This window comes from Papaver somniferum, chromosome 3, assembly GCF_003573695.1.
Source record: "Papaver somniferum cultivar HN1 chromosome 3, ASM357369v1, whole genome shotgun sequence".
NCBI classification, from domain to species: Eukaryota; Viridiplantae; Streptophyta; class Magnoliopsida; order Ranunculales; family Papaveraceae; genus Papaver; species Papaver somniferum.
The window spans coordinates 217,280,246-217,351,134 of record NC_039360.1 but is presented as its reverse complement, the minus strand read 5'-3'; the positions used below and the strand labels follow the sequence as shown (position 1 = coordinate 217,351,134).

At 38.7% G+C, this 70,889-nt stretch overlaps 6 protein-coding genes and 1 non-coding gene across 7 annotated transcripts in view; 3 read left to right on the top strand and 4 right to left on the bottom strand.

The window, feature by feature from the left end:
* The window catches only part of LOC113358665 (macrophage migration inhibitory factor homolog), a 2,205-nt gene extending 201 nt beyond the window's left edge, over window positions 1–2,004 (top strand). Inside the window, exons 1-3 of the mRNA XM_026602281.1 lie at window positions 1–90; window positions 640–840; window positions 1,770–2,004. The exon at window positions 1–90 is cut by the window's left edge and continues 201 nt beyond it. Coding sequence (XP_026458066.1) covers window positions 1–90; window positions 640–840; window positions 1,770–1,805 — 327 coding nt within the window. The 3' untranslated portion in view covers window positions 1,806–2,004. The remainder of the gene's footprint in view (window positions 91–639; window positions 841–1,769) is intronic.
* Window positions 2,005–2,834: 830 nt separating this feature from the next.
* Window positions 2,835–5,454, bottom strand: LOC113358664 (F-box/kelch-repeat protein At1g51550-like). Its single transcript, XM_026602280.1, has 2 exons — window positions 4,859–5,454; window positions 2,835–3,943 (listed from the first exon to the last, which is right to left on the bottom strand). Exons 1-2 carry the CDS (start codon window positions 5,277–5,279, stop codon window positions 2,976–2,978), a joined length of 1,389 nt encoding a protein of 462 aa, XP_026458065.1. The 5' UTR covers window positions 5,280–5,454; the 3' UTR covers window positions 2,835–2,975.
* A 1,897-nt stretch (window positions 5,455–7,351) lies between these two features.
* LOC113360659 (solanesyl-diphosphate synthase 1, mitochondrial-like) lies at window positions 7,352–9,979 on the bottom strand. Its single transcript, XM_026604145.1, has 7 exons — window positions 9,950–9,979; window positions 9,746–9,838; window positions 8,960–9,040; window positions 8,797–8,868; window positions 8,209–8,337; window positions 7,673–7,759; window positions 7,352–7,381 (listed from the first exon to the last, which is right to left on the bottom strand). Exons 1-7 carry the CDS (start codon window positions 9,977–9,979, stop codon window positions 7,364–7,366), a joined length of 510 nt encoding a protein of 169 aa, XP_026459930.1. The 3' UTR covers window positions 7,352–7,363.
* A 14,802-nt stretch (window positions 9,980–24,781) lies between these two features.
* On the bottom strand, window positions 24,782–29,732 carry LOC113358663. Its single transcript, XM_026602279.1, has 9 exons — window positions 29,200–29,732; window positions 28,216–28,422; window positions 27,941–28,043; window positions 27,773–27,852; window positions 27,587–27,664; window positions 26,550–26,641; window positions 26,085–26,196; window positions 25,810–25,935; window positions 24,782–25,291 (listed from the first exon to the last, which is right to left on the bottom strand). Exons 1-9 carry the CDS (start codon window positions 29,518–29,520, stop codon window positions 25,169–25,171), a joined length of 1,242 nt encoding a protein of 413 aa, XP_026458064.1. The 5' UTR covers window positions 29,521–29,732; the 3' UTR covers window positions 24,782–25,168.
* Window positions 29,733–44,059: 14,327 nt separating this feature from the next.
* Window positions 44,060–54,497, top strand: LOC113358662 (DNA ligase 4-like). Its single transcript, XM_026602278.1, has 27 exons — window positions 44,060–44,517; window positions 45,071–45,162; window positions 45,438–45,523; window positions 45,638–45,774; window positions 45,847–45,921; window positions 46,009–46,100; window positions 46,763–46,834; window positions 47,382–47,461; window positions 47,560–47,597; window positions 47,687–47,693; window positions 47,879–48,034; window positions 48,503–48,578; window positions 48,656–48,780; window positions 48,867–48,901; window positions 49,170–49,228; window positions 50,164–50,247; window positions 50,328–50,420; window positions 50,505–50,553; window positions 50,842–50,929; window positions 51,119–51,319; window positions 51,496–51,621; window positions 51,716–51,815; window positions 51,917–52,022; window positions 52,306–52,436; window positions 52,570–52,731; window positions 52,926–53,081; window positions 53,344–54,497. Exons 1-27 carry the CDS (start codon window positions 44,176–44,178, stop codon window positions 54,269–54,271), a joined length of 3,696 nt encoding a protein of 1,231 aa, XP_026458063.1. The 5' UTR covers window positions 44,060–44,175; the 3' UTR covers window positions 54,272–54,497.
* Window positions 54,498–55,466: 969 nt separating this feature from the next.
* Window positions 55,467–55,539, bottom strand: TRNAR-UCU. Its single transcript has one exon. It is a non-coding gene; the product is annotated as a tRNA-Arg (tRNA).
* Window positions 55,540–56,222: 683 nt separating this feature from the next.
* LOC113358661 (probable sarcosine oxidase) lies at window positions 56,223–57,881 on the top strand. The gene has a single exon (XM_026602277.1). The coding sequence runs from the start codon at window positions 56,439–56,441 to the stop codon at window positions 57,666–57,668; it is 1,230 nt and encodes a 409-aa protein (XP_026458062.1). The 5' UTR covers window positions 56,223–56,438; the 3' UTR covers window positions 57,669–57,881.
* Window positions 57,882–70,889: the final 13,008 nt, after the last annotated feature.

Here is a 70,889-nt window from a genome sequence, read left to right as displayed (position 1 = left end):
ATCAATATTCCTGTAGATTCTGTTATAGCTTCAGATATTCTCAAAGATGCAACTAAAGTTGTCGCAAAAATCATTGGCAAGCCTGAATCTGTAAGTTTTATAACTTAAACCCAGTTTTGTTAATATTTTATGTTTCAGAGTTTGTTCCAGTCTTGTGCATGACTTGTTTGATAATTGTACTGTGTGAATGGTTGCTTTTTTTGGGACTGCACGTATGATGCTTTAAGCAAGCATAGAGGTTTCTAATCTTTGTTTTCTGATTATCCGGCTGTAATGGGTAGAGAAGGTTGAGTTCTTGCTACCATTTGTTTGGGTTCTTCTTGTTTGTAATTGTCTATGTAATGGTAGTTCATATGAGACTCTGTACAAGAAATAAGAATGCCCTTTTCCTCCTATGTTGTGTGCATATAGAAGATGCAGGAAAGCTCTTGGACTATGTAGAATCCTAAATCATTGTATTATTGTGAGCCTTTGTAGTGGTTCTCTTATTTCACTGCTTCAGTCCACACACTTTAAGTTTTGCCAAAACTCAATATGCACAAAATGTAGTCATGGGCCTGTAGTACGCTTTTAATAGGTTATTAGTAAACGAGTTTGTTATTTGCTTAATGTTTGCTTATATCGGTGTTGATTGTTTAGTATGTGATGATTTTGCTGAATGGTGGAGTTCCTATTGCATTTGCTGGAACCGAAGACCCGGCTGCTTATGGAGAACTAATATCCATTGGAGGTCTAGGTCCAAGTGTTAATGGAAAACTCAGTTCAGCCATTGCAGAAATTCTTGAAACAAAGCTCTCCTTGGATAGCTCCCGATTCTATATCAAATTCTCTGACGTGGAGGTAAGCCAGTGAACCTAGTTTCTTTTCTTTTTCTTTTTGTTTTGCTATTTACACCTCGTCTCACATCGCTCACCTGTTAGCAAAATTCTATGTATAATTTATGGTTCATCAGTATATATACTAAGTTTTAGCTCCATCTTTGTTTTTGAATTTTGTGCTTGACGCACAAGGAGGATGTTTGGTAATCCATATAACCTGAGCGAAATTGGAGTTTGACTGATAATAAGAGCTTTCACTTTAGTCTTTAGGTAAGGATGACTGATTAACAATCTGGATCATCCTCAATGCAACCGTATCACTATTGAACTCCTAACTGTACCGTCTTGTGGTGGAAATCACCCTATGAAAAAGATGATGATGGTGTTAGTAGTACTAGAACAAAATATTTTTTAGTGGGGAGAGGCAGAATCAGGGTAGAACCTTATCTTACGGGGTCTTACAAGGATAGACTGTCCTGTACTCTTCTGTTTCTCTCTTTCCTAAAAGACCGTGTTACCTGTGGAAAACATTTTCTAACTGCTACTATAAAGTAGATTGAAGCTTGAAGCTTCATTAGTGAATATGAGGCAGTATAGATTTGGCGAGTAACCTAGATGTTCCAAAAGCTTTATGATCTAACCCAAACCTTTCTAGAATATGAACAATGTGGTAGAACGAGATCTATAGATTCAGATAGATTATTGATAAAAAAGAAGCAGTCAGTGGTGATACCTCTGTGTCTATGCATGTCTAGTGTGGCTGATGACTTTAGAATAGCTTCCCAGCATCAAAGATGCGTTGGATGGGCTGGGATCTGCTCTCTCCATAAAAATTAGTCAAATCTTTGTCAACCTCCGGTAATTTGTTGTAGCATACTTAGTACTCCCAACATGTGATTGCTAAAGAAACAATTACTAATATTTATTCTCGTTTGTTTATTCTTTCTGAAGCGATCATTCTTCGGGTTCAATGGCTCAACATTCTGAAACATAACTTAAACATCGGCATGGGTTCAGTTGTTCAAGCGCTCAACATAAAGATAAATATGTAACGAAGCTACGAATTTACTTAGTTTTTGTTGTATTCTCATCTGAACAAGAAGAATATCTCCATGAAGTTGATTGAACGAATAAATATGTTCATATTTACTTGCATTTTAACGTCGATATATGGATTCTTATTCTATCCAGTGGTACTCAAATGCATCTGTTGTTTCTTAAATTTGAAAAAATGAGGTTCTCTTTTTACTGCATCTATATTCAGTTGCGCGTCCTGATCAAGACTTTGGACTTGTAACCAAGTAGGGCCATAATGAAATTGTTTCTCACCTCTTCTGCAACTAGTCATATCAATTCATGAACTTGTTATATTCCATAGATACCAGTCAGGAGGGACATCAATGTAAGCATCAAAACGGGAATGACTTATGATAAATCCGCTACAATATACTGAATTCTTCGTTTCTTCTTTCCATCTTGAGGGACCATTTCATTTTTGTATTACTCAGAGCTTAGAGCAGCAATGACCGAATAAATGAATGCTGCCAATTTTCTGCAATAATTTGAAATAATGCATCATATCGGTCCCCTACCCGAATTTTTTTTCCGCCCATACCGCTGCGAGGTCGTACAGGGCCCTCTGGTCTCCTTATGCTTGGATGTTCAAGTTTTCGGTGGGTTCTACCTCCTGACGCATGGCGAGGATTCATCAAGTGGTGAAGCGTTTTCTCCTCCAGTTAATTATGACAGCAATATCTTGTCATTCTACTCTGCATCTGCATTGCATCAATCTGCTTTTGGTTTTTCCTTTGTTTTTGCCTACATCTACTGTAATTAAGGATTTGACCGACATGTTCCCTCATCTGCTAAGTATAGTGTTGGTCGTCTGTTTGACACCCTCCTGTTTAACAGTGGTTTTCAAGCGTAAAGTTCTGAGAATTAATTCGAAATTTGTACACATTATGCTCGAACTTAAAAGGCGAAAGCAATAACTCAAAACCCTGGGAAGAACTGTTCTTTCTTATTCTAAACTATGTCCATTAATGTGGAAGATTATTGAGTTACATGATAGAGCTACTCTTTATTTACAGACGGTTTCACATAGCGAGATTAGCCATCTAGAGAAAGAGATACATCAACTGTTTCGATTTCGTACTTCTACGGTTGAAGCAAAAGCTCTATTAGATAGAGCTCTCCATCAAACCTCAAACCAAATGCTTCAGCTGGCAGGACCAGTCCATCAACCATTCCACCAAACACGTAAATATTGCAGCCTGATTTATCTACACATGCCTGGTGAAATGACCTGGAACCCGGCCTATGGCCTTCTAGTTTCAATCTCTTCCAGACCTTCTTAGATAATACCCTTAGCTCTTGTGAGTTAGTACATGCTTCTGCCGTTGGTATACCGTTAATATCCAACATCCAAAAATCATTTTTTCGGTGTCGAGATGAATCTTCTCCTCCATAGATTAGCAATCTTCCTCCTAAGACAAGAGTAGCTGAGTGACCCACTCGTGGGGGAGGAATACCCACAGGGACATCAGTGGAATCGTATATCAATGGAACCCATTCGGGGTATTCCTCTGCAATATCAAAAAGCCACACATCATTGAGGACTTCATAACCAATTCCTCTTCCACCAAAAAGAACCATTCGAGTCCCTCCAATACAGGTCAAAGTGTGTCCTGAACGTGCTGGAGGTGAAAGTCGAGTAACAACCTCATGCCATGCGGCAGAGTTTATACCATTGGATAAATCTAAAATCCATGTATCGTTCAATCTTAACCCATCCAGCCCAATTCCTCCATGGATCAGCATTTTCTTGCCGTCCACACAACATCCGGCATGAGCTCCACGAGGAGGAGGTGCAGCAGAACCCACTTCGAGAAGCATCCACGAGATTGTAATTTGAAGCATTTCATCGCGCAGAACATGACCTACCCACGTATCATTCTGGCGGAGACCGTGATCATTAATCCCTCCGAAGAGGACAAGAGTTTCACCAACAACTGCACAGGTTTGGCCAAATCTTCCGCTTGGAACTCCTGAATTGGTCTTTTGCCAGAGGATCGTCTTAAATTCGTTACCAATGTATGCAACCCAAGTGTCATCCAGATGGCGCCCTGCAAGATAAGGTAATCTAGGTTAATGTGGTGAGAATGCAAAATCAGCAGAAGCTAACTAGTCATGCAAGCCATCTTTTAACAATGCCTAAAGCACACTACTAGTTAAGTAAATATTTAGTTTTTCAATCAAATCCCTCATTCTAGATTCAAAAACTTGACATTAAATCCATGCATATTTCTCCAGAGAAGGACAACATATGCAAAACCTTTGCCAGACAAGGTTCCCTTCATGCATAAACCACAAACCGCCCAAAAACAAATTGGAGTCATCCGATAGCCATTACCAAAACCACACATTCAAATTTCAGACCTGCGAGGTGAACTTGAAAAGTTTGTTTTTTCTAGGAAAATATTTTCCAGACTGCAAAGCTCAAGCAATAACTCCCTGATTCACACTTCCAATAGCTAGTGATAGAATTGTCTCAATCTAGAGACACATAGCATATCAAACACAGATTACAGATGAAGCAAGATACTAACATAATAACAATTCAACAACATCACAAAAGGTAGAGAATTCGGATCGATAAACACCCGAATAGAAATGCCATAATACCACCTAAATGACCACCTCAACCATAAATAAAGAAATTGCAAAACATCACTGCACAGCACCATGATCAGTCAAGCATACCAACTCAAACAAACCCCACTAGAAGAAAAACCACATATCCAATTTCCAATCGCTTAAGAAACCCCTTACGGCAATTAAGGAGTTTCTTATGAGACGGCTCTGACAAAGACTTTTCAGCAGGTTAAGTCAAGATGCCAAGATTATATAGTATCTCTAAATCAACTCATTAAACAAATACAAGAGAAGGCTAAAACCCCCATTACTCAAATCAATAGTAGTAGATCAAACAAAAGCTAACATAAAAGATACAAAACTGATTAAAGGAAACAAATAGTTACCTCCCTCACAGCCACCTCCAAACAAGACCAGACAATCAGAAACAAAATTAATAGAGTGAGAAGCTCTGGGTCTTGGAAAAGCTGAAGTATTATCAAAACAAGATAATCTGATACAATTAACAGAACCCATTTGAGTAACTAGTTGATAAAGCTTTTTCCATGAAAGTTGATGTTCAGGGGGTGAAGATGAAAGTGCATCAACATAAGAATTACCCCAATCCCTTCTACATATAGATTCCCATAAAGTTTCAGAACAAGCTACAAGTTTGAATCTTTTACAAACCATAGTAAATGAAAGAACTGATTCTATGGGTAACAATAGTAAGATTGAGAAAAGATGGTCAGATGCTATGTGGGTTATGTTTGATTTGTTGTTTGAATTGGTGATACTACTGCTGCTGCTGCTACAGAATTCTGCCATGGAAAAAGAAACCAACTTTTTTTTTCAGACGAACTTTTTTTTTTCTTTTATTTGGTGCAAATGTAAGATTGTTGTTGTTGTTTTCTGTTATGTAAGAATTTTGCTTTTTTTTTTTCTTTTTAGTTGTTGATGATATTCTTGTTTGTGAGAAGATGATAGAGATTGTATCATTGGCGAAAGAAGATTATGATGCTGTTTGTCTTAGTAGTGGGGACAAAAAACTGAAGTTACTTTGTACGAGAGAGTGATGAGACAGTGTCATAGGGGTAAAATGGTCTTTTTGTTCATTGGACCAACAATACTAGAAAGAGGAGTTTTGTTTCAACACTCTTTCTAGCTAGGGGTTTCTCTAGGTACAAAAGCTTGGCTTTTCTCATATTTTCCTTTCGGAAATGACTTGCACTAGTGCTGGATTTTGAACACTAATGGAAGTAAAAACTATTGTCTGACTAGTTCACCAAGAACAATTTTATAAGAGAAACTCCTATGGAATGTAAAAATGTTTGATGTGTTCGTTTTGAGTCCATTATGGACCAAACATTCAATTTTCAAAATGTTTATGACCTGCGCAATATTGTAGATTTTAAACAGAAACGACTTTTTCTTTTAAATTTATTTTTTTACAAATGTCCATCAGGAAAAGTGAACAGGGTAATGAAAGGGTTGAGTGCATCACTGACATAGAATCAGAAGACATGAAATCAACTAAAGGAGTACACGATAAAGAATACCAACATTAGGGAGCCAAATCATTGGATTAGAAGAGGGCTTTACATGAAATGCTAAGTTTTCACATAATTATTCCTGACGTATAAAGAAGTAAAACTAAGAACTAACTAAAAGAATGAGGGATACAAAAAGGCCTTACCAGAAATTGATAAGAAGTTTGCTTTCTTCTAATGTAGTTTGAATGGGAAGAATATTTTGTTTGTCTCTACTTTGTTCTTGTGATGACTATATGAGTGAGGTCCACCAGTGCCCGTCTCGATATTCTGACATCATCATCATCACTTTGAGGAAGAGAGTTGATGGCCGAGGCTGCCAGGTTGGCATGTTCAGTTGCTAGTTCTTTTGCTCTTTGTATGCCGCGACTCTTACCAAGGTATTCAAGGGCCTAGTATATTCAGATTAAGAGCACGCATTAGCAAAAAGAACATGGAAAACAAAAGGAAAAAGCTCTCAAATGAAAATCTCTCTTTAGCTTTTGAATAAATACATGATTGAGCAAAAAAAAAAAGTTCAGCTGTAAATCTGGTGTGTCTAGCACATAAGCACGATAGTGGGTGAGTTATATCGTCTGTAACGATTCTAAAAACACCTAATTACTTAGCGAAGTATGTGTAGATATGTGTATATGCACTTGACCACGTGTGTGAGTGGGTGACATTAAACAAAATCAACATCTGCAGGGTCGCTGAAGCCTCGATTGATAACTTCTTGTAATTGTGGGAATTCTTCGATAGCAAACAATATCGGAGCTGTTATGATCCCCTATAAAAATGAAAATTTACTTAGCAATTTCTTCGACCCATTAACCATCCAATAGCTAAAACCAGAACAGGTGAAAAAATATGTTATAGTTATTAACGCAAGTGTTCTAGAAAACTAGGAGTATCGAAGGTGCCGAATGAGAAGCTTGATTCTCCATTAGAGAGGGTAAATTCATGCAAATGCTCGAGTTTGAAGGTCCTTAAGATTATGCATATGAGTCTATAGGTGACCTTATCCATAAGAATCATAACAAGATAAATTCTATAACCAAACATAACAGAGGTGCAAAGTTGAGAGATGAATTACATGGCGGATGTCAGAAAGCGAACCCTTTCCCAGGGAAGCTGGTGTCCCTGTAAAATCGAGAACATCGTCGATCAATTGATACGCCAAGCCCTGAGATGATAAAAGGACGCCATCAGTAAAAAGGCAAACAATTTATATCTCTGCAACATACGTGTGTCTGTGTGAGTGCATCTGAACATCAGTTATCAACCATAGATGCAAGGCCAACTCCTGTGTCGAGCAGGCTACCTGTTTAAGTCATGTGTGCTTTAAACAATCAATTTGAGGCTGAATGTTGTCCCGCAGAGTCAAAAAGTAACCCAATTCTGAAGTAATTAATACCAGGCATAGTCTTAGAAGAAATTACACAACAGATCTATATACAGCTAAGTACTCAACAATATCGACATAAGGAATGTGCATTAAAAAAAAATGAAGTTGAACCCTTTCTCTAAACGTTAATTGAGGTCATCGTTCGAATTCCAAGTCTAGATTATCATTTTCAGGAGAACAATGTAAAGCATAATTCAGGATTCAAACATCGAAATTGCCAATCATTTCCTAAAATGAAAAGTATCCGCAGGGAGGGGACTGAAAAGGAAGTGCAGCAAAGATACCTTATTCCCCATTAAGAAATTAAGGGAACGAACACCACGCCTTGTATCAGCATCATTCAAGACATCATCATGAAGAAGACTTGCAACCTAGCAGACAGGAATATTCATGTGAAAGAAAAAGAGAAGATATGAGTAAGTGGCAACTGATAAAAGGAAGCATCATGGTACTCTGGTGCGAACAGAAAAGAGGATTATTCATTTAAAGAATGGTAAAGATAGATACATGTTCAACCAACTAAAGGTCCAGTCTACAGTTGTGACCCATCTACTGGACGAAGAAAAGCTCACATAACAGAGTTTTTTTTCTTAAATATTATCAATCTCACTGACATATATGACATACTTAACACGGGATTAGTGTGATTCAATCAGATATAAGGTCATTTTAAAGTTTTTAATGGCGTGAGCATTACAAACAATTAAGCGCTAGCGTGATCATCTCTGTACAATTTGTACCAAATTTCATAAAAAGTTTCATACACCAGCCGGAGTGACATTAGAATTCTAGACAAACGCATTTATTCTAAAGAACCCACATGAATCATCTCGGTAATCTCAGCAATACACTGCTGCCTGGTACGGAGTTCATTGGAAAAATTAGCCACGGCATCGGGAACAGATCCAGGTAGTGACACATTCAACGCTGATGCCATCAACAATAGAACCTGCATAAGAGAAAGGAATCTGCAGTTTCTTATGAGGAAGACAGAGACACAAACAAAAGCAAAATAGGCATGTCATTATACGCTGTAAGTAGCATAAAAGTTATACTTGATGTACAGTAATTAATGTGCAGACTGGTAATGATGTTCGTCATGTCACTATAAAGATAACTGTGAACTACATCCAGACTAAGATTCATGAGCAGATGACCCCAGCCATTGCTGTCCCATCACCAATTATTCCTCCATCACTATCTTCACCTATATCTTATATAACGACTACAACCTACAAAATGTTCATCCTTTTTCATTTCATCACCAGTGACCACAACTACAACTTCCTTAGCATCAACGGCGAGACTACTCTAAGCATCGAGGATCATAATACAGTAAAATAAAGGTATAATTGATGTAATGTCGAAGAGGGTCAGAAACCTGAAATGTAAGCGCATTAGTTCATACCGTGGGCCGAAACCTCTTTCCCTCTACCCCCATCTTAAAGAAGTATTCAGCAGCTGAGGCAAGCTCAGGGACCTACATGAAAAATAAGCATACATGTTTATGTCTGATGTTCATTACTCTGATAGATTATCAGAAGTGAGGGGAAAGAAAGAAAAGAATGTACCTCAGCAACCACCATCTCACGTAGCCGATTACCAATAAGAGAGAGTTCATCAGCAACAAGAGAAAATGGATCCAGTGGCTCCTATAAAACACAATGTCATGTTCAAAAACTGACTTATTCTTTCATTTAAAAAAAAAGAAAGAAAAAAAAAACATACCAGCACCAACAATTTAATACTTCTATACCAATAAATATTGGAACCTTTCTTATTGTGGGTCTTTAGGTCTCACATGTTAGTACCCTACTTCTCCGAGAAGGCAAGATCCACATTGTGATAAGCATGGGCAGGTATCTCTCTTCACAAGTGCAGCAATCTCTTTTGTTCTTTATGGCAATTTTAGATTGATGAGTGAGCTAATATGGCCCAGATAACATCTTATTGTTAGGAAAGAGACAGATGATACATGAACATAAATATTATTCTTTTTTGACAAACTTGTAGTTCATTCGACTACCCGTTTAATCAATATATATTTCCTAGAATTTTTCTATCGGCTATATTCACATACTTAGATGTTATATAGGAGACTATCGGCTACATTCACATACTTATATGTAGGTTCGCTAAGATAATACAGGAGATTAGGCAAAGATGCATCTCGATGGTTTCACTTTTGAAATACCCATGCCCAGGAAATACTTACTACACTTGAAACAAAAATATGTTGTAAATATACATAATTACATGTTTTAACCAATCCAAACATATAAACAAACAAAGAGGGGTCAGAAGGTTTGTTATCAGAAGGGGTTGGAAAACAAACAAATTAAAATTACAAGACCTACCTCGACTAAAGAACTCCCACCTTGCTGAACTTGAAAACTGAAGCTGTGGAACGACTGGGAATTCCCATAAGAAGTATCAACACCACCAAAAACCTAGCCATTCAGAAGAACCGTCATTAACAGCACCAACCAAACAAGGAACTCCTTGTATAGTTTATCCCTAGAACATTTTAACAAAATTAAAATTCTTACTAAAGAAGTTACCATTAAGAAATGAATAGTTAAGGTACCCATTTACGAGACATGCATAGGATTAAACTCTGGGGCACCTCTAGTCAAACCCTCAACATCAATTAGTTTGGTGACACAGTTCCAATCAGTTGGTTATAAAAAACTTTTTTAGGGTTTTTTTTTCCTTAGTGAAACATAATGTTTTCGTTTTCTATAAAGTTTAAGGGTAATTTTGGCGAAGAAAGTCTTCCAGGTGGTAGTAGAGGTGCATGTAGCTCTCGAAGCAAGTTACTAAAGTTATTCTTTTGTTTTTTTGATAAAATTGATGTTATCTATTATATCTTATCCGAAAATGTGTAGAGAAAATGTTTAATATAAAATTATAGTCTCTAAATCTAGAACCGATATTATACTCTTCCCAGGTCTTGGTTTCTTTTTAAGAAGGAATAAACAACTGTGAGCACACAAACCTGCATGGTGGTCCGAACGCTCACAATCAATCATTATCATCTAAAGAGATTGCGATGATGATATCCTAGTGTTGATTCATTGGCTCAAAACCTTCGGGTTTATCATGGCCTCATCTAACAACTCCATGCGAGGCGTTTGCGCATGGGATATAAGTATTAAGGAAAACAAAACATATAAGTAAACATCCATGGAGCTAAATAAATGTAAAGTGCTGAAATATAAATAAGACCAAGGTTTACGTGGTTCAGCACTAAGGCCTACATCCACGGGGTTTGTTGTTTTACTACGTTCTTCACGGTTACATGAATAGTCGAATGACTTTTGGGTTTACATGTTTCTCTCTTCCAAGTGATTAACTTACCCTTGCAATATCTCTCTTTTTCTCTCTCCTTCTCTCCCTGATTTTTCCGATCCCTTTTCCTCTTGGTGGAGATTGGGTATTTATAAGGTTAGAACGTGGGACCCATCTCTGAAGACCGTTGGAACCTTATCTTCTTGTGTCCTCGCGTCCATTACGCGGAGGTCTGCGTTTGCCCCTTGATCCCGCAGAGGCATCCTCTCTCGTTCCACAGGTTGGTCGACACGTACACTGCTCAGAGTGTTTAATGCGGGTAGTTGAGGGGTCTGCTCGTGTCAGACAAGTGTCTTCTGCCCCTGTCAGTCCGTGTCAGCTAGCTTTCTCTCCACCGTTGATCTTACCTTCTCTTTTGGGGATGAGATAAAGTAACTCCTCGGGGTTTATTGGGTGTTTCGTGACGCATCATGTTTTGATGTTTTGGCCTGCATGCTTTCCACGTATCTTTTTATATACACGTGTCTGATAGTGAGATATATGTGTACACAATTTGCCCCTTTTCTTCGGGCTTGAATGACTAATGGGTGCCTTGAAGAAAAACTATCGTCGCATATTCTTCTCACTCCTAATAACTTCTCCTAGATACTTGGGCACATCTTTTATTCGTGCATTAACTGCTTATGTAACGGGCACGTTTCCCATTCCTCCCTTAATTTCCTACTCTTTCTTTCGGATATTTTAAGGATAGAAAGAAAAATTAATTTCATTCTTCCTAAACGCTCTCTCAGTTTTCATTCTTTTTTTCAGCCCTTAAAATTTCTGTCTGTCTTCATTGAACCTGTGACCTTAAATTCTCTGTCAGTCTTCATTGCACCTGTGATCTTAAATTCTCTGTCAGTCTTCACTGGACCTGTGATCTTAAATTCTCTCTACCTTAGCATTAATCACGCCCGCTTCCCCTGTTTGTTTCTTCTACTGCTGTTTTTGCCGGTAAGTTTTTCTTTTCTTTATTTCCAATGTTTCACGCTGTGTTGATTTGTGAATTCTCTGCTACTGCTGTTCCTTGTTTGTGATGAAGAACTTCTTCTGATGCTTGCATACTAGTTTTCCCCTGTTCTTCATCTTAAATTAAGGAAGCCACTACTTCGAGGGTGTGAATTTTATGAAATTTTGAGCATGTATACCAATTTTAGGGTTTCTGCGTTATCGTGTGTGTATTGCTATGGATGTGGTTTTTTGATCTTTGGTAATGTTTTTTGATTGTGTGTAACTTGTTCTTGATTTTATTCTTTTCGCAGCCATGTCTGACCGTCCGCGGCTTACTTATCAGACTCCTGATTCTGGGCTGTCGAGATCTCCTCCGCGTCGAGAGTCTCAAGATGATGTTCGTCGGAGTCGAGTTTCTTCTGGAGCGAAGGCCTCGTCCTCTAGGGAAGAGATTCCTCCGAACATTCCGTCTGGTTCCCGAAGAGTCTTCGATCGCTCAGCGGGTCGTCCTCGTGATGATACTAGGAGTACGCAGGCTCCGCCCCGCGCTGTTGCTTTTGACAGTCCTCCTCTACGTTCGTTAGTGCCCGAGCATCATCTGCGGTCTTCTCCAACTTTTAAAGGGAAGAATACGAAGGGTGTAGCTCCTAGGGCTGAATCTTCAAAGAATCCCCCCGTGAAGAGAAAAGCTTCGGAAGCGTTCGTTAGTTCTTTCGGCCCCGCCGAGGAGGATGAGGCTGCTCCCTTGATACGCAGTGTCTCGGTTAGTAGGAAAAAAGTAACCTTCAAGCATATCGATCTCGAAATATTCAAGGAAAAGCATGAGCTTCAAGCCTTCGGGGTTCGTTTCTATGCCCCTGAGGATGATATTACGTATGAGCTTATCTCCAAGTATGAGTTCGATGAATTTCATTTGTTAACGACGGTTGGAGCATTCGAAGATGGTCTTATGCTGCCGTTGTACAAATCAGGTGATTCCTTCTACTATGACGTGCTCGCTAGTCGTGAAGGCTCTTCTACCAATACTCACAGCCGTTCCGTATCCCAACTATCGGGGAATTATCTCCGCGCCCTGAAGGAATGCTATCTGCGGAGTAAGGGGGAAACGTCGATGACTTGTTACGTCCCCAATCCCATGGAGAAGGAATGGTATACTCCTGAGAATTTCAATAACTCCTTCGGTGATTACGTCAATAGTAGGAATCGCAAGCCGTGGAGTGTCAGTCTTCGGAATCTCCCTGCTCCTCGGGGCGAGATTCGTCTGTTAAATGAGGTCAGCGATGCCAAGCTGAAGTATGTTCCTGGCACGGAGGCGTCTAATCGTCGGAAACTCTTCCCCGCGCGAGAGAGGATCAAGCGCGATCATGACTACGAGTGGCACGCCAATGATATCGAGATTGTCGGTCCGTGGGCTTACGGTTGGATTCCTGGTCCCCGTGGTTGGCGGCCTACCGAGAATAGTAAGCCGCGCGAGTCTCCTCCTGTTCGCTATGGAGATTTCTGTCCCTGGCGTCTGAACTTTGCGAGTATGAATTTTCCTTATGCCCTTGACGTCGTAGAGGGAGACGAGGAGGAAGGTTCCGGTGCTATACTCCCACCGAAGAATACCTCAGCTGCTCAGGTACGCGGATTCTAGCTGCGCTTCTTTTTTTTAGAACTTCTATCAGTCGGGAAAAATAATTCTTTTTGTGGTGTTGGTTTCAGGTGTTGAAGAAGAAAAAGATTAGGTCGAAGCAGTCTTCTACTACTGTGATGGGCGAGGTTGAAGCCCAAGAAGAATTTACTAGTCCAGTGAACGAAGAGTTTGCTGAGGATGAGATTACAGATGGGGAGCAACGTACTGGTACCTCCCCTATCAATGTCGAAGAAGAGGTCTTCGCTGGTCATGCTGGTGACGAATGAAGGAACAAAGCCGTGGTGGCTGATGACGTTGTTATCGGGGATGTTTCCGTCCCTGCTGGTGATGCCGCGGATACCCTTCCCGCTTCTCAAGAATTTTCTTTTGATCGGATGTACTCCACGGGGGAGTTCTTTGACGAAGCCCTCGATTTTCCCGAGGACTTCTCTTTACTTTCCCCCAATGATGATTGGGATGTGCTTGGTGGTGATGGTAATGGAGACGTTACTGTAGAAGATGTTGGTGCGGAGGAGCCTGCTGTGCATGTAGGCGCGGAGGATCATGCCAACATTTGTGCTGAGGGGGTCATGCCGAAGAAAGGAAAATCTGTCATTGATGTGCCTGCTGATAATCTTCCCCAGTCGCCGACGTCTGAGGGTGAGGACGCCATCATGGATTGGTTCAAGGAAAAGAATCTTCTATTTGTCTCTCATCCCGCCCCTGTTGTTGCTGGGGAAAAGGAATCGACCGCGTATACCCGTCGCATGATGGAGATGTCTTCTAAGGCGCGGGTGTCTGAAGCCTGGGGAAAAAGGTTGACTGTTCCCGAAGCTACCCTTGTGCCGGAGCCTCCTACTTCCGTTGCCGATATGATGGCCATCGCCGACGGGTATCAATATGGCTTTCCGCAGCAGCGTGTGCTGGAGGTAAATTTTCGTACATACTTCTACGTGACGATCAAATGCTTCGGTGAAATAATGTTTTGTCATCTTGATGTGTAGATGATGAGGAGTGAGCATTGTAACCACGTGCTGTATCAGTTCTTCAAAGCGAAATCTCTGAAGCTCGAGGCTAAGCTTCGTCACCTAGAAAAGGAATTATCTGCGGCTGAGGTGGAAATAGAAGAACTGAAGAAAAGCCTTAAGGAGAAAGAAAAGCTGGGTGAAGCAGAGGCCGGTCTTCGTTCAGAACGTGTTGCTGTGCGCGCTGAGTTAGAGCAAACTCGTAGCCAAGTTTCCACTTTCACAGGTTTGGTTCTTTTCCCTCGCAGTATGTCGTCATTCTTCTATTTCTTAGTTGTTCTGTCTGAGTCTCCCCACCCTATCTCCAGTGGGTGGCGTCCCCGAGCTGATATGGCTTCGAAACGAAAGAGCTCGGCAAAAATCTCGTATTAGAGATTTGGTTGAGAAAATTAAGAGTGAAGCTAAGAAATGGGATGCTCGGGCTGAGGTATGGCGCGCGCGGCATGTTCAGATGGTCGACATGCAAAATCTGTACAACCATGATCGTGCTTTATTTAATGGCACACTGCTGTGGACCCGTGATAATCTGCGGGAAGCCCGTGAGCGTACTTCCTTGTTGGAATCTAGGATTCAGCTGCTGGAAGAAGAATTACAGACGGCTCGATCCATTCCTCTTTCAGGGGTCCAGGATAATATGCTCTGTCTTGACAGAGAAAGAGATGATGCTCGTGCTGAATTCTACGCTCTCAGCAATACTCTTTCCGCGTCCCGTGCCGACGTAGCTCGTCATGCCGAGTCTGAGAGGAATCTTGAAGTGTGCATGTACAGACTCAGCAAAGGGGTCTCAGAGATAAATAAAGAGGTCGACCACCTTCGTCATATGGACTCGATGAAGCAGGTAGAATTAGATTCATGTCAATTTACTCTCACCAACCTTCAACTAGACTATAAGAAATTATCCGCGGAATATGACCATCTTGATGAAGCGCGAGATGCGGTTGTTAATGAGTATGAAGAGGCTTCGGCTTGTGTCGAAGGTATAATCCCATTTCATCGAGTGTGACCATGTTTTTTTTCTACGCTAACTCCGTGGTGTTTTCTTTTTTCAGAGCTCGAGGGACGCCTTCGCGTCACAAATGAAAAACTTGAAAAGGCTCAATCTTCATTAGCGCAGCAGGAAGAACAAACCAATCACTTCAAGAATTTAGCAGCAACCCGCGAGGAGGCCGTTGGTGCTGCTTCTAGAGAAGTGAATCGGTTATCTTCGTTATTATCCCAAACCCAACAGCGGACAACAGTTATTAAGCACAAGGCTCGTTGTCAATTGGCTGAGGAGACGAACAAGATGCTGGAGAGGATAGAACTTGGCCTAAGGAACGAACATGGTCTCGTGAAGAACTACCCTCGTCGTCCCGTTCCTTCTGCCTTGCCCAGCTCTTCGGGCCCCTCTTCTGGCGGGAGCGTCCCATCAAGTCTTCGGAATAATCCTGCCGATGGGCCGCCATCTAGGTAGAGACCGCAGCATTCTGTAGGGTCCGCGACACCATTATCCTTTCACTTTTTGTAATCATGTAACAAGGATATTTTTTGCTGATATCCTGTAAAAGGAATATTTTTTGATTGTGTATCCTTGAATTTGGCCTTTCACTTCTTGTAATCATCCTTTATGAAATGAATCCTCTTCTTGATATACCTGCAATGTTGGTTTGTTTTTATTTTAAGCATTTGTGAAAAAATAAAACAAAAGTTTTTAAGTGTTTGGGTGCGATACTGACGGACGGTACCTTCGTGATCGTCTTGAGACCTGTCACCCCGCTGGCGAATCCTGGGCCAGAGGATTCCCAGACGATGGGGGCTGGGGCAACGTTCTAGGATATGGGATTAAAATATTTACACACCCATTCCGTCGACCCGTTGCCTTAAGATTGGTTGGGTATCTCTTTCTGCTGGGTGCCTTCCCCCTGGTCCTACACTTATGGACACTGATGGGGGAGCCCTGAGAGATTGTAGATTAACTACTTTCCCCAATATTGTCGGTAGATTCCACTGACTTGATAATTTGAAAGCTTGTTTGATTGATAAGTTGAGGCCTGCAATTCCTCTTCCAGAGATAGAAACATGTGGGGCGGTCAGGCTCCCTTCTTCTTCTGGTACACTCCAAGCAGATTCAAATCTGCGTTGCTCCTATGGGAAGTATGGTTTGAGCCACTTAGCATTCCAAGGATGCCGGAGGACCTCGCCTTTTAGATTACGAAGGTAGTAGGAACCTTTACCCGCAACGTCGTGTATTATAAAAGGTCCTCCCCACGTAGGTGCTAACTTTCCCCATTTCTTTTCTTGCTGATACCGTGGGATTGTTCTCAACACATATTGTCCCTCTACAAAATTCCGTAGCTTTACCTTTTTGTTGTACTCCCTTGCTAGTCTTCGTTGATAATTTTCCATCTTTTGCAATGCTACTTCCCTTCTTCCTTCCAAGTCGGCCAACCTTTCTAACATCATATCTGTTGTGAGGTTTTTCTCCCAAGCTTCGGTCTTCGTGGTTGGCATGAGGATTTCCGTAGGTATGACTGCTTCAGCTCCATAAGTTAGAAGAAACGGGGATTCCCCGGTGGCGGATCTTCGTGTAGTCCTGTATGCCCATAACACATTGTGCAGTTGTTCGCACCATCTTCCCGTATGCTCGTCTAATTGTTTTTTAAGTATAAGGGCGAGGGTCTTGTTGGTAGCTTCCGCTTGTCCGTTGCTTTGAGGGTATATGGGGGTGGACTTGTTCTTTCTTATTTTGAAAGTATCGAAGAGCATGTCTATATTTTTCCCCTGTAATTGCTTGCCGTTATCAGATACAATTTCAACAGGTATACCAAATCTGCAAATGATGTTCTGGAATATGAAAGTAAACACATCCGCGTCTCTGATCCTGGCCAAGGCCTTAGCCTCCACCCATTTACTGAAGTAGTCCGTGGCTACTATCAAAAATCGTCTCTTCCCTGATCCTTCGATGAAAGGCCCGACGATGTCTACGCCCCATTTTGCAAATGGCCACGGGCTATCGACGGAGTTTAACATTGTTGCCGGCGCGTGGATCTTTTTTGTGAAGCGCTGACATTCTTCACATCGTCGGGACATCCTCACGGCATCTTGTATCATTGTCGGCCAGTAATATCCTTGCGTTTTTGCTTTGTCAGCTAGTGATCTCATGCCGCTATGATTCCCCACGTCACCATAGTGGATATCATTTAGAATTCGATGCCCCTCTTTCCGGGACAAGCAGCGTAGTAATGGTCCAAGGAAGGATTTCCTATACAGGACCCCATCCCTAAGATCATATCTTCCTACTTTGGAGAGTATCTTCCTAGCTTGTTTCTGATCCGCAGGTAAGCTTCCTTTTTCGAGAAAGGCATGTATTGTCACCCTCCAGTCATCTTCGTTGCTGAAGTCTTTGTCTTGATTTGCTCTTGACAGGATATCCTCTTCGTCAAAGTCATTATGGATGTCTTCTCCTACCTGGTCTTCGATATTTTCTTCCACCGTATCTTGATTGGTAGCGAAGGAAAATTGAGACGCAATCGAAGGCTCGTATACCCTTGCTATTTTAATAGCTTCGGCATTTTTATCCCTCAGCATGGATGATATATATGCTAGGGCATCCGCGTGCCTGAGGTCCCTTCTGCATAAGTGCCGGAACTTAATGTTCGGTATTTGTGATGCCAATGTTTGGACCAAGGCCATGTAAGCTGAAAGGGTGTCATCGTACACATTATACTCGAGCCCTATTTGTCGTATGACAAGCTGCGAATCACTTGTCAGCCTTACATCGGTTACCCCCATCTCTATTATTATACGTAGGGCATGTACGACATCTTCGTATTCAACAATGTTGTTGGTATGCTCTTTGAATTCCAATCTGAGTGCCTGTATAATCCTTTCTCCAGTTGGGGTGATAATGACAATGCCTATTCCTGCTCCTTCCTTATTTTTAGATCCGTCGACAAAGACTTCCCATTGTCTTTGACTCGCAGGTTCGAGGATATCCATTGGATCCTTGATTTCTTCCTCGGCTTTTGGTATTCCCTTAATCTCTTCGTCGTTGTCAAGGGGGAGGTCTGCTAAGAAATCTGCCAGAACTTGGGACTTCTGAGAATGTTGAATTTCATGAATGATGTTGAATTGGTCCAGATGGGTGTTCCATTTGGCTATTCGGCCCACTTTTCCCGTGCTTTTGAGGACTGCTTCCAATGGTGCTTTGCATGGCACCCTGACGAGGTGAGTTAGGAAGTAGGTTCTCAGTTTTTGGGTAGCCCATACCAGTGCGAGGATGAGTTGTTCAATCTTAGTATAATTTCTTTCCGAAGAATTGAGTGTCTTGCTGACGTAATAGATAGGTTGTTCTACCTTTGTATTGGTTTTAACTAATACTGCGCTGACTGCGTCCTCCGTTGCTGCTATGTACGGTGCCAAAACCTCATCAGGGTCTGGCTTCTGCAGGATCGGGATTGAGGCTAGATGTTCTTTGATTTTTTGGAATGCTTCCTCGCATTCAGCGGTCCATTCGAACCTGCTCCCTTTTTTGAGAATATTGAAGAAATGTTTGCATTTGTCCGAAGACCGTGCAATAAATCTGCCCAACGCTGCTATAGACTCATTGAGCTTCTGCACTTCCTTTAGATTCTTTGGGGACGGCATCTCTACTATGGCTTGAATCTTTGTTGGGTCTACCTCGATGCCCCTTTTTGTTACCAGATACCCGAGGAACTTCCCCGAGGTGACACCGAAAGTACATTTCTCCGGATTCACTTTCATGTGATGTTGTCTCATTGCTTCGAAGATATTCCTCAGGTCCTGGTGGTGATTTTTACGCATCTTGCTTTTGACGAGCATGTCGTCCACGTAGACTTCTAGGGTTCCTCCAATTCATGGCTTGAAGATAGCATCGACCATCCTTTGGTATGTTGCCCCTGCGTTTCGAAGTCCGAAAGGCATTCTGGTATAGCAATAAAGGTCATGTGGGGTATAGAACACTGTGTGTGGCTGATCTTCTTCTGCCAGGGCTACTTGGTTGTAGCCAGAATGTCCATCCATGAATGATAGCTCTTCGTATCCTTCTACTGCTTCTACCAGCTGGTCTATGCTCGGTAGGGGATAGCTGTCCTTTGGACATGCCTTGTTGAGATTAGTAAAGTCGATGCATATTCTAACCCCTCCATTTTTCTTAGGAACAATGACCATGTTGGAGATCCAGGTAGGTTACTTGACTTCCTTGATAAATCCTGCGTCTAGTAGCTTCCGAAGTTCTGTTTCTACTGCCTCATGATACTCTGGAGCCACTTTTCGTATTTTCTGCCTGAACGGGGGCGTGACCGGTTTGATGCGTAGTTCATGTTGGATTACTTTTGGGTCAATCCCCTGCATATCTCCTAACTTCCACGCAAACACATCCGCATATTCCTTAAGTAATTTGGTTAAGGAATGTTCTCTTCCTTCGTCCATGATGGTCCCGATTTTGATCATCTTCGGGTCTTCTTCCGTTCCTATGTTGATTTCCTTTACGGGTTCTACGGGTGTGAACACGGGTTTCGGGTTTCCGAGGACTGGGACGCTCTTTAATTGCTATTTAGCGTGTTTCTGTTCTTCGCTGGTTGTTGAGGTACTTGTTTCCGTGCTTTGGACATTACCATCTTTCGTCAAGCCCTTTCCTGTAGTTTCCTTAAGGAACAGGTCTACGGCCTTCTCTTTCGCGGTTTCTTGAATTTTTACTCTTCGGATTTTTCGCTGCTCTTCTTTCTCATTGTTGATATGATCCTGAGTGGCCTAGCACTCTCGCGTAGTGATCCGATCTCCCTTGATCTCCATTATTCCCTCAGGTGTTGGAAATCTGATATATTGGTGGTATGTTGCCGCAACTCCTTTGAGCTTATGTACCCATTTCCGTCCAATAATAGCGTTGTAGGGGGAAGGGGTGTCCACCACACTGAATCGGGTTTCCAGTTTCATGGGCCCTGCGTTAACCTGTAACACGATGTCTCCCAAGGGCTTCGTGGCTGCTCCATTGAATCCGTAGATGGTGTGATAAGAGTTCATTAGCTGTTCATCATGGAGCTTCATCCGTTTAAATGCATCATAGAATAGGACGTTTACAGAGCTTCCCCCGTCTATGAGGATCTTTTTGAGGTTACATCCAGCTACTGGTAATGTTAGGACCAAGGGATCGTTATGGTCTTCCATATCTTCTTCGATATCCTCGGCATCGAAGATGATAGGAGATTCCATCCATTCTTCGTGTTCGTCCACCGCTATCCCATCGACCTTATATAACTCGCAGCGGTCTTCGAATTGCTTCCATAACCTTTTTCCAATCTGCGCTGTGAGTGAGGGTCCTGTGGCTTCGGAACACGAGATGGTGTTGATTGTTCGGTTTCCTTCCGGAAGTTGGACTGGTTTGGTTCGCTTGGATCTGTCCTCGGTAACATCCTTTCGTATGTAATGTTTGAGCTCTCCCGCATCAATTAATTTTTGGATCATTATTTTAAGGTTCTTGCACTTTTCGGTCTGGTGTCCGTTGAAACAGTGATATTCACAGTAATCTTTAGACTTCTCGGATCTCGGGGGCTGCTTTCCCTTAGACCATGGCCACTCTAAGTTTTCCCTCCCTTTGATCTCTCGTAGGATACGAGCATAGCTAGCGTTGAGTTTCGTGTAAACTTGATCTTCGAATTTTCGGTCGCCTGTTCTTCGTTCATCCCTCCGTTCCTTCCCATCTTCGTGAGGTCTCTCCCCTGAGCAACTTCTTTTGGCCCCATTGGTTTGTTCCGCTGAATTGGTGCGGTGAGACCTCTGCGGATATGCCCTCGGGTTTTCCAGTTGAATTTCTTCAAGTCGAGCGTGCTTTTCGATAATTATGCGAAGATCTCCCTCTGTCTTGGGCACGCTCCCATGAATTTCAACAAATAGGGGGCTCATTCGGTCTAAGCCCCATTTGTAGCAATTGATGCTTACCACTGGGTCCACGCTCCCTATGGCTTGGAAGATCTTGTGCCATCTGTTAGTGTACTCCCTCGTGGTTTCCTTGTAGCCAATTGCTAGTGAAAAGAGCTTATCCATCCCGGTGTTTACAGTCTTGTTGTACATGTATGTTCTTAAGAATTTCTCTGCGAGTTGGTCGTATGAGTGGATGGAGTTTGGTGGCAGATTATCAAACCATGATAACGCCGATCCCTTCAGGCTTGACGGGAAGTATCTGCAGAGTACGGGGTCGTTCTGACCCCATCTAGCTAAGACACGGTTGTAGTACCGAATATGTGCAGCAGGGTCGCTGGATCCATCATAGCATTCGAACGTTGGGACAGGGCATTTCAGTGGAATAGGGGTGTTGGCCAAGCGATGAGTTAAGGGCGTGGAGTTAGCTTCTCTCATGACCTCTTCTAACCTTCCCCCGCCTTGTTTATTTTTTAATTGCCTGATCTCGGCCATCATCTCATCTCGTAGTTCCGTTTTAATAAAGGAGATCCTTAGTATAAAAACTACGAAAATTGTAAATCCGACGGATTAGAACAATAACTCTTATCGAAGATAAAAGGTGGGTTTTTGAACACAATACAGTTAACGAATGATCTATACGGTCCGAGCTGATAAATCAGAGCAATCATATGCCAATTTAAAATGAAATCACAGGACAAGATAAATCTTTTACCGGGACGAAGTCCCTGTTTCTAGCGCCAAATTGTGAGCACACAAACCTGCATGGTGGTCCGAACGCTCACAATCAATCATTATCATCTAAAGAGATTGCGATGATGATATCCTAGTGTTGATTCATTGGCTCAAAACCTTCGGGTTTATCATGGCGTCATCTAACAACTCCATGCGAGGCGTTTGCGCATGGGATATAAGTATTAAGGAAAACAAAACATATAAGTAAACATCCATGGAGCTAAATAAATGTAAAGTGCTGAAATATAAATAAGACCAAGGTTTACGTCGTTCAGCACTAAGACCTACATCCACGGGGTTTGTTGTTTTACTACGTTCTTCACGGTTACATGAATAGTCGAATGACTTTTGGGTTTACATGTTTCTCTCTTCCAAGTGATTAACTTACCCTTGCAATATCTCTCTTTCTCTCTCTCCTTCTCTCCCTGATTTTTCCGATCCCCTTTCCTCTTGGTGGAGATTGGGTATTTATAAGGTTAGAACGTGGGACCCATCTCTGAAGACCGTTGGAACCTTATCTTCTTGTGTCCTCGCGTCCATTACGCGGAGGTCTGCGTTTGCCCCTTGATCCCGCAGAGGCATCCTCTCTCGTTCCACAGGTTGGTCGACACGTACACTGCTCAGAGTGTTTAATGCGGGTAGTTGAGGGGTCTGCTCGTGTCAGACAAGTGTCTTCTGCCCCTGTCAGTCCGTGTCAGCTAGCTTTCTCTCCACCGTTGATCTTAGCTTCTCTTTTGGGGATGAGATAAAGTAACTCCTCGGGGTTTATTGGGTGTTTCGTGACGCATCATGTTTTGATGTTTTGCCCTGCATGCTTTCCACGTATCTTTTTATATACACGTGTCTGATAGTGAGATATATGTGTACACAACAACCTTCTTAAAAGTATAAAAAAGATGGGAAATTTCGAAGCCAATGAGAGCCGTGCAGAAGATTTTCTGGTTAGTGAAAGCTCGTATAAAAGGAATTCGTCATCGTCATCGTCATCTATTTAGTGAGGCCATACCAATAATGTTCGAGTGTGTTAATGTAGTTTTTGGTTTAGAAGCTTAATATTTAATTGAGTACACGGAACAAACACACTACCTATTCGAGAAAGACAGTGGTGGACAAGTATCATTATTCCTTTCTCCTTTACTAATTCTAATGCAAAAAGAGCAGAACAAAGTTGCATTGAAGCCACTGCATAAACATCTATAATTCAAAAGCCACTTGATAAATAACAAAAACAAACAAATATTCAGAATTGTCTTCTCTGAATGGAGCCAAACTGCTAAACCACCGTCACAATCCTATTAACCCCACTTATATTATTTTATTACTGCTACAACCCAAATCAAACATAAAACAAAACCTATTTCAACAGGTAGATTTAGGTGAAACAACACATTCTGCTTCCCTCAGCAGCGGAATCTCTACTCGGATTCAGATTCAGCACTCTGCAACCAGCACTCTACTCGGTATAATATCGGTTCTAGATTTAGAGAATATAATTTTATATTAAACATTTTTTCTACACATTATCGGATAAGATATAATAGATAACATCAATTTTATCAAAAAAACAAAAGAATAACTTTAGTAACTTGCTTCGAGAGCTACATGCATCTCTACTACCACCTGGAAGACTTTCTTCGCCAAAATTACCCTTAAACTTTATAGAAAACGACCAATACCGTCTCATATCGGGAAATGTAGGAAAATTTCGTATCGACCGAAACGGCCGATATTCGGCCGATATTATCGGGCGAATATCGTATCCCCGATATCCTTCTTATCGTATCGTTCTGGGCCGATATCCGAAATATTCCCGATATATCGGCCGATACGGCCGATATTGACTACATTGCTCGCAAATCTATTTGGAACCCGTCTTAAAATTTGTGTGTTTATATTTCCGTATATGTAGCCTAGTTAGTAATTCGGCGAGCGGCAAAAATTCGGATCGAGTAAAAATGCGTTCATTAATCGGCTGGACGAAATATTAGTTCGGTCAAATATGCGGTCAATAATTCGTGATTCGAGGAAAATGCGGAAATTCGGGTTTAATGCGTTTAACATATCTCAATTCGGCACGTAAAATTCGGCATATATTTTACTATTATCATGTATTAAAAATCATTTGAGTGTTACTCCCTCCGTTCTTTTTTAATAGACTGGTTTTGTTTTTATAGAAATTTAAGGAATTTAAGAGAACTAATCATTGAAAGTGGTCCTCATGACACTTGTCAATAAAAGAAGTGAAGTGAAATGGTCCCCATGACACTTGTCCGCAAAAGAAGTAAAGTAAAATGGTACACATGACACTTGTCATCAAAAGAAATTAAGAAAAAAGTGGTCCCAGAAAATTAAATTGACATATTTTTTTTAGAACATTTATTTGTAGAAACCAGCCTATTAAAAAAAACGGAAGGAGTATTATTTGTGTTGTCCAACCTCACACAGGCACCTTTATACCACATACTGAAACCGGAAAAGAAAAAAAGAGCCTTTTGTCCCATCAAAGTTGGGGTAGGCTAGAGATGAACGTGTCAGTACAGACCAATGATTCAACCTCTAAAAATTGATTTGACTAAGATGGGGAAAGAGATAAGACACCAATGGAAGTACCATAATCCAGATATGAAGATTAGAGACTTCGAGGTTAATGTGATAGGCAAGGATAAGAAACACAAGCAAAAAATGATTCTGATTTTGATAGCCCATTCTTATCTTGATATCAAAATTTGACTTGACATCTTCATCTGGTACATTGATCAAGACCAAAACCAATGTTTTCTCCTACAAATTTCAAAAATGATATTCACCTAGGAGATGTCATCTATCAGCAATCTAATAACCATATATAGTTCACCAGGAACCTACGGATACATCGTTAAAAAACAAACTAAGCGTTTGGGACATTTCCCCATATTTCCACAGTTAAGACAAATCTTCTGTGCTTCTTTTTCTACTGATGCATAAGCAATATCAGAATGACAAAGACTCGCAATTTGATGTATTATTCACATTTCACAACATAATCCAATACCCTGGGGAAAAAAGCCTATCTTTCTTGGGTACAGATTATAGCATACGCTAACCTCACATGGACTCGGATCTAAACTCAAGCTATGAACCTCACCTTGGCCACCATTTAACTTTTTAGCGCCTTTTCTGTTGCACCACCACCTACGTAGAGAAAATGAAGGGTCTGGCTTAGCTCTGTTTTATCCTTTGATGTGCAGTCTCAGCATGCAATCTTTGTTTATCAACTTTTGTAGTGCTGCCTTCGCTTCCTCCAGTGTTTCTACTGCATATCCTACATCGAAAGATATTCGCTGAATGTTGAACTGCAAACACAATGATGTGTCAGTCAAATATGCTTGGTATCAGAAAATAGGTTATTTTTTACTACACTATATGTATATATACTTCTCTTTTTCATCCTAAAAAATAGATTAAGAAGAAAGGATGGAAATTTTGTTTTTCGCTTGTCATCAAAAAGTACAAAAAGTACGCTTCGACTAGTGGGTGATTATCAGGTACAAAAAGTACGCTTCGACTAGTGGGATCCATTTTATTCGACCTTTTTCCACATAACTTCTACAGGATGTGGAGAAGGTCTAAGTGAACCATAGACAAAACCTGACCTTGCAAATTGATGAAGGTAAGAACTATCTAAGACTATTCTAAACCGCCAATACAAGGCATGGCTGATGAGCTGCAGAATACTTGTGAATGACTCCATTGAACAATACAATGCAGTCAGTTGAAGATGTCATTCCAGATAACAGTCCAGTCTTGTGTAGACAACTAAAAATGATAACTGCTTATTCATAAGAGTGCGAATAAAAAGAGAAAGTAAGACCTGTGCCCCTTGTCGAACCCGAATATCAGTGCCTTTGCTGTCTATTGATATCAGAGCAGCATCATCAATCTCTGCTTCAGCGGACAGAAGTTCTTTAAGTGGTTTCGAGAAAAGAGCATTTAGTTCCTAAAAAGTTCAAGACTGCAAACCATCAGCGGTCAGGGAAAACTACAGACACGTTTTAACGTAAGTGGGTATATAAACACATCACTACTTGCTGCGTAAACTTTAATTCTGGTGGAAGAAGGTAAAAGAAAAAGAAAGAAATGCTACACCTTTAAATTTTGCTCCCCTCCATTGATTGCAATCTTATCAGGTTGTAGAGTTTCGTATTCCTTGACATCTACCCAAGCGACAGTACCAAATCCTCCAATGAAATAAATATCACTGGTAAGACCAAGCAGAAGAAAAAAAATACATTTAGCTACCCTCGTTCAGCAAAACGATACAGCAATTACCAAACAGCGACACTGAAGCCACCAATTAACAGAAGAGAAGACCTGCAATGCACAAGCACTAGTTAACACCCATCTCCTCACCAGAGAGGGAGAGTGGCAATTACTATGACCATAGTATGCATCGATCAGGCACTCTTTGCAATTACACAAATGAAATATGAATCAGCATCTTCGTCCTCTGTTGAAAAACCACAAGCTGTATATGGCTTAAAGTTGGGACTCCATGTGAAATCTGGTCTACGGATTAAAGCTTAGTCGGAAGAGTCTAAAGAGGGGACAAACCTAATGTTCTGCATCCTGAAGTAGTGAAAGTTGCCCCATTGTTGCGAAGCTACTTGCTGATGTTTTGCAACATATTGTTTATGAGCCCACTCCTGACAACGCGAGCATGCATGCAAATTAAAGATCAGAAGCATAATAGAATGTTAATCAAATAGATTCATCTATCCTACACTGCCAGTACATTTTTATACGTTTAGACAACCAATGGCCTGCACTTGCCGCTCAGTTGTCCAAGTGTTCTATGAAGATGTGCCATATGCAGTCTCGATCCGGGGCTTGTAAAAACGGTCCTATCAATACAAGTAGGAGCAAAACCTAACGACACTTCAACCACTAAAGTATCCTAGTATCAGTTAAACGGGATGAGGAACTAATTGCAGGTATTGGTCAGGGTGTTGGCTTCCGATAGCGCAAAAGTGGGCTGGTTGGACATGGAGGGAGGCCAACCATCCCCTCTCGAGATTCGTATGTGTCAACCACTCTGGCACTAGACCTGGAATGAAATTCCAAGATTGGTAAATCCTATTTCAGTAAAGCGGGGCAAATACAAGCTCCGAACACTCTAATCTTTGCTAACGTACATGACTGGAATATGGATCTCTTTGTGTGGTGACTGGCCCTCTAGTTCCAAGAGCAGGAGCAGCACCAGACTTAAATGTCAAAGCCCTTGACAGTGCAAGCCAATAACAAAATCTGAGGCCTTGTGGTAACATAAAGATTCCTGAGGCACCTAAATAACAGTGGCAGGGGAAAACATTCATTCCATTGCATCCCATTGTCTAGAGGCAGCATTCTACTGGTATTAGTAAGGGGTGGCAGAAGGTGGTTGTATAATGAGTTCAACACATTTGCCAAAGTTCCTACTACTCAAATATTAAGCAAACCAGGTTATTACGACGCCTATCTATCATACTATCTTAGACAGATGAAGATCAGACACTTATGATCAATTGGCCATCTCATTTTAACAGGTTGATGACCTAAGAACATCTTCCAAAGTCCCAGTAAACATAATTATTACATAGTGAGGCGCACACCTGTTGATCTTCAGCAAGAGGATAGACATCACCAAAAATTGTAACCCTTGCATTTGATAATCCACTCCATCCCGGTATCTATGAATTAAAACCAATTGTCAATAACATCATAAAAGGAGAACCAACTTATATACATGGATATACAGTTGACCACTAACCGAGCAAGGAAATTAAGGAACCACTAACCTGAACAACAAGTGTACATCTTGGATCAGCCAACAGATTCCTTGTGTGGATAGCTAATGGTGAAAATGAAAAGATTGGATCTGCACCAACAAAAACACAACTGTAACACAAAATTATGATAAATGGAATAAAATCTACTATAGGGAAGAGATTGAAGATGTGACGTACGGCCCATTGGATCTGGTGCAAAATCTACAAGTGAACCAAATGGGTATCCCTCTCTGCGATGGTGCATACGAGACATCACGGTACATAGATGAGCAAATCTGGCCTTGAATTAGAAACATAAGAAGCAGCATCAGTACCCTTTCCCGAAAAATAAACCCAAAAGAGGAAATAAATAAGATACGATAAGTTAGCTGATGGTTCACCAATATCCACTCTCAATGAGGTGCACAAATTCTTGAAAAGATTAAAAATGTTCAGCAAAAATATAAATATACCTGCTCCATCAGATTGCGAACTGCCAACGCTGGCCGAGGTAGGCCATGAGCAGAGGTTGCACTCTGAACCCCACCAGAAATTGGTGTTCTAAAAAGTCCCGCTCTAGAACCACCACTTGATCCACCAGCACTTGAAACCGTCAGAGGTGTCACCAAATTTGACGCTTCAGGACCCTCTTTGCTCTTTCCATGGTTACTAGAAGTATCCTTCAGAATACGACAGAAGCCATCACAACAATGTTGAAGTAGCCATTTGGTAAATCCATTCATAGACTACACTTCAATGAAAGTAATTTTAAAATTCTCACACTTAATATACTACACGTGGTCCTCTAGGATACAACACAAGACACAAAAACGTTGCCTATTATTTATATATGAAACTAGTCCGGAATTCCCACTTTTGTCTTAGGATGAAGAGAACCACTGAGGCACTGACCTTGCCATTTAGGATACTAGATACTCCCGCCAGTATAAAACGTAATCAAAGGCAAGAAGCAACTAAAACGTTGTTGTGATAGATGAACGATAGTCGATAAGGTAATCAGATTTATATAAAAATAAAGACAATTGCTAAAACACAGGTTAATGTCAGATAACTCCGAAAAACACATTAAGTTGAAAACACATAATAACTGCAATGTGGGTTATGCTACATCAACAGCTTCAAACCAACCCACAAAAATTGAAAACACAAAATCTAAAAGGTAGATAAATAATGAAGCTACTATTTAAGCAGTGGAGTGATCCAGATAAGGCCTTGGAGGGTTAATGCGCATTCATTCACCGTCCACCCTGGCTTAGCCAGTGTGTTCATTTCATATCAAACTAGATCATCCTATAAACTTTAATATAACCATCACAACAGAGTGGGTTTTGATTATTTTCTCCAAAAAAAGTTTGACCTATATCACATAATCAAACAAAAGGCACACAAACTTTGGATGAACAAAAAGAAAGAAAAAAAAAAACTTCTGTTTTTACCTCAAACCAAGAAGAATGAGCTTCTGGAATCAAAATGAGCTCATCATTCTTATCATCATCATCATCACCAGAAACTTCATGATTAAAAGCATTATTAACTGAAAAAACCAATCCACTTTTACTACTAACACCCTTGTGACTGTGAGAAGAACTCAATAAATCCAATCTGCCCCCACTAAATTGCTGTTTAGTATCAGAAATTTCATTGATTTTGAGAAACCCATTTCTTTGTTTAATCAAGGGTTTGCTTAGACAAGATTGGTTATATGTTTCACTACCGATTAATTTCGAAGAGAAAACTGAACTTGAAAGTGCTTCCATGGTGGTCCAAATAGAAAACCCTAGTTTGTCTCTGAGAAAGTGGGCAGAGGCTTTTTAGAGAGAGGGGAGGGGAAAGAAAGATGTTTTCTGTTCAAGGGTTTTGATGGGGTTTGAGAATTGAGAGTGAAAGAAACTTTCATTTACCATGAAAAAATCTTCTTTATTAATAAGTAAAGATTCCAACAATGATTTTAAACATAATATTACTGCTAAAATTTGCAGAGTTTTAAGCCATGTGCACGCGTGTGGTATGTACGATCTTTTGAAGAACGAGTAAAAAAAATATAAAGACCACAAAAGGTTCGAGAGGTGTCGCGAGTTCGATCTTTGTTTACATTACGTACAGTATTTCTGCAGGTTAGCAAATTAATACATGGAAAAAATCCACCATTAACCACCACTCAAGGTTTGAACAATAAAAGAACAAGTGGATGCTCTCAACCAGGTACATGGCAAAAACTTTAACTTCGTTTTTCTATGTAGGAGTCTATAATTCAATTATGGCAGCACATCTCGGCACATACATCCTTTGCATCTCTACTCCAACGATTGGCACGCAAATGGGTTGGATGAATAAAGGCCTGACACCACAGGAAAGTTAACACTCATAAGCTCCACTTCCGCTTGACACTCACGCTGCGCAAACCCAACTTTCTTTCCTTCTGCGTGTTGCAGCGTGCAAAAAAAATATATATAAATGTTGTTTGGGTCCCGTCAAAAAACTGCATCTTCTAAGATTGGATAAACTAACCAAATGAAGCAGCATTGATCATGACAAAACACTCCTAATGAAGCGTGCTTAGAGTATCCATGAAAAATCTGATTCGTTTAGGGCTATCCTTTGTAGTGAGAAGCATCTTAAGCATCAACCGATATTTAGGGATATCCAAGCCATCCCTTCCTTAACCAGTCTGCAGGGGAGGCAGTTAAAATCCCTCATTTCTACGCTCGAGCAACATCTTTTTAATCAGATCGTCAAGGGTCTAACAATCTCTATCGAGGCTAACTGGATTATGATATTCACTAATAATCTCGATCATGCATGATGTTCCCTTTACAAATAAACGTAGGCATCATCAATCATTTAACACATACATGGATGCGGTATAAATTAAACCTTATCTCACATTTCAGGTCCAATGAATCGTGTATATCCACCTTCCAGATGGCATCTCCGCAAACAATATTATATGGTCGTTTACCAAGTCAAAAAAATGCACCACAGCATGTTGACATGAATTCCTAACCAAACAATATTATATGGTCATTTGCATCACACCCCCGTACCAATAAATAAGTTTTACAGACATTACCATGTCTATCAAAAATATAGTGTTAAAGCACTGCTCAGTCGAACTCGCAAGCGTTGCTATCTCAAGCTTGTTTGTCAAGTTTAGTTGATCAAAACTATAGTCTTGATTTCTAGTCTACTTATAGGAATTTCGGACTAAGATAGATTGTGTAGTTGAGCTTTAGACTTCACGGTGCTTACAACTGAAGACGGAGATTTATTGAAGAACTCGGAGGAACTTCATCAACAAAAGGTATGTGGAGACTAAAGATTGTCTATCACTCAGAAGTTTATTCTTCTATTATATCTCCTATTGAGACAAAAAGTCGTACAACGATATAGACTTTCATATCATACGCATTTGTTATTTCGAGCTGAGTATAACTCGCTTATCTATTTTCCGAAATATCTGTTAGTAGATTTGTGCTTTAGCTACATTCATCATTATTCTTGACGATTTTAGTTGGAAAATAATTTATTTGTTGGAAACTAAATAATGAGTCAAAAGATGATCATGTGGAAATTGCCTTGAAACATCTTACATGATTTGTGTGAGATAATCATTTGATGTCGACTTGGGAAGTTTCGTATTGATCATTCGATCACTTGAAAATTTCTTATAAGTTAATGGTTTGTGTGAGACGGCCATTGTCGTCTTCTAATAATGTTTCAATGATTGAAATGGGAGTTTAGAACTTTTTCATGTCTGGAAAAACATCACAGTATGCGTACTTGGTGTACAAACTATGTTGGTATGATTCAGGCCCGGAAGCCAAGTGATGAGTGCTAAAAAGTGCATATTTCTATATATTTTTCTTGGCATTTAACTCATCTTCTGTGCATTAATTCTACATTTTATCCCATATTCTGTATTTTCATTGTTTTCAAGAATAAATATTTTTATTAATTAATTTTGCATTTTTAGGTAATAAATAAAGTTTGGATGAATTGCGGAGCGGAAAAGAGCAAAGAAACGGTCAAGACTCCCGCAGGAAGGCAGCAAAGAATGATGTTTGCAAGAGCCGGATAAACTAGAAGTGGGCTTGAAGAGGAAGAATTGTTCTTAAAGAAGATATGGGCTTGGCATACCCAAGGCCCAAAACCCTTACCCAAATCCATTTCCAATATCCATACCCATTTCCATGAGAACCGTCAGATAGGATCCATCACATCATCCTACGGTCGCCTCATCATCGTGCATCAAACTCTGAAGTTCCTGTCAAACATCACAGCACCTAACTCTAATCTGAGCCGTCAGTTTTGATGTATCACAAATCCAACGGTCGCTCCAAGCATGTTTCCCTCGTGTCGTTCGATTCAATCCAGATGTGATAATCCAACACTCATCCTTGTTGTTCATCAAACCCTTCTGATCCGCCCAACACCATAGCACCTAAACCTATTTCCCGCAAAAAAAACAGCCCCTTCCTCAAACCCCATCGACTCCATCTTCTCCCTCACCCTCTGCAACACCACCATACCCTGCCGCACCACCATCATCACCTCCACCTTTCTCAACTGCCACAACCACCACCACTCGAGCCATCATCACGTATAACAACCAAACCCATCACTCTACCTACCTATTACATCAACCTCTCGATCTTTCTTTCTCTGTGAAACCCTAGTTTTAGGGGTTGATGATATAGTTTAGTTAGAGAAGAAATCAAAGGTATGGGAAGATAGAGAAGAAGATATGGAAGCATGGGTCGACGAAATAGAAAAAGAAATCAGAGAGTTAGGTGAGTGAATTTCGTATTTGGTGAAACCCTAGTTTCACTGATTTGGGGGTTTTTGATTTTTTGAGTTTGCATGTATAAATTGAATGCTCGGGTGACGAATTGGGTTATGCCTGGATTAGCCAGAGCACCACCTTAGAGGCCTGGACTATCCAGTGCTCTCTACTGTTACTTCTTGTTTAATTTCAAATTTAGTAATTTCAATTGTATTTGTTCACCATGTCTAGTGTGTTCTAATTACTCTTGCTAGGGTGTAGATGAAACCCTTAGTCATATGTTGAGAAAATTTCTGTTCAATTTAATGTTCTTATGATGTTCACTGTTGTAGGATGATTACTAGCTAAAGCATTCAAATGCACTTGTGATGAGTTGTACTGTGAGAAGACAGTTCATGCTAGGAGTGAATTAGATAACATAGCTAGAATTATTATCCATTTTATCCTGTTAGGGATGATAGTTAACTAAATTGATCAAATGAACCTGTGATAGGCTGTACTGTAAGAAGACAGTTTATGCTAGGGGTGAGTTAGTGAGAATGGTTGGCATATTATCCATTTTATCCTTCCCTGGAAAGGAACAAGAACATAAGTTGAATAGGTATTGCCTTAGCTTAGGATTATTGGGTGGATTCAAATGCCCTAGTGCTTTTAGTCACTGTCACTAGAAAGATTTAGAAAACAACACCATCTCCCTCCAAGTCCCTGTGGACAAACCCCTGCTTATTCACTTTCTACTTTAGATCATGTGCACTTGCAGGTGTAAATATAACCATAGTTTTAGGTTTAATTCATTAGCTATCACCAAGTTTGCATACCAGTATGCGAACGGTTTTTAACTAAGAAGTCCGAGAACCAAGTTTGCATACCATTATGCGAATGGTTCTACCTGAGTTAGGCCTGGGACGACAGTTTGCGTACCCATTTGCAAACTGTTCGGCAAAACCAAAGTCTGGAACTTAAGTTTGCGTACCCGTTTGAAAACTAAGTGGTGAAAGTTCTAAAATCAGTTAAGTATGTTCACATACTCATGAACAAATACATTTATGAAACAAGGAATGCAATCTTTGCAAACCGTGGCTTAATATTCATGAACTGATTCTTCTACATTGTACATTACGAATCATTTTGATTGTGCTTCAATTAGATCATATATACTTCTATTTGATTGTCAACAATTGAAAAACTCTACGAAACACAATTAGATTCATTTGATTATCTCTCATTATTGATTGATCATCATAGTTGATCTAGATGTGTTAGATGAAAGTGGTTAAGACAAAAATGTCCATATGGCTAACTTGGGTTAACTATTATTGAGCCAACTAAAATATACACGTTTAGGTACGGTTACCCATATCTAAATGAAAGTATATTTCATTTGTGTGTGACAAGCTAAGACCATCTAACGGTGGAGAGATATTTCTTTGGTTTCATGCAAACTTAGCTTGTATCTTAAGTCGGATTTTCATCTAACGGTGAATATGGAATACTTTGTTTATAAGCTAACTTGAAAACCCTAATTTCAAAGTCTATATAAAGGATAACTCTTACAACTAGGAAACCTAATCCCCACACATCTTATGTGATGCTAGTTGCCGCTAGAGTCGATTTTCCTTTAACCTAGGTTTTTCCTAAAACCATTATAGGTTAACGACTTGAAGACTTCATTGGGATTTTGATTGTTAAGTTATTGTGTGGTGATTGTTATTTTTAGGCTGTTCTTCGGGAATATAAGACAAGATTATCAATTGGTTCCTGTGCACCTTGATTTATCAAAAGACGGAACAAAAACTTCATAGGTAATTTTGTGGGAGACAGATTTGTTTATAAGTCTTCGACTTTGGTTCGTAGAAACTCTTAGTTGTGGGTGAGATCAGCTAAGGGAATCAAGTGCATAGAGTCATGCTGGGATTCAGAGGCGTAGGGAACGCGACTGTACCTTGATCAGTGTGAGATTGGTTAGGGGTCATCTACATTCCAGTCCGAAGTTAACTTGTAGTAGGCTAGAGTATGTAGCGTCTTAATACAGTATGGTGTTCAAATATGTACTAGGTCCCGGGGTTTTCTGCATTTGCGGTTTCTTCGTCAACAAAACTTCTAGTGTCTGTGTTATTTCTTTTCCGCATTATAATTGTTTATATAATTGAAATATCACAGGTTGTATATAGTTCAATCAATTGGTTAATCCAACCTTTTGTTATTGATATAAATTGATTGACACTTGGGCATTGGTCTTTGGTCCCGTCCAAGTTATTTCTCATATCAATCGGGCTCACAAATTTATATATGTTCGATTGTAGATTGTATTGAGAAATTGAGATATAAATATTTGGCATATTTATTGATTAAGCTCGCTTTATAAGTTGGTGCTTTCAGAATTATATTAGAGTTAGTCGACACAGATTTCCGAACGAAATATTGGGTGTGGTTGTTGTTCCCCCGTTTTTTCATAAAAGTTCCTACAATTGTCATGGTAGATTCCCTTTGAACTATGTCCACTTTGGGGTCTTAATTAAAAACATGAATCATCTTCCCTAATAGGGTCATGGTCTTCAAGGTTCCAATTGGTAGGATTCTTGCGTTGTGGTCTTCTTGTCTCAACTATTTTGTCCATAACTTCTTCGTCTGATCTCTAAAAGACCTCATTCTTGTGCGTCGGATTCGTTTTTTTGTATTATACAAAGTAGAGAAAAAAAATCATGAACGAGTTATATTTGGTCATTCTCCATTGGTAGACATAAATTCGTTGCTAATTTTAGCACTTCGTAGCTCCTTTTTGAATGATTAACCTTATATGACACATAAGAAGCAAAACAAGAGTAATAACAAGTAATATGCAAGAATTGTAGCGGTAACAGGTATGTTTTTGACACTGAAAACTTGTAAATTAAGCACTTATCATGAATACCTAGAGATACACAAGTACGTGTGTTAATTAAGTCTGTTCATTACTAATTATTGATAATTGACAATGGTAAAGATTTCTTATTGCAATATAATTTTAGATTTTTCCAATTTTGACTCCTTAAACCTCAAATCAAATGTAATTTGGCTGCTTTTAGGGTGTATTTTCTGATATAATTATATTAGTTTTTTTTTAATCTAAACATAATAAAATCTTTGTGGTTCTAACGAATATAATCTATCTGAACCCAATAATAATTTATGAGATTTTTAAGGAGGTAGCTGGTTGGACTTATAATAGAAACCAAATGTCCCAACCCCTTGGTAACTTAATAACGTGTCGTATTTGTGACATTTGCTGTCAGAACCATATTTAGACATATTGTTTATTCTCTGTATTTGAACTTGTTTTAACAACATTGGATGACAACTCTTATAAGTTGTTTGCTGAAATGATTTTCATAATCTGATCTCTAGAAGAATGTCACCCTAATAGTTCAAAACCTTTGGAAAATACCTTGATACTTTCCGTAACTGTTGCCTCCACTCATGCAGGTTATGATTCGTTGTGTGTTTTAACAATATTTATGAACATTTCATCTGATGTATGTGTTTGCTTGTGATGTACATGTAGATATCAAATGCTTAGTGTTAGAGCATTTCTCGGCCGAACTCGCAAGCGTTGCTATCTCAAGCTTGTTTGTCAAGTTTAGTTGCCAAAACTACAAGTCTTGATTTCTAGTCTACTTATAGCTACGTCTCGGATTAGGATAGTAAGTGTAGTTGAGCTTTAAACTCCACGACGTTCATCGAATGAAGACGAAGAACTACTCAAGGGAACTTGTGGAACTTCATCAACAAAGAGGTATGTGGAGACTTGAACTTATCTATCACTCAGAAGTCTATCTATTCTATCTCCTATTTTAAGACAAAAGTCGTATTGCTATATAGACTTCGATTATACACATTTGCTATTTCGAGTCGAGTTTATCTCGCTTATCTATTTCTCGAAATATGTGTTGTTAAGATTTCTCTTTGGCCAAGTTCATCTTTACTCGTGATGAAAGTCATGTTGATTATTTCAATAACTTGAAAATCGCTTTGATGAAAATAGTTCGTGAACAACAACTATTTTCCTCTAGGAAAGTTTCAATGATTGAAACAAGAGTTTATAACAAGTAACCATGTTTGGATATAAACATAGTGTGTTCTGACATTTGTATAAAAGTCCAAAACCGGGAACCTAAAGTATGCGTACCCGTACGCGTACCGGCGGTTGTTGGAAATCCGGGTGAGTATGCGTACTCATACGCATACTGGTGGAAGTTTCACGTCCGTGAATTTCTGCTGGAGTTTGGAGTTAAAAACAAACTCAATCTGGTCACTTAAGTATGCGTACCCGTTTGCATACTTGAGAAGGTTACATTCTAAAATCGGTTTGTGCATGAACTAAAACATTTATATAATAAGAAATGCAATCTTTGCAAATCATGGCTATAGTGTTCATGAATTTATTCGAGTGAATCAAAATCGATTTTGCTTCGACCGTGTCTTGTATACTTCTATGAGATCTAAGCAATTGAACAACTCTTTAACTAGTTCATTTGAGTCATTTGAACTAGTTATGGTGAAGATGAATAAGGTTCATATGAGAGTGTTCATATGGCTAACCATTGGTTAAATATTGTTGAACCAACTAGATGTACACGTTTAGGTATGGTTACTCAAACCTAAATGAAGGTGAATTTCATTTGTGTATAACAAGCTAAGCTCGATCTAACGGTTGAAAGATATTAGCTTGAATCTAATCATATTTTCATCTAACGGTGAATATTGAATGCTTTGTTACCAAGGTAACTTAGATTGCAAACCTTGATTTGAAATCTATATAAAGGATAACTCTAGCAATTGGAAACCCAACCCCCACACCTCATGTGTGATACTAGTTGCATAAGCTAGAGTCAATTCTCCTTTAACTTTAGGTTTTTCACGAAACCCTGTAGGTTAACGACTTGAAGACTTCATTGGGATTGTGAAGCCAGACCCAACTATTTTCTCTGTAGTTGCGTGATCTGATTTTGCTGTTTTTTTATCATATTTGAGTACATTCGTAAGATTGGCTTAAGATTTATACCTCTGATAGGAAAGATATAAAAGTAGTCACAAACACATCCATTGCATCGTTTGTGATTCCACAATATCTTTTTTTGTTAATCGATTAAGATTATTGTGAGGTGATTGATAATACTATGTTGTTCTTTGGGAGTATAGGTCCGATATATCAATTGGTTCCTGTTCACCTTGATTTATCAAAAGACATAACAAAAACTCGTAGGTATATCTGTGGGAGACAGATTTATCTATTCAATAGATTTTTTTTTGTGTGATACAGATTTGTTTATCAAGTCTTTGACTTTGGGTCGTAGCAACTCTTAGTTGTGGGTGAGATCAGCTAAGGGAATCAAGTGCGTAATATCCTACTGGGATTAGAGACGTGAGGAACGCGACTGTACCTTCAATCAATGTGAGATTGATTAGGGTTCAACCAAGGTAGTTAATATCGCGTATCGGTCTCGTATCGCCAGGTCCGATACACATATACAAAACATAATATTGGTTTTTATCGGTGATACATCATTAAAAATATAATTTCAAATATTTATAAAACCATAAAAAAAATAATAAGAATCGTACACATATCTCAAATTTCCAAAATACAAGGCGATTTATTAGCCAGCGTTGTGATTGTTGTCCCATTATGCCGGTAAATTTATTTTATTATCCTTAATATTTATCTTTTATATATACCTACCTTGCAATCGAAATATGATTTCCATCTTATATCCTACTATATACTCATTGATTTTATATCAAAAATATATTAGCATTTTTTACCTTCTCCAATTGACATTGTACTTGTCTGTAAAGACTAGATGCATGTTGATGAAATTTATTCACTGAAACTGATATTATCGGTGTACAAGTAAAACCGATATACCGGTCTGTACCGACCTGTACAACCGATAAAATCGTTCTGACTTTGTATCGTCGATATTTTCGATATCGTATAGGTATTTTCCGATCACCGATAAAAACATGTAATATCGGCTTGTTCAACCGATATTGACTACCTTGGGTTCAACTACATTCCAGTCCGAAGTTAACTTGTAGTAGGCTAGTGTTTGTAGTGGCTTAATATAGTGTGGTGTTCAAATCTGGACTAGGTCCCGGGGTTTTTCTGCATTTGCAGTTTCCTCGTTAACAAAACTTTTGGTGTATGTGTTATTTGTTTTCCGCATTATATTTTGTTATATAATTGAAAAATCACAGGTTGTGCGTTGAATCGATCAATTGTTAAATCCAACCTTTGGTTGTTGATTGAAATTGATTGATCCTTGAACACTGGTCTTTGGTACCGTTCAAGTTATATCTCTTATATTTAATCAGGTTCGCAAATTCTTATTTGTTTGATTGCGGATTGAATTGAGAGATTGAGATATAACTCTTTGATATACTTTTGCTTAAGATTGAGTCTGACTGTCTAGTTGATTCTCTTGAAAGTATATTGGAGTTAGTCCATACAGATTGCTAAGCGAAATATTGGGAGAGGTTGTTAGAACCACGTTTTTTCACTTAGCGTACATATTTGGGCTTGACTAGGGAATGGTCGTCGGCCTATGATGTCATCTGACACTCCTATTTAATAATATCCCGGAGTATTATTTATAACCTACTATAGCACTTTTATATATGTAATACCTGATTATTCAGGAATTATTTTCATGATCCTTATAAATAAAAACCCTTCAAATATGACATAACGAACCTTAATAAAGGATACACTTTTATCCTTTTATGTTTTCTCATACTTTCCTTGGCTTTGATGTATTGTACAAATAAAAACAACGACATTTTGATGCCTACGATATAGTTCGAGTCGCCTATGCTCTTCAACAAAAAGTTACAAATAAATCTAAAAAATTAAAAAATTGATTTGTGAGAAATTTATTTGAGATATTTTCTAGTTAGGTCACAAATATGTAATCTCGTTACGAGAAAATACAATTCGTAGTTCAATTTTAGTAACACTAAAAAAAATGAGTGAAATTCTAGTGTTTCCTTTCACAGTCGCTAAGATAACCTCAACTGACTACCAACATAGGAAATTTGAGTATTTGATATCTCATTTGGAATATTTATATCACCTCTTACTCGCTATGAGATCGAAACAGCAAGAAAACGAGATCAAAGAGCATCAATAAGACAAGTGTGAATCCCGATTGATGTTGAATAATCGATCCACCGACAAGAGTCCGTTTGTTGAAGCTCGACGTTATGCTCACCTGCATAGACACGACGTTTCTGCTAATACAGACGCAATAACTCATCATTTCGAGAAAACTACCATAATTCGCATTCTCATAAATGGTATCTCGGGTATTCTCTGGGAACGACACCTGAACACATCTTTTCATCATTCTCCCGTGATTAAAACAAAATACTTGATGGTCGCGATCAACAATAACTTGTGGTCCGATCCGTTTGAGCATGAAGAGACATTGCCATTCGGCATCAAATTCATCCACTAAATAACCTCATCCCAGTTATATCATTGATCTTTTTACCCTCATAGAAAAAATGAAGGAATCCAAGATCCTCAAGATCCCAAGTTACGCTATTAATTTCGTGCATATATGCCTAGAAATTTTGCAGTCATCCAGACGCAAAGGAACCACGATAATACCAGTAAGTTTAAAAGATTCTCAGGTCTAACTAAACTTATTAGTCATATTTTGTACTTGGAGTACCTAAACTCTAATATTCAAGTGTCTTTAACACGTTTAGTTTTTCTCACTAATATATGTTAGTGCCTAAGTATAAAAGTTTGCCCAAAAGATAAAATAAAATTCTTAGAGGGTGATCGGTAGCTTTGATCACAAACTTGGGTGCATAAATAGTTAAATACATAATAAGAGAATGTCATGTTTTTTAATAAACATAAATTTCGTTTTCTTTTCCTCCCATAATTCTTAACTGGGATAATATTTTTTCTTTCTAAATGACACATTCTAAGTATAAGAAGTTAATGAGATTTTGAGCTTCATATAATACTGTGATTTTCCAGGCCTCTCTCGGTGGCAACCCGTAAGAAAGTTAAATAACAGTGGGTGGGATCCGACTGCTCTGACATTGAACTGGTATCCTTATCTCATATTATGTTGTGTGTTTTCAGGTCTTAATTCTACACCACATACGGTTGAAAGCCCAAAAGACAGTTTGTGCTGATATAGGTGGATGGTGTCTGACTACTCTTGCAAGAGATATTGTATCCTCACATTAAAATAATGAAGATCATTTGTTGTTTTCGATGACCCTCAAAACTCGGTTGTAAAACCGTTAACTCTAATGATGACAATCCCTTCGGGATTCCAATAAGTATGGAAATGAGAGTTTTCTTCGAAAATGCTCGCATATAAAGTATCATGGAAAAAATTGTTGAATCGTCACTTTAAAAAAATAAATATTTAACCAAATTGATAAATCAACGAATATATGCTTGGTAGAAATCGAATCGGTCTGAAAAGGTTGGTTTCTCGAGTATCGGGAAGTCGGAGCTTGCCAAGCAGGTCGTAACCCGACCTATAAAGAGCAAAAGAATTTCGTTTCGTCACTTTTGTCGTCTTTACAAAAATACATATCGTTATCAGCATGCGGGGACAACCTTGCAAATCCAATCATTATAAAAAAATATATATCGGTCATCCACATACTGTGTTCCATCTCAATCGGTCATACGGCTTCCGCCTATCCACATGAAATATTAGTTGACATTATAATAAAGTAATCATAGCTTACCTTCTTACCAAATCATCTATTTTACAAACTCAAAAAAATTGAACCATACCATTCACGCATCCCATAGGAATTCTGAAGGGCCCGCAAATACTATAATCCCATTTTGTGCATTTTATCGATACGGTAAATACGGGGTGAATGATTTTCACTACTCTAGGATTGTAGTCCAACATTGGGTGTACATTGGATACCTTCACTAATATGTGAAACCCACGAAGTTGTATATAACCGACCAAATGGTGTTAGAGCATTGCTCGGTTGAACCCACAAGTTTTGCTATCTCAAGCTTGTTGTCAATGTTAGATGATCAAAACTATATTTTGATTTCTAGTCTACTAAGTATCACCGTTATAAACTGAAGATCGACGAAGACATTTTGTATTAGGTATGTGAAGAATGAACCATTCTATTTTACTCACTATCTTACCATATATCTTTTTGAGACGATGACGTATGACTTCTAGTAGATTTACAAAGAAGGAGTTTCGAGTCAAGCTTGTATTAAAAATCTCGAATATGACTTTAAGCAAAGATGTTCAATAATCCTTAACAATATTAGTCCTAAAATTTTATTGTGTGAATTAATTTGTGGATCAATTGAAAATTTCTTAAGCAAATGATTTCATCATGCGGGAATGTTTCAAACATCATGAGAGAGAAATATTTAACTTTCTGATTTTTTTACTCAGGGTAGGTTGGAAAACTAGCTCGCAAACCATATTATATGAGTTTCAGAAATACATGAGGGTTGGTGAACCAGTTCGCAAACCGCATGTTCAGTTAGGGACTGTTCACGAACCGTTATGATCTGAAATTTGAAAGTTGGTATTAAATGATAGCAATTGACAAACCCGGTTCATGAACCGTGATCAACTGAATTCGGCAGTCTTGTAGGGTTCACGAACTGTTGCACCCTGACTCGTGAACAAGCCTAACAGTTTACGAACCGTTGTACCAACTGTCCCAGTTTAAGATTTTAGTATATGCTCAAAGACTTATTTTTTTCAAATATGTTTAGCATTACTAGAACGCTATCAAACACTTTTAAGACTTCATTGATTACTTAAACACTTATGTATGTGCATCATGATTAAATATTTAGGTGTTTAAATGAATATCAAATTGTTTTAGTTCTTTGGCATACTTGACAAACCGAATAATCATTATACATGTTTCAAGAATCGGTTCCTTGTGTATATTCTTCTACTGTATTTTCAAGACCTAAAGTGTTTGATTGGTTCTCAAGTTATCTTAGTTTGAATTCTAAGCAATCCTTGGTCCTTGAAAATTTATAAATATAGATTCTCTTTCAACTGGGAAATTCAGTCCCTGACACTTTGTGTCCTAGTTGATTATAGAATAGTCCTGTCCAAGTTGATTATAGAATAGTCCTCTATAGACCTAATTTTCCTCTGAGAAACATAATTAGGTCTACGACTAAAAGACTTCGCGTTAGGGATTTGTGAAGCCAGGTTCGACTATCTTTACCTTAATAATCCGTGTATCCCGATCTTGCTTTTCTGTTAACGAGGTTTTCATAATCTCTTTAAGGCAAGATAGATAGTAATCACAAAGTTCTCTTCATCTCAGACTTTGTGATTTCTCAAGATAGATATTTGAAAACTGATCTTGATTGATCTTTTGAAGATTGTTCTTGAGAGGTGGTTGAGAATCTAGGATGCTTTTCGAGAGTCATAAGTTCCGAATTTGTGAGGTTTGCTAGCTCTGTCTATTGGACCGAAGGAGTGGGCGACAGGAAAGGAAACACTTTGAGCGACTGAAAATATGCGTCTCAAGCATCTTTTATTTTAAATTCTAAAAAATGGGTCCCACATCAATTTTATTAATAAAAAATGGGCCGTGAGTTATAACCCCAAAGACGTCACTATTAACAAAATGTTTTTTTTATAGTACAAAAAAACACTATTTGAACCGAGTGAGAGATCAATGTTAAGAGGAATTGATGTGGGATCATTGTTTGATGAACGCAATATCTGATATACAAAATTACATGGGATAATCTTTTTGGAGTTGAGAGGAATCATTGTTTGATGAGTTTCTGCGATTGAATTTATGATGGGAATGAAGTATCATTGAATCATCTTCTGAAATTGATGAGATTAGGGTTCACGAGGAGGAATCAGATGGAGGAATTTGTGAAGAATAAATAAAATTAGGGTTTGGAGCTTTGAAGGTGAATATATGTTAGGGTTCACGGGGGAGGAATCAGATGTTATGTAATGTCTAGCGGAGAAGGAGATGATCTTGTTGTTGTTCATATGAAGAAAAAGAGTTTGGGGTTCTTTTGTGACTGAAGAACTGATGATGCCGTGAAGAAAATTTTCTGATTTTTGTACAGGTAAAAACCAGGTATCGAATTGTACCGGACCGATCTTACAGGTACAAGTACAACACCAGGTACAGGTACCGGTTCTCAAAATGAGGTACCGATCAACTCCAGGTATAGGTACCGAGTTCGTAAGAAATCTGGACTGTACCGGCCTATGTGCAGCTCTATCTCTCATTGAATTTGGTAGTGAACAAGTACAATACACACTCATTCCATAACCCTTACTCTTTGGTGAATTAGAATTACGTGTCTTGTACCAAAAAATCGCCTTGTAAATTAGCGGCATTCCAGCCCCAAACCGCTGTTTTGGTGCTGGTAATATTAAGACGTGCTTAAGCGTCTTTAGCCAAACAACATAAGCTCAACCGCGATGCATCTTAGCACTTTAGACATTTCTCCCAAACTTCTCTTGTACACATCTCCTCCCCTTTGCCCCAAGTCAAACTGGCGGGGTTTTCTCTAAACTCAAAAACAAAATAATCCCTGAATGTATTTTAGGGTTTACAAAAAATATAAATGAGTGATCAAAGTGCAGTGAAATTCAGCGTACTATGCAGTTTATTCAATTGGATGCAAAGAAGTAAAACATCATCAAAGAAACGATCAAAGTTCCGGAAATTTCTAGATAATTTCTGTAAAACTGGTGATGATTACTTCGCTTCAATACGATTAATATTACCATCATTAGATAGAGAAAGAGGAAGTTACGGATTGAAAGAATCAGTACTTGCTAATTGTTTGATCGATGCCGTTGGTTTATCTAAAGATTCTGAAGATGCTAAGAAACTTATTAATTGGAGAAAAGGTGGGAGTAAAACTGGTTATAATGTTGGGAATTTTGGTCTTGTTGCTGCTGAGGTATACTTCCCTAACTTTATTTTAGTCGAAATTTTGTGGGTTTGTTCTGATTGCTGTAGGGTTTATGAAGTTTGGGGATTAGTGAATTTAGGTACGGGCATCAGTGATTTTAAGGTCAGGTTTTGAGTAAGTGTACTGTGGTGGGTTTTTTGATTCTGTAATTTGCTTGAGGTTCGTGCAACCGTGCTGGGTAAGCAGTTGCCTTTGACATGGTGCACATCTATAAGCCCTAAATCCTGGAGATTAATTACCCTTTGGGTGAATGCCATGATCCGAGGTTTTATAGCGAGCAAATGACGTGCGACTAGGGTGAATACATGATTTACTTCGTCTTTTAGGTTGATAAAAGTGTGGGGTCTGTGTTGTTATAAATTGTAATAGTTCAGTATAAGTTTATGAGTTTGCTCTTATTACTTTTTTATATCGTAATATTTTTCCTGATATGGAGAATGTAGTTGAATAGGGTGTAAGTGCACTGAATTCTATCTGTTTTTTAAGTGCCAAATGAATTAATGAAATTTTATTGTGCTTATCCTTTATGTTCATCACTTAGGTACTGCAAAGAAGGCAAGGAATGATATCTGGTGGATTAACGATCAAGGAGTTAAATAATATGCTTGATCGCTTAGCATCAAGTGAGAATAGGTAATTCATTTTATTTACAAATATTTTGGCTCTGTCCTTTATGAAAGAATGCATATCAACTTTTGGGATTCTGAATTGTCAGAATTAGATGTGTACAGACGAAAAACATTAAATACTAGAGAGCCCCAGTGTCACATATGCATATTATTGATTGTCATGATCATTCTAAAAGGCAAAATGCTACACCTTTTGGCCATTGATTTTATTTGCTGCCTATGGTTACGGTTACTGATCATTTCTCATTTTATTATGTTGCTTTGGAACTGTTTAAATAGAGGTGACAAGACTGCTGTACTTGCTGATCTTATACAGAAAACAAATGCACAAGAAATGAAGTGGATTGTCATGATCATTCTAAAAGGTCTACACATTAAGCTTCAATTTGTAAATCTGTTGTTTTATGTATGATTCGTTTTCTTTTAACTCCCAATCTAGCATGGACTTACTTTGGGAGTTCTGCTTAATTTTCTCGTAGATCTAAAACTTGGAGTCAGTGAAAAGAGCATTTTCCAAGAATTTCATCCAGATGCTGAAGACTTGTTTAATGTCACTTGTGACTTAAAACTAGTTTGTGAAAAGCTAAAGGACCGAAGTCAACGGCACAAGCGCCAGGTGTTCAATAACATCCTCTGCTTTTTTGCGTTTGTTGATAGTATGTGACCTTGTTGTTCATCTTCCAAGCAGGACATAGAAATTGGAAAAGCTGTACGCCCTCAACTAGCTCTGAGAATTAGTGATGCAACTTCTGCATGGAAAAAGGTGCGAAACAACAAGTTCTTTATTTCTGTGAAATTGGAGTATCATGTCTTTCAGCCACTTAACTCTTCAATGTTTCTGATTATCTAGCTTCATGGAAAAGAAGTCGTGGTTGAGTGCAAATTTGATGGCGACCGCATTCAAATTCATAAAAGTGGACCTAAGATAAACTTCTTCTCAAGGTTTGGCGATATTAATCTCTCAAGATAGTAATTTCCCACAATGCTTTATCTTTGTTTTTCACACAAGATTGTTGTGTTTCCGCATACTTGTATTGCCTTTGCGGTAGTCCATGACAGCCAACAACAGGTTTCCATAAATCAGAACTGCATGACGATACTTTATCATTTAATAACCTAAATATTGATGATCCATGGACTTATGCTGTGAATTGAAGTCTCTGCACAGTTTGTCCTATGCTCAGTTTTGGGTCTTTAGTTCTGTTTTGCCTGTCAAGTTTATCTTAGATCCCCAGACCATTGTCAGATGTATTTTACTTCCCTCAGATACAAACTTCCGGGGCTTGTGGTTATTGGGAAGACAGGAATTCCCAACGGTAGGCCGAAGTTGGACAGCCTGTGACCATTTATTTTTATACTGGAGTCTGTTGTTATTGATGCTCTCCTCTCAAAAATTCTGATGATGTGGTGGAAAATTTTCTTTCAAAGAATCTCAGTTAAATAGTCAATGAAAGTAGAGCTATTTAAATGTCACGATATGGTCAGCGCTTATTTTTTTTTCCAGGAACATTCGTGGTTGCTTTATCTTCTTTCTTTCTATCGTACAAGATAAACGTGTGGTCAGATAGCCGATAGCTAATTATCTTGCTGTTTCGTGCATGTAGGAACTTTCTTGATCACCCTGAATATGAGCATGCAATGTCAAATGTCATCACACAAAATATCTTGGTTGATAGGTAACTTTCTCCATCTTTCTAGTTTCCAGGAAGATTGCAACATGGTTATTGTTGTCTATATTACTGGATTTTGTTATATTGTAGTTATTTTGATGATCTTGTTATTTGCTGTGGGATTTAGCCTCGTTTTTCCCATGATTCGTGATTGATTATCTGTTGTACATTGATCTACTTTTTTAAGGAGTTAGAGCGTGTATGGCAAGGTTAAATTGTCAAAAAACCTCACTCTAGGTATCTTATGTTGTGAAGCCATTACAGGGTTTACAAGCTGAAATACCAACCCCTCCTTCACCATACAGATGGCTGTGTCATCATATGTTGACAAGTCTCTTCCAAAAGAAAAATCCTATCCTCATACGTTGCCATACTCGCATGAAAATTTGATATGAGTACTCTGCCTATTAAACCTTTGAATTTACTGGGTTCTGTTTTTTGTTTCTTTTTCTCGAAAGTGCCTTAAAAATTATAGCATGTCCAGATATGCAGTGTTGTATCATTGTCACAGTGCTACCATGTCTGTAAGCAGCTAATCTACATTGGTAATCAGGTGCATCCTTGATGGTGAAATGTTGGTCTGGGACACATCTACAAATCGTTTTGCCGAATTTGGGTCTAATCAAGAAATTGGTATCTTAATTTAGACCTTCTTTTACTCTTTTTGCTGTTCTTTAGCCGCAACGGTTCCTAAAATTTGTTATTCTTCTTTTGTTTCTCCTGTTTTACAGCAAAGGCTGCAAGAGAGGGATTCGCCAGTGATCGACAGGTTCGCTTCCGCCTTAGTGAATTATTTAGTCATGGGCTTGTATTGCAAAATTTTCTTATAGATCGTAACATATGTTTCTTGTCATGCAGTTATGCTGTATCCTTTTAGTGGTTTTTGATTTTTCCCAATCTGTATCTGGGCTGGTAAGTTTGAATGTCTATTGAGATTTAGTATTTGTTGGTGAATGCGACCGCATGATACTTGTTTTTGGAAACCAAAAGTAATAGAAATTGGGATAAAATATGGAACTTTTTATGTTTCCCTTGACCATTCATGGCCAGATGTTGCATTTGACATTCTTTATGTTGGAGATACTAGTGTTATCCATCAGAGCTTGAAAGAGAGACACGAACTTCTTCGGAAAGTGGTAAAACCTTTAAAGGGCCGTTTGGAAATATTAGTACCGGATGGTGGTATTAATGCTCATCGTTCTTCAGGTATAGCAGGGATATTTTTAGCTGAATATTTAGAAAGAACAAGTTTTTTGTATGCTGTTAGATTTCTTCTACTGCATTATCAATTAAAAATCTTGATAGTTCATTAAGTAAGGATAAAATTTACTGGCTTCACTGACCATCCATGTGAAAACTTATCAGCATGCCCATGTTCACTAGTCATGTTGAACAGTAGTCAGCGTATGTAACATCATTGTAATCATTTTTCATTGTATGCCCGGTGGTCTTACTTACAACCATTGATTATTTTGTTTAGTATACCCCATCCATCCGACAGTAAGATGAAAAGTTATAGATTTATTGTGTAATTACTAATGTCTACCCTCGATGACAAAGACAGTTCTATTTTACTATTGTTATATAACATTATACTTTTTCCGTTATTTGTTAAATTTATGTTGATTGTATCTGTGCTTCATGCTGTCTTCTTACTTGTTTATGACATTACAGGGGAACCTTGCTGGTCTGTTATTGCGCAGAATGTGGAAATGGTTGACAAATTCTTCAAAGCTACCGTGGAGAACAGGTTAGGAGTTTTTCAAGTAATTTCTATTTTTATATGGATGCACACATCAAATTTATTTTATCATTTCACATATGTAGAGATGAAGGTATTGTATTGAAAGACCTTGGATCTAAATGGGAACCTAGTGATCGAAGTGGAAAGTGGTTAAAGTTGAAGCCTGATTACATACACACTGGTTCTGATCTGGATGTTCTGATTATAGGTTTGATATTCTTCTGATTTTTCTTTTTTTGCTTCTATTTATGTACTTTAAATTCTGAAGTTAATGTGTTGAGTGCTTGTCAATAGGTGGATATTATGGTTCTGGTCGTCGAGGAGGGGAGGTAAATCTCTTAGTGGTCTCGTATTGGTTGTTCATTTCTCTTATTTTTCTCTGTAGGTCCACCTATATTTTCATTATTGCTTGTAATGATTTTAGCCAGGCGAACATGGTTGAGATCTCCATTATACCCCAGTCAACTAATAGTAAAATAATATACATCCCTCAGATACTGGTGCTACTTATGGATTTTCTTTTTGAACCATAGACTCATACGGTTCCCTATTCCATTCATCTTGGCCTATGTATGACTATGCTTTAATGGTTTGTAGGTTGCTCAGTTTTTGGTGGGTCTTGCGGAACCTTCAGCCTCTAATACCTACCCCAGACGGTAATCCATTTTTATTCTTATATATTTTGGACAGTAATTTTTATCTGTCAATTTGTCCCTGCTTTGTGTTTCAAGATCTTATGCTCAGATGTGGTGACTTGATGTTTGTAATTTTGTCTGGCTGAGTAACATCTCAAAGTACCCTTGTAATCCACTGTTTAGCAGCTTCAGGAAACTTTTTGGCTTCAAAATAGAATTTGAAGGAGAAACTTTTTGTATGTATGGAATTGTAATGCTTTTTAAATTTATAAAAAACGAAAGAAACTATATGGTGTGTTTGGATGTAGGATTTTAAGTGGGATTTTAGGGTCTAGGAGATTGGCAGGAATAAAAATTCCTTGGCATGTTTGGAGGCTCAAAATTCTAATGTTCATGTTTCCCATGGGATTCTTAATTCCCCCTCTTTATTCACTTTCACCTCCTTCCCTAATATTGCACTTTTAGTGGGGTTTACTAGAAGGATTTCCGTCTCAGCTCGGTGAACTTAAAAAATTGACTTTGTATCCAAACATCACGTGGGAATCTTATATACAGTTAACTCAAACGCCATACTGTCGAAGGAATAGAGCTGCTTGCACAGAATTCAAACTAAGCTTAATGACTAGGTCGACTTCGAACCCTACATGAAATTCAGTTTTAGCCAATTGTTCATGTGTCATTTCTTGCTTGTTGCAGCATATTTTTTATTGTTCGCACTTTCCTGTTTCATTAACTTATATGTTAAAAACTTGTTCGTCTTCAAAATTGAATCTACCGAGTCGTGATAGTTGAAGTAAATACTTTGTAGTGTTTGATGTCTTGTTTAGGTTTGAAAAACTGACAAAGATCAACACAACTAGTTTTGTAAAAGAAAGATTGTAGCCAGTGAATTCTAAAAAATAACCACACAATTCTTACTGAACTCGTTCTGATAGCATGGGTTTTCTTTGTTACAGGTTTATATCATTTTGCAGAGTTGGTACTGGCCTTTCTGATGACGAGCTTGATGCGTTGGTTACAAAATTGAAGCCCTATTTTAGGTTCTTATAAGATATTTTATTTTTTATTTTATACTTCACTCAAGCATACCATTAGTCAACCAAAATTCTGAACTTAACAGGAAGAATGAGTACCCAAAGAAGATACCGAGCTTTTATGAACTAACCAACCATTCAAAAGAGAGGCCAGATGTTTGGATTGATAGTCCTGAAAAGTAAGAATCCCTTTGCTCCTTTCTTTTAAGTTAATTTAAGATATTCTATTTTAGACGCTAAGGCTTTTCTGCTTCTTTTCACAGGTCAATCATATTGTCCATAACTAGTGATATCCGAACTGTCAGGTCTGAGGTATTGTAAATCCTGTGATTAATGACGTTTGTAGTGTGGATAGTTTGACAAGTGCTCTATGTGGATAATATCATCATCATGAATGGATTGTAACACAATAAAATTCCACTTTATGTGTGTTAAGTATTTTAGATCTACCTGAAAAAAATCTGCACTATCTCTATGTGGTTCGCACAGAAGGGGTCATGATGGACCACATCTTTTAAATATGGCGGTTTCTTGGCGATTCTTGTGCAAGTCATATGGTATGCAGGTATTCAAGTTGTGTTACTTTAATCTGTTATGCAGGTATTTGCTGCACCCTACAGTTTGAGATTTCCTCGCATTGACAGGGTGAGATATGACAAACCTTGGCATGAGTGCCTTGATCTGCAGTGTAAGAGCTCCGCCCTCTCTATATGAACTTATGTGGTGCTTCTATTTTTCAGATCATGATTTCTTGACATCTTTTATTATGATAGTGCTCTTGTGGTCTAGAGTTTGTTTATGTACCTTAATTATGCTACTTGATGAAATCTTTTATGCATCTAAATCATTCTTCTCTCGCTCCTTCCCTTTAATTCAGCTTTTGTGGACTTGGTGAACTCAAGTAATGGCAACACTAGGGGGGCAGATTATGGAGGCTCTCAATATAATAAACCAAAGCGTGCCAAACCCTCGAGCAAGGGAGACAAGAAGAAGGCCCCTATTGTCCCTTCTCATTTCCTCCGGACAGATGTCTCCGGCGTAACAGAAGAAACCCCCATATTTGCAAACATGATGTTTTGTATCCTGTCACATTTACCGTCTATCCATCTATCTATATAAGTACACTACTTTTGATTGTCTATTTCATCATAAGACCCTGTGTATTAAGACCTGTTTAGGTATCTTGAGAGGATTATGTTTCTTACAGATAATTTTGCCATATCCATTGCTGTTAGTTTTCCTTGACTTCCTTAGATTTCATCAATGTACCCCCAACCCATTCTCTGGATCTCTTTCGCAAAATGGTGGTTGAGCACGGAGGGCAGTTCTCGATGAACCTAAACGATTCAGTTACTCACTGCATTGCAGCAGAAAGAAAAGGTATGTTTTGAAGACCATACATATCCTAATATGTTTTAGAAGTAATACCTAACCTTTATTTGTTATGTTTTCTAAAGAATGAGATTTTACCCAGGTATCAAATTCGAGGCAGCAAAGCGTCGTGGAGACGTTATTCACTACTCATGGGTTCTAGATTGTTGCTTACAAAAGCGTCTTCTGCATTTGCAGCCGAAGTTAGTCCTAGAATTTTTATACTGTTGTTTTGTTTGTTATGTATTTCTGATTTTGGTCATCTCGTAACTCTTTCATATTGGAAATGATATGTTTTTCTAAGGTACTTCCTTCATCTCGGTGACTCATCAAAGGAAAAATTACAAGAAGAAGTTGATGAATTTGCTGATTCTTATTACTGGGATCTTGATCTTGCAGATATTAGACAGGTATCCTCTATAATTCTCATACATAACTGATCTTCACGGGCCTCGTCTAGTTAGCCAGTTATAGTAGGTAGATACCAGATGTCCCAAACTAAACATGGTGGGTAAAAGGAGAGCAATCGTTTGGTTATAATAGGTTGGTCATGTGCTTGTTTTCAAGAATAAACTAATACAATAAAGGTGTTTTATCTGACCATATCACCTTTGCTTGTTACTTGTTCACAACATTTTCATTGCCATCAAAGGCGTAATAACCCAAGTATTCATTCGTTTTTTTTCGCTCTAGCTCTTCAACAACATAAATCCATCAGAAGATCTAAGAAATATTGCCTACTACAAGAAAAAGTATTGCCCGAAGACAAAATGGTCCCGCTTTCAAGATTGCTGCATTTACTTCTACTCATTAAAGAACTCTATGTAATTTTCTATTTCTCCTCTCCTAGTTATCGCTGGCGTTTTGGACCGAGTTATTGATATCATGCTTTTGTACTATTCTTTAGTTTTACTTTTACGTTTATTTCTGCTAATCCATGTTTATTTGCACTTGAAGAAATTCTGACTGGGAGTTCCCGTTGGAGACTTCAATAAAGAGATTGAGACTTGAAGTTACTATGGGTGGAGGTGAAGTTAGCGAGAAACTTTCTTATGCGACCCATCTGGTAGTCCTGTCAGTACCCGGGTGTGACGTAGAATTTGATTCAATACTGGAAAGGTAGTGCAACATGATGATGGCTCATAATTAATATTTTAACCTGGTCAGCTGTGGATCGAGAGGTCCATGGTCTTAACTTTCCGTAGGGATTAGTTAGCCTTGTAAATAATGTCTCCGATTCTCATTTAATCAAGGCTTAATAAACACAACTGTAGTTCTATTGTAGCTAATTTTTCCCTCACTGCTTTATGCAGCTTTGCAGCAGCAGAGAAACATCGATTATGTAGCAAAAAGCTGCATGTTGTGGCTTACGAATGGTTAGAGGACTCTTTGGAGAAGGGCCAGAAATTGGACGAGGAAAAATACAACTTGAAGCCTGACGGGTTAGAAGAGTCAAATATTGAAATGAGGTTGGTGCAACTGTAGGAAGTTTCTTATATATTCCTGTATTCATCAGTTCTAGGTAAGTCATTGATTGGATTGGTGGCGGCTTCTGTGACATCCCATAGTTGGGTACTTTTTTTCATAGACGTTAACATTGATGGTGTTATCGATGGTGATCTGATATATGCTTGTGCATAAAATGACCAGTAATATTCAGTTAAAGCATCCGCCTATCATCATTTCTGGACGACATGGTCAATTTTATTTCTTACATTTCTAGTATTGCAGTGAGCATGAAATATCTGATACTTCCGAAAAGGATGGGAAGAGTATTAGCGAGGAACCTGCGGTAAAAAATGTGAGAACGTCAGCAGCATCTGAGGTTGTTGGGAAACGAACGAGAGGAAGACCCACTCTTGGAAACGCAAAAAGAGGACGAACTGTTGCCAGCCAAGCTCGACAAACGAGGGTAAAAGGTCGAACAAGGCCTGCTAAATTAGATCAAAGTGAACCAGAAAAAAGTGCTTCCTCTGATGATACATCAAACAAAGATGCCATAGAGTCAAAACGAGGGGCCCAAGGAGTTCAAGGAAGCATAACCGGTTTAAGCCAATCTCGAAGAACACGGGCAAAGATGGGAGCCAAGCATGCCAAATTAGATGAAAACGAACTTGAAGTCGGTGCTGCCTCAGAAAATGCACCTTCTAACGAAGCCACTGAATCAGATAGGGGGTTTCATGAAATTCACGAAACAGAGACAAAAGAAGATAAAAACAACACGAAAGAAAAAGCAGAAGTTTTTGATGTATCACAAGGGGACAATATTAGTGGGACAGGGTCTATGGAATTGGATGGCAGAAATGACTATCAGGACAGTGAAAAGGTCACGGGACATATTGAGATATCTAACTCGAAAGGAGAAGAAAAAATAGATGTTTCAGATAAGCCGGAAGTAACACTTGATCCTCTTCAAGCGATGTTGTTAAATATGATACCAAGCCTTGGAGTGAAATCTGAAGCATATCAATCTGCATCTGGAAGTGAGGTACCGGTAAGAATAGATCCAAGCATTGAAGTGAAGAAAACTGAGGCATCAAAACCTGCTCTCGAAGATGAGGTACCACCAGTAAGAGTAGATCCTGATGCAGGGCCTGTTAAAAAGAAGAAGAAAGTCAGTTACAAGGATGTCGCTGGCGAGCTGCTTAAGGATTGGTAACAGGTCATATCCTTCTCATGCTTTGTTACATGTATTACTAGTTACTCATTCATGACTGTGAAACTGTGTTTATATACAGTATATCCCAGGCTTTTTTTTGGTTTTTCTAGGTTAAGTTGCTTTCTGTACAAACCTTTGACTTTTATGTGCACATGTTCCTAACTTGTTAAGTACATACACAAAGAAGAAACATAAACACACACTAGAAAACCCTGCAAAGCGTATGGCGAAAAGTTTTCTTTTTACAGACATCACTACATTATTTGGTGGATTATCTGGACCTGAAAAGTTTATGCTCAACATAATCTCGCTAATCTTTTGCCACTGAGCCGAAACTTTTCAGATAACCTGGACAAGTACTGGTTACTCTCCATCTTAGCAAGATATTCCTTTATGACCTCGCTTTATGTCTTAATAAAGAGACTTCTACTGAGCACAATTAAGGATCTCCTTTGAGATGACAAAGTTGTCTTAGCTGAGAAATAAGACATCTCCTTTGAGATTACTAATTTTCAACTATTTGAAGATCTTGAGACAAAGGATCAAAGGCTCTGTTCGAGATAATGACATGCTTGCTATTTTACTTGATCCGGGGTCTCATTTGGTCAATGTTGATAGGGAATAGTGGGAGTGTTGGTATTTAGAAAATAGCCTCTGTATGGAGTATTAAAGAGTTTGTGGCGTCTGACAGTCTAGTGCACTTTGTTTTAGGCATATAGTTATATTAGCTTACTTGATCTCTGGCTGCTTACAGTCTATTCTTGAGGACATATTTCTGTTCTATTAGTAGTAACTGGTCTCTCTTCTAGCCCTCATATATAATCCCAGATTTATTATCCTATTAGTAGTAACAGGTGCAGAAGTTAAGCTAGCTAAAAACATTATCTTTCTTCTTTCAATAGGACTTCACCTCTAAAAGTCAGTAAGAATGGAAATAACAATTGATAGTAATCATGATAAGTAGCTGAATTGCGAACAACCGGTACTTTGTCCAATCACTGACATCATACAATTATCAGGTTGTTAGTGGGTAATGAGTCGATTCTTTTTCTGGATAGCATTAGTTTTCTCTTTTATGTTGAACCACAAAAGCAAAGAAGCACAGGCAGGAAAATGCTTCAAAAAAGATTAAAAGGTTGTAAAAAGAAAAAGCAGTGGGCTAGTCTCTAGATTTTAAAAAAAAAAGAAAAAAAAGCACACCCGGTGGGACTCGAACCCACAATCGCCTGATTAGAAGTCAGACGCCTTATCCATTAGGCCACGGGTGCTTGTTTGTTTTGAGAAATGAAGAAGTTTCTATATTATCAGACCATTGCACACCTTAGCTGAGAAGCCATTTTGCGGTGAGAACGAGGAGGATGTGTCCCATGACCAATTAGGGATAGAACTCTCGTCGTAATCTCCGGGTTTGAGGAAATGACTTAAATGTGATCCCAGTGGGCCAAAAATCATTAGTCGAGATACGTTACTAAAAAAAAATGTGAAGGCAAACCTTAACATTTGGAAGAAGTCGCCAGAGGAAGGATGGATGTTGCTGATGCAAATCGTGAGTTTCTGAAAACAAACATCATGTGATTACACTCAGTTGGTTCAAAATGTCCTCAAGAATCTCCATTATTTACAAATATCATAGGATCTCTCATTTTCATTCGAGTCAGATCCACGACTGAAATATTTGTTTTTTCATCTAACAACATAAATGTGGGTCAGCGATGTCAATGAAACGAAAAATGCTACCACCAATGTACTTGACTTCCAGTCAATACTTAAAACCAAAATACTGCTTACAACCAAGGGAAGTGCATGTTCAATGCATTGCTTGGCTGTAGGATCTAGGTTTTGGCATTTTATTCAAGTGGGCAGTAAAAAACATTATATAGGAATAACAACAGCTCAGTGTTGCTTTCTTGATGATCAAGGAAACCATATCAAGTCCTTTTCTTGTTTTCTTGTTTCAATAAGTGGCGTTTTTGAAAATTTAGATAAAGATGTGGGTCTCTCTTTAAAGAAGTAAACAAAGCCAACTTGCATGAGGGATGATGAGTATATAGAGTTGAAAGAAGGTGCAAGTTTTAAGTTATAATTAATTTATAAAGGTGTGCAGCTTTTTAAGTTGAGAGTGGAATTCTTCACTGTGTTTGTAAGAGAGAGATCACAAGAGAGTTAGATGGAGAGCAAGTTCGACGCGATAGTCATAGGTGCCGGAATCATGGGTAGCTGCACGGCGTATCAACTCGCAAAGCGTGGCAAAAAGGTATTACTTCTTGAACAGTTTGATTTCTTACACCACCGTGGATCATCTCATGGCGAATCTCGTACTATACGTTGCACATACCCTGAGGATTATTACTCAGAAATGGTGTTGGAGTCATCAAAGTTATGGGAAGAAGCCGAAGCCGAAATTGGGTACCGGGTTTACTTCAAGACCCGTCATTTAGATGTGGGTGTGCCTAGTGACAAGAGTCTGCAAGCTGTTATCGCGAGCTGCCAGTCGAATTCGATTCCTCATCGGGTTCTTAATAGGGAGCAAGTCATTCAAGAATTTTCAGGTGTGTTCGAAATACCCGAGAATTGGATCGGGTTGGCTACCGATCTGGGAGGTGTACTCAAGCCAACAAAAGCAGTTTCCATGTTCCAAACTCTGGCTATGAAAAACGGAGCTGTGCTCAAGGATTATATGGAAGTGCATGAAATCAAGAGAGATAATGAAAGAGGAGGAATCAGAGTTTGTACAAAAAATGGCTCTAAGTTTTGGGGTGAAAAATGTGTTGTGACAGTTGGGGCTTGGATGAGTAAGTTAGTTAAAACGGTTAGCACCCGGGTTTTACCCATAAAACCATTACATACAAGCATTTGTTATTGGAGGATTAAAGATGGTTACCAAGACAATTTTTCTTTACAGAAAGGGTTCCCTTCATTTTCCAGTTATGGGGAGCCCTATATATATGGCACCCCATCGCTAGAGTTCCCAGGACTGCTAAAGATTGCGGTTCACGGCGGGTATCCTTGTGACCCAGATAAGAGGACATGGGCACCTGCATTGTTAGGGAATGAGGTAACTTCATGGATCAAAGAGAAGTTGGCCGGTCGGATCGAGTCTTCCGAACCAGTTCTAACACAATCGTGCATGTATTCCATGACTCCAGATGGTGATTTCGTGATTGATTTTTTGGGTGGGGAGGAGTTTGGGAAGGATGTGGTTATTGCAGGTGGGTTTTCGGGTCATGGGTTTAAGATGGGTCCAGCAATTGGTCGGATCTTGGCTGAAATGGTTATGAATGGGGAAGCAAAAGGTGTAGAGTTGAAGTACTTTAGGTTGGATAGATTTGATGAGAACCCAAGAGGGAATGTAAAAGATTATGAAGACCAAGTCAACTCAGTCAAATCTAAGTTATAATTCAGTCGTCAGGTGGGGTCAAATAAGTGTAAGTGCAATTTCCCGTATGTATGTGATTAGACAATTGAATTGTTCATTCCTAAGGATGTTGCTTGTTTGAAACAGTAGTGAATCATGGACTTCTCTTCTAGTTTGTCTTTCATTTGTTTTTGAATCACCGTTGAACTGTACGCTTTTTAAAACTGTTATCACACTTCCATTCGTTTTGGATTATTAAAGCAAGGCATCCGTTTTTTTATTTTTTTTGAAAGAAAAGTTGCCTTTATTAAATAGAAACTTTTGTGGAGTACAAACACCCCACTGAATCATTTGTAACAATTTCCTTCAGGAATGTCGGGCTAGTATTTTCGTGCTATAGATTCCTTGTTGTTGGCGTTGTTTTTTTATTGCAAAGTTCGCTAATCCATCAGCACTGTGATTCGCCTCTTTATAAATATATGTGATCTTGAATTGCTGTATTGTATTGAGGTGATGATGGATTTTCGATAACATATTTCGAATGATCCATCGTGTTTGTGTATCCGAATTTTCGATCAACCTGAGCAATGTTGTCGAGTCCGTTTCAAACCATATGTTCCTTCAACCTTGATTTGTTGTCATTCTCACTGCTAGGAGAAGAGCCCATGTTTCAGCTAGCAGTGTCGGTGCAATTCCAACTGGTGCTGCCATGATCATGATCACCTGATTATTAGCATTCCGGAAGATCCATCCTGCCCCCGCCATGTCTGGTGTTGCCCTTGGTGTCCCTCTGCTTGCTCCATCTGTGTTTATTTTGATCCAATTTGCAGGTGGGGGATGCCATTTGATCCATATTAGTCGTTTTGAAGCCTGTTGTTGTTGTTGTTGTTGGTGGTGTTGCCTCAAGCTTGGGTGTCTGTTTCTGAGGTGCTTGCATGCCCATCTGAATTCTTGTGTCAGAATTAATGCAATCTGAAACATTTGCTTCAGTGTTGGATCAACTTTTTGTAAACTCTTGCATTCGTGGCCAACCAGATATTCCAGATAGTGAAACATGTCAATGTGAAAACTTCCTCGTTTTGTGCCATGTCGAGAAAGTTAATGAAATCTTGAGGCACTTGTATTGTTGTGACTGCATAGCTGCTGGGTATCCTTTGGCGAGTTGGTGGTTGTGTGCTGTTGTTGCCTCGATGTGTTCTGGTGTTGCCTCGATTAGTATCATTCGATCTTGCAATAAAATTTGGTTCCGGGTGTGGTGGCAGCAATATGTTGTAGTATGGGTTGTATGCATTGTTATTTCCAATATCATGAAGATGTTTCACAACCATCAGATCCCAAGTTTGTTTCGCATGATTGCATGTGAACAGGAAGTGTTGGTTGGATTCTACATCCGTAGTACACATAGGGCATGTGTTGTGATCCACGACTTTCCCGATATGTAGTGTACCAAAGGTTGGTAGACCGTTATGACTGACTTTCCATAAGAATAGTCGGATTTTTGGTGGGCAGTATGCTTGCCATATCCTTTTCCGTGGGATATTGTCCTGGTTTGTTGCACATGTAGCCTATGCCGATGCATTTCCTGCGAACAGTGATTGAGTACTGTGTTCTCTTGTGATCAGTGCTGCATAGCCACTTTTGACTGTATAGTGTCCTGTTTTGAGTATAGCCAAATGATGCAATCGCTGATAGGAGGGTTTGGAATATGTTTGCTTTTGATGGCATTAACAGTGATTAGATCAAATATTTCATGTAACAAGTCCTATTTCCAGGAGAATGCCAGAGGTTCGATTAGGGTACTTTCCAGTTTGTCTCCCCAGGGTGTTGTGGTGGTAATGGGTCCAGAATTTGGAATCCATTTGTTCCTGATGAGAATGTTATTTCCATCTCCTATTTGCACCGCATATAGTTCCATCATGTACTGTTCCACCTTGCAGATATTTTCCAAGGCCACTTTTGTTGAGTACGGCGATTTAGCTGAAGGTGTGAGAATTTCTCGTTGATCGAGGTATTTGTACCTGTACATGCTGTTACAGATTGTTTGTGGCTCTTCCTTGATCCTCCATATCCTTTTTCCTAGTAATGCCAAATTCTGAGTCTTGTTATCCCGAATTCCAAGCCCTCCTTGGCTCAACGACAAGTGGAGTTTTTTCTTACCAATAGTGTGCAGTTTTCAAACACTTTGGTCATGCCTCCAAAAGAAGTTTTTTGCAATCCTATCAATTTTTTGGTGGACGTGAGCTGGTAGTAATTGGTTCATTATTATGTGATTGGTTGTTGGAATCAGTGATGTGTTAATTAAAAACCATCTCCCTGCTTGGTTGACACATTTGGCAATCCATCCTTTTGCTTTTCTCTTTATTCTCTGTAATAGCTGGGGAAAAATTGATGACGAGTTTCTACCTTGTTTGAGTTGCACTCCTAGATAGGTTGGTGGGTTATGAGTAGTATGAACCTGGAAAGTTTCAGCTAGCCATAATTTGGTCTATATTGGGGTGTTGGGGTGGTAGATGAGGATGGACTTTTTCTTGTTGATAGCTTGTCCAACAGATAATGAGTAGGAGTGCAGGAGAGCTTGTAAATTGTCACAGGTTTTCAGATCAGCCGAACATCATCATAATAAGATGCAAAATTGGGGTCGTTTTCGTAAAAAGTGACAGGGGAACACCCTGCCGAAGTCCTCTTGTAGGTTGTATATGGCCATGAGGGGTGCCATTTACCTTTATTGAGTATGTGATTATAGTGACGCATAAAATTATATAATCAACGAATTTTTGTGGAAATCCTAAGGTGGACAAAGTCTGTCTAATGAATTTCCAATCAATACTATCATATGCTTTTTGTATGTCTAGCTTGAGGGAAATTTTTGGTTTTTGGATTGGTTTAGATGTTCTAATATGGTGGAAAATTTCAGTTGCTATGACTATGTTGTCATGAATGACACGGTTTGGAATAAAAGCATTTTGATATGGACTAATGATGTGTTGGAGTAATAGCATAATCCTATCAACAAGTATTTTGGAGATAATTTTATAGACCACGTTACACAATCCTATGGGCCGAAAGTCTCCTGGTTTAGATGGATTTTACGATTTGGGTTGGCATCGTATGAGTTAGTATTCTACTCCGTCCGTTTTAAAAAAATATATTTTTTTCATGCACAAATTACACATGAAACAAGCCTATATCTTTAAAACAGAGGTAATATCTCTGAACCGTAGTATCTCACCATTTTGCTGGAAGGGTTTCACAGTTAATAGTTTACCTCGCGTTTTTAGGGGCCACTCAAAAGGATTTAGGGGCCAACAATAAAACAAAAAATGTCACCCAAAGCGAAAATATAGCCAGCCCTTATATCGCGTAATTCGTAATGGCAAAATTACCCTTATATATTCGGAGGATATGATAACATTTTTATCCTCCGATTTCAATCGGAAGACAAAAATTTACCCAGACTTCCGATTGTAGTCGGTACAGTATTAGAATTATTTCTGTTTCATTTTTTCCATTTCTTTTTCATTTTTGAGTTGTTAGAGTTATAGAGAAGAAGGTGAAGGAAAAAAGGGAAAACCCATTTTATCACTACAAAAATGGATGGATATGAAGAAGAAGGTGAGAATCATGGCGAAGATGATTTGGGGTATATGTTGAATGATCCAAACTTTTGTGGAGAGGAAAACCTAGACGATCCTTTCATGGAAGAAAATGGAGAATCGCCTGATATTGAAGCTAACGATGCATGTAAAACACATGTATTGTGTTAAGAAACTCAAATACTCGATTTGCATGCGTTTGTGTGCTTTTGTAAACAAGAAAAACCGATTATTGCATGCATTGAATGCCATGAACTACCCAGATTCGGTAGATAATTTCTCGAATAAACTTACGAATATAACACACTGAGTACCAAATATGTATATTCGGTAGTTCCAAGATAGTAGTTTACTGCCGAATATGAGAAAAAACCCCAAACTGGTTTTCCAAAAAAATCTACATTCGGTAGTTATGTAGAGTTATTTACCTCCGAATGGCCCCAAAAACGAATTCCTCAAAAAAATTCAAAACTCAGTATTCTTATCCTTTACAATCGGTAATAGTTTAACATTATTTGACTGCCGAATATAACAGTGGCCTCAAAATAAAATTTCCGAAAACTTGAATATGGGTTGTCTAACCTTCTATATTGGCCCTTGGAACCACCTAGAGCCATGACATGGTTTGTTTTGAACTTGTAATATTCGGAGGATAATTTTTTTTTGTAAGAAGTCCCGAATGTACGATGGCTCAAAAATCAGAATTTGGGAAAAACTGATACTTTTCAAATTTTGAACTTGCAATAATCGGAAGTAAACTTAGTTACCCAAACTTCCGAATATGGGTTGTCTAACCTTCTATATTGGCCCTTGGAACCACCTAGAGCCATGGCATGGTTTGTTTTGAACTTGTAATATTCGGAGGATAATTTTTTTTGTAAAGTCCCGAATGTACGATGGCCCAAAAATCAGAATTTGGGAAAAACTGATACTTTTCAAATTTTGAACTTGCAATAATCGGAAGTAAATTAGTTACCCAAACTTCCGAATATAGGTTGTCTAACCTTCTATATTGGCCCTTGGAACCACCTAGAGCCATGGCATGGTTTGTTTTGAACTTGTAATATTCGGAGGATAATTTTTTTTTGTAAAGTCCCGAATGTACGATGGCCCAAAAATCAGAATTTGGGAAAAACTGATACTTTTCAAATTTTGAACTTGCAATAGTCGGAAGTAAACTTAGTTACCCAAACTTCCGAATATGGGTTGTCTAACCTTCTATATTGGCCCTTGGAACCACCTAGAGCCATGGCATGGTTTGTTTTGAACTTGTAATATTCGGAGGATAATTTTTTTTTTGTAAAGTCCCGAATGTACGATGGCCCAAAAATCAGAATTTGGGAAAAACTGATACTTTTCAAATTTTGAACTTGCAATAATCGTAAGTCAACTCAGTTACCCAAACTTCCGAATATGGGTTGTCTAACCTTCTATATTGGCCCTTGGAACCACCTAGAGCCATGGCATGGTTTGTTTTGAACTTGTAATATTCGGAGGATAATTTTTTTTGTAAAGTCCCGAATGTACGATGGCCCAAAAATCAGAATTTGGGAAAAACTGATACTTTTCAAATTTTGAACTTGCAATAATCGGAAAGTAAACTTAGTTACCCAAACTTCCGAATATGGGTTGTCTAACCTTCTATATTGGCCCTTGGAACCACCTAGAGCCATGGCATGGTTTGTTTTGAACTTGTAATATTCGGAGGATAATTTTTTTTTGTAAAGTCCCGAATGTACGATGGCCAAAAATCAGAATTTGGGAAAAACTGATACTTTTCAAATTTTGAACTTGCAATAATCGGAAGTAAACTTAGTTACCCAAACTTCCGAATATGGGTTGTCTAACCTTCTATATTGGCCCTTGGAACCACCTAGAGCCATGGCATGGTTTGTTTTGAACTTGTAATATTCGGAGGATAATTTTTTTTGTAAAGTCCCGAATGTACGATGGCCCAAAAATCAGAATTTGGGAAAAACTGATACTTTTCAAATTTTGAACTTGCAATAATCGGAAGTAAACTTAGTTACCCAAACTTCCGAATATGGGTTGTCTAACCTTCTATATTGGCCCTTGGAACCACCTAGAGCCATGGCATGGTTTGTTTTGAACTTGTAATATTCGGAGGATAATTTTTTTTGTAAACGATGGCCCAAAAATCAATTTGGGAAAACTGATACTTTTCAATTTTGAACTTGCAATAATCGGAAGTAAACTTAGTTACCCAAACTCCGAATATGGGTTGTCTAACCTTCTATATTGGCCCTTGGAACCACCTAGAGCCATGGCATGGTTTGTTTTGAACTTGTAATATTCGGAGGATAATTTTTTTTGTAAAGATGGCCCAAAAATCAGAATTTGGGAAAAACTGATACTTTTCAAATTTTGAACTTGCAATAATCGGAAGTAAACTTAGTTACCCAAACTTCCGAATATGGGTTGTCTAACCTTCTATATTGGCCCTTGGAACCACCTAGAGCCATGGCATGGTTTGTTTTGAACTTGTAATATTCGGAGGATAATTTTTTTTGTAAAGTCCGAATGTACGATGGCCCAAAAATCAGAATTTGGGAAAAACTGATACTTTTCAAATTTTGAACTTGCAATAATCGGAAGTAAACTTAGTTACCCAAACTTCCGAATATGGGTTGTAACCTTCTATATTGGCCCTTGGAACCACCTAGAGCCATGGCATGGTTTGTTTTGAACTTGTAATATTCGGAGGATAATTTTTTTTGTAAAGTCCCGAATGTACGATGGCCCAAAAATCAGAATTTGGGAAAAACTGATACTTTTCAAATTTTGAACTTGCAATAATCGGAAGTAAACTTAGTTACCCAAACTTCCGAATATGGGTTGTCTAACCTATATTGGCCCTTGGAACCACCTAGAGCCATGACATGGTTTGTTTTGAACTTGTAATATTCGGAGGATAATTTTTTTTGTAAAGTCCCGAATGTACGATGGCCCAAAAATCAGAATTTGGGAAAAACTGATACTTTTCAAATTTTGAACTTGCAATAATCGGAAGTAAACTTAGTTACCCAAACTTCCGAATATGGGTTGTCTAACCTTCTATATTGGCCCTTGGAACCACCTAGAGCCATGGCATGGTTTGTTTTGAACTTGTAATATTCGGAGGATAATTTTTTTTGTAAAGTCCCGAATGTACGATGGCCCAAAAATCAGAATTTGGGAAAAACTGATACTTTTCAAATTTTGAACTTGCAATAATCGGAAGTAAACTTAGTTACCCAAACTTCCGAATATGGGTTGTCTAACCTTCTATATTGGCCCTTGGAACCACCTAGAGCCATGGCATGGTTTGTTTTGAACTTGTAATATTCGGAGGATAATTTTTTTGTAAAGTCCCGAATGTACGATGGCCCAAAAATCAGAATTTGGGAAAAACTGATACTTTTCAAATTTTGAACTTGCAATAATCGGAAGTAAACTTAGTTACCCAAACTTCCGAATATGGGTTGTCTAACCTTCTATATTGGCCCTTGGAACCACCTAGAGCCATGGCATGGTTTGTTTTGAACTTGTAATATTCGGAGGATAATTTTTTTTTGTAAAGTCCCGAATGTACGATGGCCCAAAAATCAGAATTTGGGAAAAACTGATACTTTTCAAATTTTGAACTTGCAATAATCGGAAGTAAACTTAGTTACCCAAACTTCCGAATATGGGTTGTCTAACCTTCTATATTGGCCCTTGGAACCACCTAGAGCCATGGCATGGTTTGTTTTGAACTTGTAATATTCGGAGGATAATTTTTTTTGTAAACGATGGCCCAAAAATCAGAATTTGGGAAAATACTTTTCAATTTTGAACTTGCAATAATCGGAAGTAAACTTAGTTACCCAAACTTCGAATATGGGTTGTCTAACCTTCTATATTGGCCCTTGGAACCACCTAGAGCCATGGCATGGTTTGTTTTGAACTTGTAATATTCGGAGGATAATTTTTTTTGTAAAGTCCCGAATGTACGATGGCCCAAAAATCAGAATTTGGGAAAAACTGATACTTTTCAAATTTTGAACTTGCAATAATCGGAAGTAAGTAAACTTAGTTACCCAAACTTCCGAATATGGGTTGTAACCTTCTATATTGGCCCTTGGAACCACCTAGAGCCATGGCATGGTTTGTTTTGAACTTGTAATATTCGGAGGATAATTTTTTTTTGTAAAGTCCCGAATGTACGATGGCCCAAAAATCAGAATTTGGGAAAAACTGATACTTTTCAAATTTTGAACTTGCAAAAATCGGAAGTAAACTTAGTTACCCAAACTTCCGAATGTACAACACAAATCATTGTCATTTATCTGCTCTTCTTTACTTACGACCGTGACTACCTCCCAGTCCTGCACGACCACGGGTTTGAGCACCTTCAGTTGGAGCACCTTCAGCGCTCGATGAAGCTCGAGCTCTTTTACCCGTCTTTGATACTGCCACCTTGGGCGGATGCCTCTTCGTGACTTTCTCCCCAAACTGGGCAGCATAATCTTCGTTATCCATATTATCAACTAGGTCTCTAGCCTCTTTGATCTTCTCAGCTGGCATGGGATCTCCGCTCTTCAGGCATGCAGTTAACATTTTGGAAACACGTTTGAACCTATTCACCTGTTTTTTATACGTAATGACATAACATCAAACGGTAATTGCCTAAGATTTATAGGAATAATATAAGATGAAAAAAATATAAGAACACGCACCAGTCTATCATAACCAGCTGGTTTGTCTTTGATTGATATAATTATAACTTGAACCCGCCGCAGTAGTGTTGGATTTGATTTCACGGATAACCAAAGGATGTGATACGTTGTTATACCAACTCATATAGTCTGGAGAATTTTCATCACCTCGGGTGGTTCGTCTACCAGTGTCGATAATAAAGTCATTCCTCTTATCCCAGTTATCAAAAACAGTAGGTAGTCCTATGTGAACAATCGTGAGATTGTCACCACTAGAAGAGCACAACTCCAACTCCAATTTGTAGTAATCTCCCATTTTCTCCACAGGTTGATGTTGTATATACCCGTGTTGTCGCATCACCCTATAGGGGTTATACATCACATATCCTGTGGGGTGCCACAATGGTCCAAAATAAAGGGACAAGTCCGACCGAACATTTATATTCCCACTGGCTCGATCTTCCTTGTATGGATCAAAGCGTACGTCTGAGGCCTTCAATTGGTCCAAAATCTCCCTCATGCGAATCAACTGCTGCTCTTTTGTCTTGTCTTCAAATATATACTTTGTTCCTCTAGGAGTACCTTTGCACCACCCCGGGTTCTCTCCGTCCAACTTCAGGATAGGGAAGTGGTCATAGATCCATGCCTATATACATAAGAAACCAAGTTTTAGTAAATAGATTGTGTATATTCGGTAGTAATTTCCAAACATTATTTCCGATTATATTTAATCGGAAATAAAACTGAGTACCTATCCACCGAATACCCAACATTCGGAAATATATATGGATCATTTCCTAACGAATATGCGTCATTTGGAGTTCAGTAACCTATAGTTTTTCTGCCTGTATATTCGGTAGTAATATCAAAAGAATATTTCCGATTATACATAATCGGAAATAAAACTAAGTACCTAGCCACCGAATAACCAACATTCAGAAAAAGAGATGGATCATTTCCTACCGAATATGCGTCATTTGGAGTTCACTAACCTATAATTTTTCTGGCCTGTATATTCGGTTCTAATATCAAAAGAATATTTCCGATTATATATAATCGTAAAACAAAATAAGTATCTAGCCACCGAATAACCAACATTCGGAAAAAGAGATGGATCATTTCCCACCGAATATGCGTCATTTGGAGTTATGAATATGCATCATATGTATTGTCTACCGAATAACTATAGAGTGAGTTATAGAGTTAAAGAAAAAACCTGCAATAGAGCCACGTTCCCGGCAACTTGGCAGGTTCCTAGCCTCGAAGCCTTTCTCAACTCTTCCATCAAGAATGCTAGGCATGCCGTGCCCCAAGAATAGTCACCGACTTCATGGAGAGGATCCAAAAGTTGTATAAGGTTGGCGTCGATCCGGTTGCCAGAAGTATTGGGGAATATGATACATCCCAATACACAAAGGAGATATGCGGTGGCAGCGTGGTTCACTTGCTCATCAGTTAACGTTCCATTCTTTTCCTTCTCCAAGGTGCCTCAGAACATATTCATCAAAGCTGTAATGTTGATCTGTCTTGTTCTGTAACTTGCATGCCTCCTAAACTCTGCTGTTGTTGTCTCTTCATCCCAACCTAAGCACTTTTTAGTTAGAGAATAAAGTTGTGCCCAACTTAACTGCTTTGTGTAGTTAAACTTCACAGCTGTGCCTTGGTCGGGAAGGTTAAGAATCTGCACAATATCATCCGGAGTAATCGTCATCTCCCCAAACGGCATGTGGAAAGTATCGGTCTCAGGATACATTCTCTCCACGAACGCCGATATGGCCACACGATCATGTTCCAACAATGAATTCTCGGCGGCATTAGCTAACCCCGAGTTGGCAACAATTAACTTGAACCTTTCACATTCACCGGATAAAGGCCACACAAGCATTTTTGTTGGTGCGGCGGTAGGTTTGAGTAGACGGACCGCATCTTGATGATCCTATTAAAGTACATAAAAAAAATCCTTAATACAAATATTACGATATAACACATAGAAAATACATTAATAAAAAATAGTAATTTTATTACCTCGGTTTCGTATATTTCTATGGCCCATGAGTCTTTGTATCCAAATAGCAATTTTCCTCCATCCGCCGGTAGCCCAAGGATTTTGCCTGCTGGAATACCCTTCTTCTTCAAGTGCTGAGGGACAAGATGTGATGCTTTCTTAGCAATATCCTTCTTTACACCATCTTTTCCTTTTTTGGCTTTTTGGGTACCACTTGGTTGTCCTTCTTCTTCTACTCTTGGCACTGGATCAACTGGTTCAATTTCATGGTGGGGTGTAACTTGTGGAGCAGTTGGTTCTGCACTTTGTTGAGCGGCTTGTTCAACACTTGGTTGGACCCCTTGTTCACTGCCTTGTTGTTCTACACTTTGTTCAGCACTTGGTTGCACTCCTTGTTGACTGCTTTGTTCTTGTAAGCTTTGTTGAGCACTTGAATTATCTTTGGCACTCCTTTCCCTCCTAGCACTAGATGTCACTTTCTTCCTCCTTTCTCGACTTTGTCTAAACAACAAAGAAAGGAACAATATTTACAAACTATACAATCAGAAGACAAAGTATGGAAATATAACCCGAATGTACACATTCGGACTAAGAAGACACATACTGTTCCTGAATACAAAACAATCGAAAGCTAATTAAACATATTTACAATCGAAAATGCATCAATTGGAGTTCAGAAGCTCTAATTTTTTCATCCTACACAATCGGAAGACAAAGTACACAACTATAACCCGAATGAACAAATTCGGAAGTAAGAAGACACATATTTTTCCCGAATGAAAAACAATCGGAATATAACTAAACATGTTTACAATCGAATATTCATCAACTGAAGTTCAGAAACTCTAAAATTTTATCCTACACAATCGGAGGTATAAAACATTATATTGTCTTCCGAATAAATACTGGCCCCAAAATGGGATTTTTCCTATATCAGAAATTTTGAGATTTTTTCAATATATATATATTCGGTAGTGAGTGTACTTCTGAATACTGTGTGTCTACTTAAATATATTCGGGAGCCAACAAATTCATTAAACTACCGATTATTACCAGTTTGTATCCAGGAAGATATGGCCAACAATATTCGGCCGATAACCATCAAATATTTCTCCCGAATACTGTCGATGTTCTTGAGAAATGAAGAACACGACTACATTCAGAAGTAAATAAGCATGAATATCGCCCGAATCTGGATAAATAACCGAAAACCCTAGAATTTTTTTTCTCGATTCGTCGAATTAAAGCGAAATAAACCCCAAAAATGATAGATTCTTACCTAATTGGGTCCATTTGAAGTTGACGAAGTGTTTGACTATCGGAATCGCAACCACCGACTACATCGACGGGTACTTCTTCTTCGCGTTCTTCGCGTTCTTCTTCATTTGCAGCAACAATTTCTTTATTTCTTGCTAAAATCCCAATCTTTGGATCGATACCCCGATCAACGTTTTTGGTTCTAGGTCTGTGGGTTTCATTTCCCTTATCCATTGTTTTATAAACGAATCGACAATGTTTTGATTTTACGATTGGCGACGATGTTTCGGTTGAACACAAGAACGAGGGAAAGTTTTTTTTCTTCAACAATCGGAAGATAATATGAAACTGGAAAAAGAAGAGTTGAAATGAGTAGAATTTTTTTTGATTTGGTTTTTATACAGTTTTACCAGAAGGGCATTTATGTAACTTCAATATCATATAGGGTACCCTTTAACTAGAGTCTTTGGCTGGGTATAAATTGATGTCTCCTAAATTCTTTCGGATGGCCCCTGAAAACGGGGATAGTTTAATATGCTGCGCCAACTAAGTAAGGCCATGCAGTGACGTAGCCAACACTTTTCTTAAGTGGGGCAAATTTATCTGACAAAGGTCTTTGTTCACAAGCATACGACAGCCGGAGCAGGCCAATTTTCTTTTTCGCTTTTCGTTGAAGTTTTAGTAGTATTAAAGTGATGATTAGGTTATTAAGTATTTTTATTATGATCAAATATAATAAATTATATTATTTTTCATATTTATGCTCGATATATTAGTATATTTTTTGAGTGATCACACGTTAATTTATAAACTTTGACCCATTAAATGCATAAAATTTCTCATTTACTTGTCTCTTTGCCCACACGAAACCTATGAATTTCTAAAGAACTAAGCCTAATTTAATAAATTCTCAAAATCAAGTGGGGTCAACCGACCACACTTGTCCCCACATTCCTCAGTCAATGAGGCCATACGATAATAGCGCGTTTGGATACTATCAGAAGCAAAATGTTTTTGCGCCACAAAAAGTTAACTTTTTTGCTTTTAGAAGTTATTTTAAAATTAAATATCCAAATTAACTTCTGACTTTTTTACTTCCAGAAGTCAAAAAATAACTTCTGCAATGCTGTCCATGTAGGATATAAGTCACTTAGACACTTTGGGTTGAAGTTAATTTGGGCGGAACACACATGCCTTGACAATCTTGTGTTTGGAGCGAAGTTTGGAGTCGTAACATCATAGGACTCCGACTCGGGTTGGAACTCCCAAGATAAAAACCAAACGACCAAGACCTTTAAAAGGACAGAAAGCATGACGGATCGCTTAAAAGATAAAAAGAATAGTGAATAAGAGTCGAGAAAACAACAAAGCTTGAACAGAGATTTAGTCTCCAAACATTGATGTGGTTTTAATAAGATGAAGTATGCCCTTGTGGAGAAAGGCAATGATCTAATGCAGGGTAATTCACTTAGATTATTTCAATAATCTTTATATTGGTTTGGTCTTTCACGAAAAGAGTTTATATCGATAAACTGAAGATCCTTTGTACTCAACTTTATCTCTGATCATTGCCATATTTGGGAGATTGATAAGTGAGTTTATTATGTTAGATATCGTCGATGGTTTAACAAGGTTCAAAAATAGTCTAGAATCATCTAAGGGTTTCATTGTTTGGATAAGTTAGGTATTTCCTTATTCGGCTAGGTTTGTG

Coding starts and splice junctions, on each gene's coding strand:
- LOC113358664 (XM_026602280.1), bottom strand. CDS start 5,279: ATGGCAGAATTCTGTAGCAGCAGCAGCAGTAGTATCACCAATTCAAAC. Junction 3,944..4,858: donor TGGAGGTGGCTGTGAGGGAG/GTAACTATTTGT, acceptor CTTATCTTGCAG/GGCGCCATCTGGATGACACT.
- LOC113360659 (XM_026604145.1), bottom strand. CDS start 9,979: ATGGGTACCTTAACTATTCATTTCTTAATG. Junction 9,839..9,949: donor TAACTATTCATTTCTTAATG/GTAACTTCTTTA, acceptor CTGAATGGCTAG/GTTTTTGGTGGTGTTGATAC. Junction 9,041..9,745: donor GTGGGAGTTCTTTAGTCGAG/GTAGGTCTTGTA, acceptor TGTGTTTTATAG/GAGCCACTGGATCCATTTTC.
- LOC113358663 (XM_026602279.1), bottom strand. CDS start 29,520: ATGGAAGCACTTTCAAGTTCAGTTTTCTCTTCGAAATTAATCGGTAGT. Junction 28,044..28,215: donor TTCGCAATCTGATGGAGCAG/GTATATTTATAT, acceptor TTCTAATTCAAG/GCCAGATTTGCTCATCTATG. Junction 27,665..27,772: donor GATGTACACTTGTTGTTCAG/GTTAGTGGTTCC, acceptor TTTAATTCATAG/ATACCGGGATGGAGTGGATT.
- LOC113358662 (XM_026602278.1), top strand. CDS start 44,176: ATGAGTGATCAAAGTGCAGTGAAATTCAGCGTACTATGCAGTTTATTC. Junction 50,421..50,504: donor TGGATTGATAGTCCTGAAAA/GTAAGAATCCCT, acceptor TTCTTTTCACAG/GTCAATCATATTGTCCATAA. Junction 51,816..51,916: donor CTTCTGCATTTGCAGCCGAA/GTTAGTCCTAGA, acceptor TGTTTTTCTAAG/GTACTTCCTTCATCTCGGTG.
- LOC113358661 (XM_026602277.1), top strand. CDS start 56,439: ATGGAGAGCAAGTTCGACGCGATAGTCATAGGTGCCGGAATCATGGGT.